This window comes from Puma concolor, chromosome F2, assembly GCF_028749965.1.
Source record: "Puma concolor isolate L17-30 chromosome F2, mPumCon1.1.hap2, whole genome shotgun sequence".
NCBI classification, from domain to species: Eukaryota; Metazoa; Chordata; class Mammalia; order Carnivora; family Felidae; genus Puma; species Puma concolor.
The window spans coordinates 5,860,737-5,932,825 of NC_141684.1; positions in this window are offsets into that span (position 1 = coordinate 5,860,737).

Below are 72,089 nucleotides of genomic sequence, written 5' to 3' on the forward strand. Positions count from 1 at the left end.
TTCATGTCAGTTCAATTCAATGTAAGTTTATTCATCAAACATTCCATTTGAGGGGTGAGTCATGAAGATGCACTAGTAACTCACATTGTGTCACTTCTTCCAGGACAGACGGAGGCAGCTGTCTGTCAATAAAACTGCAATGACAGATTGCCTTAATGATCAAAACAGTGGGGGTTTTCAGGGAGCTACGGAAACAAAGTTGACCTTCGTGGCAGGTGGGCGGTCTTCATCACAGGGATCTACAGAAGGGATGCCCACCTCTCAGATATCTCTTCACCCAAGCAGGAACTCTTCATAAGCCATTCACCAAACACATACTGAAAACGGGTTTATTCTCAGGTCCTTACAAACAGATTTGTGTTAAGAGACTGGCAGGGGCATCCGGTATTACAGCAATGACACAGGTGTCCCATTACACGTCCTGGAAACATGTGTACATGAGCTCTGGTGACCTACAGGAGATAAGAAGACTTCGCAGGGATAGAGAGATGGGCTCTTGTAATTGGTGGGCTCTCTCTACTTATTCTCGTCTGAGAAATGCCTTACTAAATTCTCTCATAACCTGTAATTGAGGTAATTAATCTTTTTCTCTGCCCAGCATATGATCCCATTTGCATGTTTTAACAGCATTTTAATAATTGAAGCTTTTTCATAATTATCAGGAGTTAATCACCACATTTTAGGAAAAACATCCCATACCAGACATCATTCGGAGTTGAGAAGAGGTTGACTATATGGGAAAATAATGGCAGGAAAGAGTCCTGCTCAGCAGATCAGTAGCTAAGGAATCGCCATGTTGATGAGCACCAGTCATACGCTAATTTCCCCCCAAGGCCTGCTCTAATAATTAACACATATTGAGGTCAAAGAAGCTTAGTGCTAAAATATTTTAGTATTTGCTCGGCATTAACCTTCTTCTCCCACTTATTGCCAACAAAGGATTTTGTGTTATCATAACGCAGAATAGCCTACAGGCCACGTATCAGCATAAACGCTCCCCAACAAATTCTTCAATTTCCTAGCCATCTGTTTTAGAATAAATTTACAGACCCTCTCTCTACATTTCTTTATGAATCTCCAGTAGAAACTTCTGTACTCCTGGTTTACACATATTGGTTATCTATGATTTTCTGCAATGAAATGCCTGTGTGAATTCTAGAAAGTCAAGGGGGTCATTGGACTATCTAAAATAAAGATGGCAGGTGCCAGAAGAGATGAGGTCCCAAAGAAGAGAAACATCAAAAGTCTCACCACCAGTCTGCATTTTGAAGAAGGGAATGTGCAATAAACCTTTGAAAAGGTCACAATGTGCTTCTTTGAGGTGAACCTTCTAGTCTGGTTTCTCCTGTGAAGTCTATTGGCTACTTGAGAGTTTTAGAATATTTTAATGCAATCTGTATTTGACTGTCTTTCCAATGTCACCTCAGGACCTGAGGATGAGCACAAATGTTTGAGAAAGTCCCTTGAATCCAGTAACAATGACTATCAATTGCATGACATGTGATTCTTTACATTATCTTACAAACTATCCATCACTGATCACTCTTGATACTCACAACACAACATGTCCCAAAGCACCTACTGTTTCCATATCTGACTGGATGCCTGTGGCTTTAAACAAGTTGGTTTCACACTGGTTGTGAGTGATTGATTAATGCAAAATCCTGGATCTTCTAAACTCAGATCCTGGGTGCCTCAAACTTGATTGTGCCTTTAGCATGAATAGATTATCACACCTAAAAGACAATGAAGAATGGTAAATACTCTAACACACTTCATTACCTCTCTAAACAAGTCTGAACTAGCAGCCCTTATTTTGGGTGCCCCCTAACACCACATACTTATTCTGTCATAGCAATTAGAACATTGTCATTATCAGCTTAATTGTATATCTTCCTTAAAAGAATGTAGCATCGCTGTGGGCAGGGACGATGCCTATCTTGTCACTTTGGAGCTTATATTCTATTCTGGGCAAACACTCAAGCAGAATAAAAAAGTATAAAAGGATAAATGCTAAAGAGAAAATAAAGTGGGTAATGGAAAGACGGAGGGTTGAGGGAGGTAGAAATTTTCAGTTGGATTGTCAAGGGCAGCCTCACTGAGAATGTGACACTTTGGTCAGAGCTTGAAGGTGAGGAAGCAACCCTGAGGTACCTGAAGGATTAAGAAATGCAGGTGGAAAGCCCTTGAAGTGGGGGATGGGACCGTGTGAGCCAAGTGAACTCAGGGCACATTGAGGTGAAAGGGAGGGGGCCTTGGGATGTCCAGAGGCACATCTGCTGGCCCCATGGCGTAGCCCTTGGTTGGGGACCAAGCTCCTATTCCTGGGGGAATGGAATCCACTACAGTGTTTTGAACAGAAGAAAAATATAACCTGATGTGATGTTTAAATTTATGGGTCAACTTGACTGGGCCACATGATGCCCAGATATTTGGGTTAAACATTATTCTGCAGGTATCTGTGAGGGTGTTTCTGGGTGAGACCGGCATTTGGTTTGGTAGACTGAGTAAAGTAGATTATCCTCCTCAATATAGGTGGGTACCTTACAACCTGTTTAGAAGGCACTGAGTAGAACAATAAGATGGAGGAAGGGAGAATTTGCTTTCTTCTTGACTTCTTGAGCTGAGACATTGGTCTTCTCTTGCCCCCAGACAGGGACTTATAGCATTGGGGCCCCTGGTTCTTAGGCCTTTGGACTCAGAGTGGAACTACACCCCTAAGGTGTTTCTTGGGCCTCCAGGTCACAAATGGCAGATCAAGGGACTTCTCAGTCTTCGTAATCCCATGGGTCAATTGCTTGTAATAAATCTTGAGAGAACCCTGACTACACACTTACTGACTTAAAAGGATCTTGTTGGCTATTTCATTGCGATCAGATGGGAGCTAATTCCTCTTAAAACATGATCCTCCAGAGGAATGCCTTGAATATGATTTGGAAGGTCAGTTGACATTTTTTGAATGAATGACTCTAATTAACTACTTTAAGCTTATAAAATATTTACTGTTCCTTCTTCTTCACAAGAAAACACCTTTATTTGGAAAAAGGTCGTAAGACGTCAGGAGTAAGTAGTAGGAATCTAATGGGAGGGTGGGCTTTCCAAGTAACTTTTAAATATTGCCACATAATAACCAAATCGTCATATATATTTAATTTTATAATGAAGATATTTTGAATAAAACTTTACATAGATTATTCTTAAGATTTTCTGTGTTTACTCTTACCTATATTTTTTTACCTATGTTATAAAGAAATCACTCTAAATATTTGGATCTGAAAATAGGAATAAAAAGGTCTACCTCCCAGAACTCTTGGGAGGATTAGTTAAGATGAAGTAAGGAAAAAAGCCAGCACAAATTTTAGCCTTAGAAAGTATTCAAGGGGTGCCTGGGTGTCTCAGTCGGTTAAGTGACTGACTTTACCACACGTCATGATCTCGTGGTTTGTGGGTTCAAGCCCCACGTCAGGATCTGTGCTGACAGTTCAGACCCTGGAGCCTGCTTTGGATTCTGTGTCCCGATCTCTCTCTGCCCTGCCCCCACTCACACTCTCTGTCTCTCTTTCCTTCAAAAATGAATAAACATTAAAAAAAAAGAAAGTATTCAATAACACTTTAGTGGGTTTGTTTGTTTGTTTGTCTTAAGCAGGATTGAAACTGTATACTGGTAAAGCTGATTCTAATTCTGTGCTCAAACTGGAAGCCCCAATTTCCTATGTGTTATTAAAATATTAGATTTAAAATATCTTCAATCTTCTGTCACCTCCATCATTGGAAATTGAATAAAAGAAACTCAAGGTAAATCCAGAGCTTTAAAAAGTCTCAAAATTTCCATAAAGTAGATGAATTATAAAATGTCATTTCTTTGGGACAAGGGGGAGGGAGCCAATATAAAAGGGAGAAATAACACATTATTGGTTTTCTTTTTCAAAAACACCATGGCGGCTTTCATCCTGAACAACATATTTTTTTATTTACATTTTTGAAGCAAGTTGGATTTTTCTCTTTCCCTGAGCTGAAGTATAAACAAAGACAGAAACAAATGAACAGTGTCAATATTTTATCTATGAAAATTTCAGGTATTATATCAGGTTTTCTTATTCCTCTTTTAATTATTTAGCTAGGTGGCATTTTATGACTTTTTTCCTACCTTTTACTGTACACAGTCAATAATATCTTTCCAGATGTAGCTGAAATGCCACCTATGTGATTCACAAGACCATAGAATTACAAAGTTAGAGAGTGTCTGCAAGGTTTAGTACCCATGCAATCATTGTTTCCCCAGGTTTTGTTGTTGTTTGGAGACAGATTTATAACTGCAATGATGATTGTGTTTGTTTTGTCAGCCTTTCCATTTCTTTCTGCTACTGCTGCCCTTCCACAGGTACCCCGGGGGCACCCTTCGAGCACCTTGGAGCAGAAACAAAGCTGCAGAGAAACAGAGAGATAGATACGGATTCTTGAGTGCCGATCAAATCATATTGATCCCAATGGTTACAGAAGGTTGGAGAGGAGGACTAGGAAGAGAGAGAGCAAGGACTGGAAGAAGAAAGGAAACCTCTCCCTTCAAGGGGGAAGAAGAGATGTTAGAAGGAGGACAAGAGCCGGGACTCAGCACCCAGCTTCTTTCAAGTGTGGACCGCGATGCCTCCCATCCAAACCTAGACAATAACAGAAGCCAGAGTCCTGGGCACTTGTCAGCCCCTGGAGAGAATCTGAGGATGTGGGCATCTTTCATGGCCATGGGGGCATTAAGGAATATCTCAGCGCCCTGATTAGGATTGAATCCACTGTAGGCATGTGATGTCCTTTTACAATGGTTCAGCCACCAGTATTTTTAGTCTGTTTGGTTTTAGGTTGTTGTAACTTACTTTTTACTACGAAATAAATATGCACACAATTTAGAAACGTTCACACATATATGTATATACTTATACACACACACACACACACACACACACACACACACACACAGCTCATAAACTTTGTCCATAGGTCTGAAAATCAAATAGTGTAAGTGATCCAACTTAGTTAACCTTATTCAAATTGCTTTGGCTACTCCAGATATTTGGAATCATCATATACATGTCCAATAACACGGTCTTTTCCACAAGAAAGACCGCTGGCATTTTGATTGTGATTGAATCGAATCTAAATCTTAAGGAGAGAAAATAGGCATTTTAAACTTTTGGTTCTTCCAATTCATAAGCATTGTATGCATCTTCATTTAATATTTCATTTTTTTTCTCTCAGTAGCATTTGATAGTTGTTCAGTATACAGGTCCTACACATACATTTTTTTTAATTTGTTCCTATTACTTTTTTTTTTTAGATGCAATTGGAACTGGCAATATTTTAAAATTTAACTTTATGCTTGCTATTTATGTATAGAAGTATAATTCCTTTCTGTACACTGAACTTACCTGCCACGACCTTGTGAAATTTACATTTTACTTCTATGAGCCTCTTTATAGTTTCCATATGATTTTCTACAAATGCCATAATGTGTTGTGACCATAAAATCTATTTTACCTCCTTCTTTTAAATATTCACCTTTTATTTACTTTGCTTGCCTACTGAAATACCTATAACTTCTAATTCAGTTTTAAATAGAAGTGGTCAAAGTAGAAATCTTTGTCTTTTTTCCAGTCCCAGAGGAAAACTATTTAATGTCACTATTTTAAGAGAGAGAGAGAGAGAGAGAGAGAGAGAGAGAGAGAGAGAGAGAATGAGATTGGAGAGATAAATACTAGAAATAAAAAAATTACTACAGATCAACTAGATATCAATAAAATATCTCAGAATATAATTAGCAACTTTATGTAAGTAAATGTGAGTAAATAGGGAAAACAGGCACATTTCTAGAAAAACATACTGACACTGAAAAAAAGAATGTTTCTAAATAGTCCTATACCTTTAAAGAAATGAATCTATAATGTAAAATCTTGACACAGAGAAAACTCCAGGTACAGATGGCTTTGCCCAAAATTTTAAAATACATGTGGAAATGCAAAGGCCAATAATAACCTATTTCTATAAGATTGAAGAATGACACAATATGATGTTTTATCCTTCCCAATATGAAGACTCTTGAGAAAGTTACGGTAATTAGAACAGTGTGGTATCAGCACAGATGCCTAGAAAAAAGTAACACATGAGAGAACTGAAAATTTTCCCTACTCACCGAGTACAGGTGGCATGTGACAAAGGTGGCATTATAGAGCAGTGGAAAGGGACGGGTTTTCAATACATATTGTGGAGACAACTAGGTGCAGACACTGAAAAATATTACAATGGACCCAATCTCATAACAAATTTTAACCTGATTCTAAATCTAAACATAAAATGTAAATCTAAACGTAAAAGACAAAGTAGCATGCAACTTAGACAATATTATCATGAAAGATTTCTTAAGTAGGGAACAAAATTCTTAAACATAAGGAAAAATATTAATAAAGTAGGCTCTACTAAAACGAAGAACTTTTATTCATCTGAGTATTTTATTAAGGGCGTGAAAAGTAAGCCCACACAGTGGGAGAAGATATTTACGAATACCTATAATAAAGAAGTCGCATAATTGGAATGCACATAAAGAACGCCAACAAATCCATAAGAAATAAGACCTATACCCCAATTAAAAATGGGAAGTGGGTAAAGACACAAACCTACATTGTCAAGAGAGGATTTACAGATGTCCAATAAATACCACATGTTCAAAGAAATGTAAAGTAAAACCATAAAGATTTCCACAAAACACTCACAAAATAACTAAAATAATAGTAATAAAAAAGAATAGGAATACTAAGTGATGTGTGATTCCATTTATGTAAAGGTGAAAAAAGATGGCAACAGTACGTTTGTGGTTAAAATTCAAGATAATGGCTATCCTGAGTAGGACAGAAAGGTTAGTGGTTGGGAGAAGCATGAGACAATTTCTTAGGTGTCGGTAATGATTTATTTCTCAGCTGCATTCTAATCACCAAGCATGTTCACTTTGTGATAATGCTTTGAGCTCTATATTTGAACTCTTTTTCCATATATATATATATATATATATATATATATATATATATATGTATATAAACATATACTTCAATAAAACCTGATAAAACAAAACAAAGTAGGAATAAACAAAATGAGACATTCATAGCGTTGAAATTTAAGTCAATAAAAGAATTCCGTGAAAACATCATGATAATGTATTTGATAATCTATATGAAGCAAACATTTTTTTAAATGTTAGAAATCTGAGGGGTGCCTGGGTGGCTCAGTTGGATAAGCGTCTGACTTTGGCTCAGGTCATGATCTCACAGTTCATGGGCTCGAGCCCCACATAGGGCTCTGTGCTGACAGCTCAGAGCCTGGAGCCTGCTTCAGGTTCTGTGTTCCCTCTCTCTCTGCCCCTCTCCCGCTCACACTCTGTCTCTCTTTCTCAAAAATAAATAAGCATTAAATTTTTTTTTTTTTAAAGTTAGAAATTTGACTCAAGGAAAAACTGAAACTCTGAATTGACAATGGACTTATTAAGGAAAGGGAATTTTTGGATATAACAAAATAACACAGTTAAGAGAATGTCTTCAATCCTGATTTACTTACTTACTTGATAGATATTTACTAAGCATGTTTTACAGTCACTAATTTAACATTAATTTTTAAACTGACATTCACTGTGACTGCATTTAGCAGACAGTCTAGCAAATGATAGGCTCTAATAAGAGGATCTTGGCTTCCCCAGTCCCCTCCGACTTTCTAATTTCTCAAATCTGGAACAGTATGGCTTATCTAAGCCACGCATCTGACTGCACATTTGGCCTGGGTGTGTTGCTAATTACCCTCCCTGTCAAACAACAAAACCCTGTTGAAGAAGTGCATATGTAATGTTGTCAAAAGAATATGAGCTCAGGAAGGAGATCAGTCTGGGCTCGAATTCCAGCTCCGTCACATTTGAACACTGAGGACTTTGGCAAGTTAAGTGATAACAGCAACTGACTCTAGACCACTTCCTAAGTGCCAATAAGTCCTCTAAGATATGGTGTAAATCTACTTGTTTTATGCTTGTAGCAATTCTAGGACTTGTGAGCCATTTTTAGTGAGATTTGGGGGGTTTGGTAACTAAAGAAGCACAGGAGAGTTAAGATCTTGCCTAAAATAATACAAAATTGTAATGTTTGCCTCCTATTTTCAGAGAATATAATTGTAATCACTAAATTATACTACTTGCTGTCTAGTTTAGACAATTTAAAGCTTAGTCTTCTAAGTTTGGAATGAGAGATAATTTTACTCATCTAATAATAATACAGTTCTGTGAACAACACTTAATTTTTTTTAATGTTTTTATTTATTTTGAGGGAGACAGAGACAGCATACAAGCAGGGGAGGGGCAGAGAGAGAGGGAGACACAGAATCTGAAGCAGGCTCCAGGCTCCGAGTTGTCAGCACAGAGCCTGATGCAGGACTTGAACTCAAGAACCACGAGATCATGACCTGAGCTGAAATCATGTGCTTAACCGACTGAGCCACGCAGGTGCCCCTGTGTGGACAACATTTAAAATAACAAATACAAACATGCTTCATCTGTGCCAGATACACAGATGGGTGCACCCAACAAATTTTTGTTGAACTGAAACAATGAAATGAATGAACTGAATTTATGAATGAAAAATAAACTGAAATTAATAAAAAATAAGTCACTTACTTTCCACTTAAAGGGGAAAATATTAGGGGAATTCAAAGTGACTGAATAGACTACTTCTAGTGTGGTTTTATACCCTTCAGGCAGAAGCACAATGTTTTGGTCATTGATAGCCAACATACATTGGCCAATTTCCCTGTGACTCCCATGGTTCCAAGCAACTGTACATGCATTAAATTACCTAATTATCCTACTAGCCTAAAACTGTAGTTGTTGTTATTATTAGTATCCTCATGTTACAGATTGGGAAACTGAGGCAGACAACATTTAAGTAACTTACTTAGGCCACGTGGCTGCTAAGTAGAGGATAGGTCTGTTCATTCATGTTCTTCTGTTTAATCATCTGCTATCTCCTCATCGAGCTGTGAATTTCTGCAGGGATGGAGCTTTATTTGCTTTTTAGCAAATAGTTTGTGGGTCATTGTAAGTAGACAAAATATTGAGATCTTGGGCCTCTGCTTTAAGAAATAATCTCTAGAACTGATGGAAGAATGAACTGCCTGATACAGAGAATGGACTGTCTATTAAAGTGATCTCTTTGGGGCACCTGGCTGGCTCAGTCAGAAGAGCATGCGACTTTTGATCTCGGGGTCATGAATTTGAGCCCTATGTTGGGTGTAGAGATTACTCAAATAAAATAAAAGAGATATTTTTTTTCTGTGCTCAATTATCTGATTTTTAATTAATAGCTGAATGAGTGGACAACTGAACAAGCTAGGTACAAGCTTGGGTATGTCATATGTAGAGACATGAGCAGCATTTCAAAGGCAGAGTCAGAAGGACTCTGACGTTACAACTGTAGGCAATGAACAGAATGCCAGAACACTCTGAGATATCACCTCTGGGTTCTCAATTTTTATGCCAGTTTGGACCCTTGACAAATCAGGTACCTGAAACATGCCCTCTTTCCCAGTGCCCACAGCCCATGGTGACTGGACTTCAGAACTAGGTACACTCACTGCAAAAGCTTCCTCTAGTCTTTGTGTCTTCTGCAAATGGGGATCTAAGAAGATGATATAAGCAAAGTGACCATATCGCCCCAGGTTTTCACTGAGTGAGCCTTGTTTAGAAGACCTAGTTTTCCATTTTCCTCCTTATGCTTTAATTTCTAGAATGCTAAATTAACATAAATACCTCTTTAAATCCAATAATGTCAATTGGGTTTTTTATATCTATTTCTCCACCTTGCCTAGTAGGCATAAATAGACTGTAACATCAAACTTTAAGTTTCCAACTACATACATGTGTGTTGTGATCTCTCGTCTGAGTAGCAAAGCCACTAACTGGAGAAAGGAAAGCCAAGAATATCTCTATCTGGAAACCCAAGGCTGGCTTTTCTACCCTAAAAGATCTTTCCACTGTGTAATGATATTGAGAGATACCAGAGAGCAAGCTCAGTGGATGTTGTCAATATTACATTATGTCTGGAGGTCAGCAGATAAGTCCCTTCTCTAGCAATTACTAGTTGTATAACTCTAGGTAAGTACATTGGATATGGTCAATTGACACTCAGCATCCACTCTAGTTTTTCTTGGCCATTCTCTGTATAACAGAAGCTGGAAAGCAGAAATCAACATACCTTGGCTCAATAGTAACAAGCCTTCTGCGTGCAAATTTGGTTCTGCCAATCGTATGCACTTAAGTGATTTAGAAGAGAAGACTGAAGAGGCGACCTTCCTACTGCTGGCCGCTGGCCAGCCACATTATGGCAATGTGGCTGCCCAGAGCAGTTGTATAATGGCCGTGGCAGCTGTATCAGCACTCTCTGATCCCCCAGTCCCTGTGCTGGAGTGTGTTCAACCTGTTGTTCCACGTCCCTGACTCTTGCTCCTCTAGTCCTTCCAGGATTCCATAAGCACTTAATTCCTTGCATTAATTCACGTTCAGCTTAAAATACATAGAGTGTTTTGTTTCCTGCAGTGAGCCCAAACTGCTAGAGCCAGTCTCTCCCTGAGACCTCCGTTAATTTATCTCTTTAGTGAGACTAATGAAATGATTAAATGCAGGGACCTGGAACAAATTATTCCTTCAGTTTCATATTATTTTTGTTTAAAAGCTAGGTCGGAAGAATCAAAACCTATAGACAAATTATCCCTCAGTATGCAATCCAAATACTGTCAAATTAGAAGTGAGATGTATCATAAAAAATATTCAATTAAATACTATCTATTTTTTAATGTCTATTAAATTCCAAGCAGCGTTCCAAGCAGTGATCATGTAATAATGAGCCAGACAATTTCATTGCCTTCCAGGAGTTCACCCTTTATCAGGAGATACAGACACACAATCAGGCAATTTCAGAACAATGTCATAAGGGGTGTGGTGATGGTAGGCACAGGGCATGACCAAAGCAAAGATGAGTGGCACAGGTCCCCTTTGGGAAATGTGGTTTCATGGTGAGCTCAGAAGTGGTAGTGTCTGAGAGAGCCTTGAGTGACCAGACAAACCCAGGAATATGGTGGATGGTCTTAGTGGCTGACTACCCTACAGTTTTCTCCTTTCTTCCACACTTGTAGTTCTCAGCTCTCACCATAAAAGGATTGAAAGGCGATATGCTTGCGTTCCTAGCCTCCCTTGCAGCTACCTCACGGGCATGTGGTGCAATCCTGGCAGAGACCTGAGGAGGGTTGTGGGAAGTGTTTACCTCCTAAAAAAGAATTTCATGGAAACTATCCAAGTTATCTCTTCCCATGCTCAGATGCTGCTGTCTGAGAACACGATGCTTGGATCTGTGGCAACCATCTTTTGACAATGAGGGGAAAGAAAAAGACAGCTCCAAGAAGTGACGACATTGTCCCTGAGCTGCTGAATTTACAGGGTCCTGAAATTTCAGAAATCCCTGATGTGTGAAATAAAAATGCACTATTCAATCCAGGTTAAGTCAACTGTTCTATTTCTTGAATTAACAAACAAAAATGCACTACATAATGCCCTATGAAGGGTATGTGGGAATACATATGTGTTTTAAGATGGGGACTGATATATGTGATAGGAGACAAAGGAGATTTTCACATGAGAAGGATTAGAAATTCTCTGGGAATTGACCACAAAGAGAAAGGAATGAATGAGAAAGCTGGAAATACAAAATTTTCTGGATCGCACCCATTTATGACAGCCCTTCTAGGAAGCATGAAAGGAGAGAGAACAGATGAGAAGCCACTCTTGGATGTGCATTTGCTTAGAAAGCGCATTGGTGTTTTATAACATCTACTTGGGATGGTTTTGGGCAGAGCTGATGGAAGCCCAGTTGGTAAAGTCTTTTCAATATTAGAGGCAGGGAGTGTAATTATTAAATTCTATCTTCTGACTATAATGTAAATAGTTATTCAGAAGGGAATACGACGGGAGACCTATACTATCCGCCAGGGCTATGGTGCCCGCTTGTATGGGTGTGGCCACTGAGTACTTGAACCGTGTGTAGTCTGAATTGATGTGCTCTATGTGTAAAACATACACCAGATTTCAAAGACTTAGTAAAAAACGTAAATTGTCTCGTTAATGTCTTTATATTGACTACAAAGTAAAATAATATTTTGAACATATTGGTTCAAATAAATATACTATTTAAATTAATGTTATGTGTTACTTTTTACTTCTTGAAAAAAAGGTAGTAGTAGAAAATGTAAAATCATGTATGTGGCTTGAGTCACACTCCTATTGGACAGTGCTGCTTTAGGCAATGATGTCAGTTAAGAGACTATTACAATAATCTAGAGGAGATATGGTAGTAAAATAAACAGATCACCGAAGTGGAAAAAGAAATCGAAGGGTTGTTACAGAGTTAAGTGAATTAATTAAATGTAGAGGGTTAATCAAAACAGAATCTGAGATTAACGTTCATTTTTTCAATTGAACACTCGGTTCCCATAGTATGCTGTGTATTAAGTTTGCTAATTGTTAGGACAATGAACTCCTAAATCTAGTGAATCAATAGAGTACACACAGCATCTTTTCTCCTTGCTACATGAAGGACTTGGGTCTGTTTTCCACGTGGTGATTCTGAGCGCAGGTTCTTTCATCCTGTGGCTCCATTATCCCCAAAGGCCTCTGGATCCTCTGTGAATGGTCTCCCTTTGACCAACAGTTGGTAGAAAAGAGAAGGTGTAGTTTTTGTTGTTTTTTAATGAGCCAGGTATGGAAGCAGAGTATATCAGTGCACATTACTAGCCAGAAACTTTCTCTGTCACCAAACTTCCAGGGAGGGTGGCAATGGGAGTGGAGCTGAGGGCTCAGGAAGAGAGAAAAGTGGACTTGGGGTACAATTTGCTATTTCTTCATGCACTGACATGGGATCGCATGTGTTGTCACTACTGCAGGAACACAGGTTGAGCTTGAGGGCTTGGTGGGTGTGTGTGATGTGTTTAGGGACACAGAATTAAGTTTCAGGAGAGAGTTCTGGTTGGGCACACAGATACAGACATTGTCAGCACATGCCCAGTCATGAAAACATGGCAGTGCATTGGCCGGCTGACTGCCTCAAAAGCCATCTGAGAAATGAATGCTGAGACTTTGGACAGTGGAAGGATTCTGTGCTCCATTGGCATTGCTTTGGAGAAGAGTGACTCTGCCACTCAGAAGAGGCCACATGTCTCAGTAAGGATACAAGCATCCTCGATTTGTGGGACCACTGCTATGACTTTTTTCTAGAGGCTGTTCTGTTCTCATACGAGAAAGACAGGTCCTTGGTTTAGCCCAATAGCAGGGGTAGACATGTGAGAAAAGCTTTACCACTTTCTTGTGGGGGGCCTCAGAAGATGCACTGTGTTGTGAAAGTGACTCCTCATTTGATTCTCTGTGAATCGCGCAGATCTTTCTAGCATCAGTTGCCCCACCTTTTCCTTTAAACCTTAAGACCTCTCAAAAACGTAAGCTATACTACATGATTTCATTTCCTCACTCCCTTTCGTTCACATCTAAGCTTCTGAAATACGGCATTTGTCCCTTCTCCCTTCTGAAAATGCTCTCACTAGAGTCACAGATGACCCAGAGCTTACTGGCATGGTTGGAAGGTCAGTGAGGTGAGGGAGGGCCTCGCCTCAGGGGCAAAGTTTAAGGGGGCACACCAAATGAGTCAGTAGTCAAGATAGATAGTAGTCAAGATAGATAGGTTTTAATGCAATATTTTTTAAAAAATCAAAATTAACGGAAAAATGCATGAGGAACAAAATATCAATATTTTAAATGAACACAGGATCGGTCCTGGATATTGATAATGCCTTTCACTGTAGATCTTTCCCAGTTCAATAGTGCTCTCTTCCTTCTCACAGCGTTGTATGCTTCTCTCACCTAATTTGCTTCCCCTGTTCCTCTCCTTTCACTGGCTGCTTCCTCCTACCTTTCCCAGAGATGCACACATGGACCATCATGTTCGTGGAAAAGCTTTAACCATTTGTTACCCTACTTTCAACTATTTAGTTATGTTCAGTTATGTTAATGCTAAAATCACTATTTCTAGTTCCTTCCCCATTCCTAAAATTCAGAAGCACATATTTAACGGCCTTCTGCACATCTCAGTCCAAACATTTTCTTCCCAAGAAGGACTTAGAATTCAAAATATCAGAGATGGACTTATGTTCTCCATATCCCCAAACATGTAGCTCTTCTCATACTCTAGTTGGTGGTAAAAACTTTCCCCTTTCATTTCCCACATTTCGTCAGTCAACAAATTTGAGTATGTTGTTTCTCCATATTTCTTAAATCCACCTCCTTCTATTTTCATAAATGTTGACTTTATAAGAATATCATTATCTGTTCTCCTTGTCCCCATGCATCACCTCTTTTCCTTTCTATGTATGTAGATCTATCTATCTATCCACCTATCTGCATGTAGACACAGATATATGCGTCAGCATGTGTTTACCGTCTCTGTCGATCCAATGTGAATGCACCCATATGTGCTATGTGCTTTGGACTGAATGTGTACCCCCAACATGCATGTGTTGAAACCTAATGCCTTGGAGGTAGGACCTTTGGGAGGAAATTAGGACACGAGGGTGGAGCTCTCCCTTAAAGAAGAGACCAGAGAGTTCCCTCATACATTCCACCATGTAAGGACACAGTGAGAAGGTGCTATCTATGAACCAGAAAGTGGGCTTTCACCTGATACTGAATCTGCTGGCACTGTGATCTTGGCTTTCTAGCTTCCAGAACTTGAGAAAAGCAATTCTGTTGTTTACCAGCTACTTGGTCTCAGGGGCACCTGGTTGGCTCAGTGGGCACAGCATGTGACTCTTGATCTTAGGGTTGGGCCCCACATTGGCCATCGGGCTTACTTAAAACAACAACAACAGCACATAAATAAAGTAGGCTATCAGCTACTTGGTCTCTGGGGTTTTGTGATAGCAGCCTGAACAGATTAAGACAATATGTGCACATTCACATAGGCGAATAACCTAATGTTAATGGAGAATTGCCAAAGGCCTTAAGTGTAATTTGGAGCTGTGACGATCCGTATAGAAAGTTATCAAGGGGCGCCTGGGTGGCGCAGTCGGTTAAGCGTCCGACTTCAGCCAGGTCACGATCTCGCGGTCCGTGAGTTCGAGCCCCGCATCAGGCTCTGGGCTGATGGCTCAGAGCCTGGAGCCTGTTTCCGATTCTGTGTCTCCCTCTCTCTCTGCTCCTCCCCCGTTCATGCTCTGTCTCTCTCTGTCCCAAAAATAAATAAAAACGTTGAAAAAAAAATTTAAAAAACAATAAAAAAAAAAAAAAAGAAAGTTATCAAGGATACAGATGGAGGATCACCTGTCAAGTCAGGGGCCCCAGGGTACTAAGAAAGTGGGGAGGGAAAACTCGGTGTCTTGGTCTGAGCCAAGAGTCCAACAGTTGGAAAGGGTGGTTCGGCTTCTAACAATTACATCCTAAGTCACAGCAATACCCTACTGAGCACATGAAAAACTCTCAGTTACCCCAAGATAAAATATCTTTCTAGAACTCTGGCTCTTTAGAAATCTCTGATGCCACCCTGACTACTTGCTCTACTTTTCCAAGAAACCGAGTGCTGCTCAGGCCTGCCCTGCATGCACCCCCATCTTGCCATAAAGCAAAGGGGTGCAAGACGCTGAAAGGAAGTGCTGTGCAGACTCCCTTCCCCCCTTCTCTCCAGTTTTTGTCTTCAGACCGAACAAAGTGACCAAGAGAAAGCATCTTACCTTCTAAAGGAAAGTATGCTTATGCCTCGATCTATCATAGGTCTCCCAATAACATTGGTGTAATGTGTCTTGCCCAGGAAATAAATCATTAGTTGTGGATTCAAACTCAGAGAATCCTAGCCATTCCAGGAGGAATAGCCATATCGAGACTCTGTTCCTTGGGATTTCCAAACAAGGGACTTGGGAAAGACAGGTTTAGAAATCAGGGGTGGGAGGTGGGGGGCAAAAGTAATCTTTGCTGCAGGGGTTATCAGCTTATACGAAGTCACCAGGAGTTCGGAGAATGGTATAGCAGAGTTTTGTTTTCTTCGCTGACCTTCAGTTCATTCTGGATGTTATAGGAAAACTGCTCTGTAGGGTTATGCCCTGAACTGAGGTGTAACTTGGGCCCAATGCATGCCACGAACACATGGAAAGAGTTCGTCTTACAGCAAAGAGGAAAGTTGGGCAAAATGAGGCAAGACGTTATGAGAATGAAGAGGCAGAAGGCTGATGGACCAGTCTGTCTTTCTTGCATGAAAATAGAAGCAGTTTCTCACCAAAATACCTGCCTTGTGTGTGCATTAATCATAAAAACCCAGAGGGGATCCAATGGCTCCATTTATAATACCTATGCCAAGCAGGTATTTTTTCTTTCTATTTTTTCCCCTCTTCTATTGACAAGAGAGTTTGGGGAGAAGGTGCTTTTTAGTCATTACTTTTCTTGAGCAGTCAGTATTGCCTTAAGAAAAAAAATGCCGTGAATGTAACAAATCAGGTTTCCTACTGGGTCTGTGACAGCACAGGCAGGAGGGACAGAAAGCAGAATTGCACAGAGCTTGAAATAGTTGCTGATAGATTTCCTGCCTCGCAGAATTAGAACGAAGCCAGAGAGGTTGAGCATGATGTGGGGGGTCCAACTGGACACACCTTTCAGGACAAATCTTTAGGCCTGATTCTTTTATTTTTGAGAGAGAGAGAGAGAGAGAGAGAGAGAGAGAGAGAGAGAGAGAGAGAATATGAGCCAGGGAGGGGCAGAGAGAGGAGACATGAAATCTGAAGCAGACTCCAGGCTCCGAGCCATCCGCACAGAGCCTGACACGGGGCTCGAACTCATGAACCTTGAGATCACGACGTGAGCCGCAGTCAGACGTTCAACTGACTGAGTCACCCAGGCACCCCAGGCCTAGTTCTGTATAAAGCCTCCTATGGCCTGGTCTGTGCCTGCTTCCCCACTCATGTTGCTGCTGCTGTTTGGGGACTTCTGCACTGAGCACCTCCTCCTGGCTCCTTGAAGCTACCATATGATTTTCTGACTTGCCTTGGTGTGTTCCCAGAAGTGAACCCCTACATTTCTTTGCCTAAATGAGTCCTGTCCAGGTTTTCAAATTCTGCTTTCATCACCACATCTGGAAACCCAACTTGACTCCTCAGATGGGTTTGGGTGGTCCTCCTCCATATTCGTGGTGCCTCCCTATCCTAGGCATTAGTTTGCTGGTGCAATTGCTGAAGACCTTCTCTGAGGATCAACCTGGTCAGGTTGTAGGGGTGCAACTAAGGATCCCACCCAGGAATTGTTCCACTATTCCCTCTAGTCTATCATACCAATGTTCGGTCTAATATGCTACTACCTCACTTAACAACCCCAGTGGCTCCTTGCTGCTCCGGGCTCCTTAAGTGCTGAGTGTAAATGACGGCATAAGTCCAATCCCCATCCCCTGTGAAAGACACCAATGAACTGTGCTTCCTCACCGGCTGTCCTACTTCTCATCCTACTTCCTCATCACTTTTCCTTTTTACAAGGGACCAGGGTGATTGTTTTTAAGACTGCAGATATTATTAGGGGTGACAAGAAATATCTAGTAAATGTTAGGCAATATCTTTACTATTAGGAGGGCTTTCCATATATAATGCATTAGGTGTGTGTGAATTGCCTCCAGTATCTACTTAGACATTTGCGAACTTCACAGATTCGGTTGCATAATTTTCTAATAATAAATTTTGCAACAGCGGAAAATAGATGGTATGGGGAACATATCCATGGTGTACAAACCAAGAGGTGAAGGTCCAGAAGTCAGTGCCCTGGCAGGGTCGGGATGGAGTTCATCTAAGCCACATGTGCTTTCCCAAAAGCCACTGTGGCCTCCCCAGGTGAGGCATTTCCAACGTAACTTTCTAATTGATTCAGCACTTGCCATCGGGGTGCTTGTGCAGTTGAAATATCATTAATAAATGCCCTTGACTTGCTTTCCAGGATAAGCCCACAATTAGGAACTTGAACACGGAGAAGTTGTTCACTGGGAATAATTTTCAGAAGTGCACTTGGTAGGCTCAGGGAAGTTGATGGCAGTCTTGGATGGAAATTGCCAGCCTCCTTAAGCCCCTAATTTCTATGCCAGAACAGGTACTTATAAAAAAGGCAGTGTTCGTTTTGTAAATGTTACAAAAGGAGGCAAGTGAATAGCTGTTATTAGGGGCTACTCACAGTCATCCCTTTATCCACCCCTATACAGTGCTTTTCGTGCATTATTAGGAAAAGAAAAAGGAGAGAATACATTCTCTGGGCCAGGACCTATGCTAAGTACTTGCAATTCTACAACCATCCTAAGGGATAGGTATTACTGCAAAGTTAGAATGGAGCTCAGAGAGGTTAGGAACTTGCTCAAAGTCACTCAGCTTTGAGGGGTCAGGGTCTGGTTATATGTGGATCCATCCAATACCCCACTTCACTATATCCCTTCCTTGGAATATAATAAATATATCACACTCAATGCAGCCTTCCCTCTGATTTCAGTTCTTTTTCTCTTGTAGCTGCCCCAACAATAAGCTCTCCTCTGGGGCTATTCAAAACCTTTGAACCACCACCAATTCAAGTCCTAAGCTTTTTCATCAAAGTAACAAGCCTTGACTCCACCAAAATACTATCCCCAATAATTCTGTGCTATTGATTTTTTTCAAGATTTCATTTATCCCTAAGATAGTATAATGATATTTTTTTTCAAATTGGGCCTAATTATATTTTTCAACTTTTATGAGAAGTCTTCTTTAGAAAGGAAAAGAAGATAGAAGGCAAAAAAAAAAAAAAAAAAAAAAAAGACATTTCCTGACTCCGAGTGACGGAGTCATTGAGAAATGAGACAGGGAAGAACAAGGCCAGTGGCTGGGATCTTCACCCTTTCCCTTCACCCCACCTGCTCACTTTGATGTCATCTAGGAGAGCCTTTCTCTTCGTCCGGCCATCATGCCCAGTGTGGTGTCACAGCAATGGCACGCATGGAGAGGATACCTGCAGGAATCTGGCCAGAGCACTTTGCTGGATGCCTGGCCTGACTCCAATGTGTGCATGTGAATCAGGCTCCTGCAGGCTCCTGGGAGGCGTTGGGAGGTCCCAGAAGGCTGATGACTGCAGAGCCCAAGGTCAAAGTGAAGAGGCTCTGGTGTTAAAGGGCTTTAGGACCAGCAAACAACTGGTGTCATGGATTCTCATCCCGGGTGTTACAACGTCGCCGCATAAGGCTCAGGAACACCCCATGAGCCACCAGTCTGGACAGGAGAACAGGCCAGCTACTGCACATCAAAGCACAGTGGATCCGGAGAAGGCATCACAGAGGAGAAGCCTTCTTCCTCCCGGACCCACAAGAACATACTACCACCAGGGGAAGGAGAGGCAGGTGGGGGCTGAATTCCCCAAGACCATTACTAAGATAATGCTTTAATAATTAACTCTGAGAGATTTTATAAAAATGGACAAAATCAGAGTTCTTCTATACTACTCAGAAGGCTGAGGCTTTTGAAAAACATCAGATCAAAGGGAAAAAAACCCTTTTATTTGCATATTTGAGTTAATTGTGAGTAAATGTGTGCCCTTGGTAAATAAATCTGAAACTATTCAGCTTCAAAATGTTCTTAAATTATTTATATGATAACTGCTGCCCTCGGCTTCTCCCCCAGCCCTGATCTACCCTGACAGATTATAAAAGATTTGAGAACAGGAGACTTTCTCCAAGGGGAAATATAGGCCAGTTTGCATTAAACATGTTTTAGGGACAACACGGACCTAGGGCTGTACGCACCTCTCTATGAAGGCTCGGTAATTAGAGGCTGATTAGTCTGATTATTACGCACTCCCTTCTGTGGGTGAGGATCCTCTCCCAGTTAAAGAGAGGTTTCCAGGGCTGTTCCAGTTAAAGAGAAGGCTCCCCTCCTCTGCCAGGAGCAGGCTCTGCTGGGGGTAAAGATGGCAATCAGTGCTGATGACCACTTACCTAATTACCAGTGGGGCTGATCTCATCCCTGGTTCCCAAAGCACTTTTACCATAATTAACATCCTCCTCTTTCTTGCATCCCACAGAAGCCACTGATAATCCACACCCAGACTCATAAGCTGCAGACTCATAAGCTGCATGACAGTCACCACCACCACCGCCCCCCCCAGCAGCAACAGCAGTAACTGGGAAACATATACTACACTATATAAACTGTTCTCACATCTGCATGATTTTATCCTTTATCATCTCCCTGCAAGATCTGTTAACCTTAAAAAATACAACTGTCAGTTATTTTACCAGTGCAAATGGGCTTCCTTGGGACGAACAGAAAATTGCAAACTGTGGACACTTTAGTTATGGCAAACCACGGCCAGTCGGCAGAAGAAAGGAGAATGCTCTTTTATAGAGGAAAGGAGGAGTTGGGAGGGCTGTTGTAAACTCAAAGTCCATTGCAGTAAACGGAGAATGAAGTGTCGTGGCTTCTCATTGGCTGAGTTTGTCAGTCTCTCATTGGCTGGGCTGTTGCTGGGGCAGGAGAGAATCTGTCCTCTTCTGGCTGGGGTAATAGATAGAGCTGCAAGGGGAAAGCAAGCATCATCTGTCTTCCAGTTGGGGTCTGCCCTGACCAGTGGTAGAGCACCCCCGCCCTGCCACGCTGGCCTCCCGACTCCGTGTGCAATGAGGTTTCCTTGTTTCCATTTCACAGATGTCTGGGGCTGCTGATTTCATCCCTTCTTATCCCATTTCACTGACAAGGAATCTGTTGTCCAGAGAGGACTTGTGTTTATGTGACTAATGAAATTTGGACTCTGGTGTGAAATCCTACACACCTGGCTTGATCCCCTGCACCTTTTTAAATGCATTGTTGATGACTTCTCTTCTAGCAATAGAACTGGGGGCTCCAAGAGAGCAGACATGTAATTTTGTTCACCTCTGTAGGCCAAGTACCTGTAAGGCACATACCAGGGACTCACGTTACTCTTGTATGATGAACACACTGCATGAAGGCAATGAACTCTAAAGACAATTCTTGCTTTTTTTCATAGTAACTTGGGAGCTGGAGTTGGTGAAAACACGAAAACAGCTCACTGGTAAACTCCAACCATGATTTCCTACAAGAAATCTCGTTACACTTGAAATTTAAGGATATTTACTGCTTCCTGAAAGCTTGGGGATGTCTAGGGGAGAAGTGCTCTGTTCTCATGGTTCTCCTCCGTAACTCTGCTCTAACATGTGTCCACTGGGAAGTGCCATCCTACATCCTCTCCTCGCCGTACTGTTTCTTGGGAGGCAACCCTGGACCAGTCCGTCTTGCCATCCTCCAGGATTGAATGATTATGTGGTTTCCCCACCATGCTACCAAAACAAAGGCAGGCTAGATCACAGGAAACCGTAGCCGAGTAAGAAAGAGCTGGAGTCAGGGTCAGGCAGTCACATCTGTCCACATATGTGAGGCATGTGCACAGCCTCCGGGGGTTTTATGGGCAGGGGTCCAAGCAGGTCATTAGTCTCATTTCCAGACTCAGACTGCACTTGAAGCCCCGTCTCTCGACGCTTTGTTCATCCCAAGGGCCCCACTGACTCCTAATAATAACCCTAACTTGAAGTGACGCTGTTAGTAACGACCACAACATTTTTCAAAGGAGGATACTCTCTCAACGCTGCCACTGCCAACTGATACGGGGCATCCTCAGACAGAGCGGGGAAAGGCCTCCCTCCTCTGGGAAGGTGAAGAGAGCAGGAGCACTCAGATGCCGAAGGGAAGAAGGCAGCATCATGGCTTTGTGAGAGTGAGAAGTGCCTTTTAAGCTCAGAACCTTATCTCACGGGATCAGAATGAGCTCACAAGAAAAATGAGAGGGTCTTTTGTCCTCTTTCGTTTAATCTGTCTGTGTTGTTCTCATTCTGAGACAAAAAGTATTGATGAAGGGGCTTTAGAGCTGACTTTTCTGCTTTACTTTAGCATGACAGACTGGTGCGTTATGCATACAAAATAACGTGTTGATAGAAATTGGAACAGACGGGAATTTTCCATCCTGAAGTTGGACTTTCAATGTTCATTTATCAGATATAATGTGACATAGGACACGGAGGCAGTCTTCTATGTGGGATTGTCATATTGTAAATGAACGGGTTAGGTTAGTGATGTATCCATGCACTGGGCATCTGTCTTGCGTATTGAATCCCTACTATGTGCCAGGTACTTTGGACACTAGCACATGAGAAGCCCAGAAAACGATTTATGGAGTGAACAAATAAGGATTTCCATAGTGCATGGCACTTCTGTGTTACACTAATCACTAAATAACTTATAGTTTCCTCCACAAGGAATATATCATATTGCCATATGTTCCTCAAGGGGAGGGACATTTCTTATACATACATACATATATGTGTATAATATGTATCATGTGTATGTGTGTATATATATGTGTATATATATGTACTGTGTGTGTATATATATACATATATACACACACATGTATATGCATATATATATGTACCTAAATATATATGTGTATATATGCATATATATGTACCTATTATATATATAGGTACATATATATGGTACATATAAATATGCATATACCTATATATATATACTTATATATATGCATACCTATATATAGGTACATATATATATGCATGTATACATATATATATTTTTTTCTATTGCTACCTCAAGGCTATGTTGCAGAAAACACATTTAATTATGAACTTCCTGGTAGTCAAGGCAAAAAAGAGACAATACAAATAATGGTAGTGTTATAACAATGTAGACATCTTGAATCCTAACCATGTACCAGGAATTCTTGAAACCCCTATAAATGAGGTTATTTCCATTGTTACCACTCTTTTTCCACATTAGAGACTAAGCCTTTGGACGTCTGGGTAATGTGTCCCAGATAACAGAACCAGTAAGTGACAGAGCTGGGATTAATTCACGAGGATTCATCCTTAAACAGCATTACCTTCATAATGAGCCAACTTTTATCACTGCCATTTTAAGCAAAATTTACCTTCTGGAGGAAGCTATGACACAAATATAAGAAAAAAGATACAAACACAGCAAAAAATCCATGCAGCACAATAGGTAAACAGAAGGGTCAAAGAATCACCCATGTCCGAAATGAAACTTTTTTTTTTCATGGCACATCCCACTACAGGCATTCAGAGTGAGATCTTTTTCTTGAGTTATTTCAATCATCAATCTGGAGAATTCTTTTGTGTCTGCCTGCTCGATCAGTGGCAGCTCTTTGCAAGAAATTTACAGTGATGTCAGTTTGTTGAAATTGATGATAGGAAAAAGTAGATGGATCTCAAGTTCCCAGACAATATCTGATGACCTAAATTAACTGTCACCTGATTCTGCATTATGGATGAGAAGCCAGTGTGACCGGAGATGTGGCCAACGGGACATGGGGCAAGGTCTGTCTGGGGAGCTAGCAGCTCATGACCTACACGTGTCTAGCAGCTGATTGATCTGGATAGATCTTTCTTGTGATTTCCCAAGCCTGTGGTAAGGTTCACAGAGTTTATCCCAGTGGAAGTATCATTTCCTCTTTTCCCCCAACTCCCAGTCAGTTCCGTTTCTGTATTTCCCAATTTATTGTTCAAATTCTCATTTACATCATTGTTATCCCCTATCGTCCCAGCTGCAATGTATGTCTGCTTCCCACGGCTCATCCCTCACTTTAGCTGTATTTCTCTCTCTGTGTGAATTCTCATGTTGGAGTCGAGCCTCTGGACTCTGTTCTGAGCCTTCTTTTCTTTTAACATGTCACTGTCTTTTTAAGCCAATGGCCTTCAATTTTGACTGTGCATTCAAATCATTTTGTAAACTTTAAAAAGACTCTTGCCCAGGCCCAATTAAATACAAATCTCTAGAGGTGGAGCCTGACATTTGCTATTTTGTGTAAGTCCCCTCAGGGTACTCACATGTGCGCCCTAGGTGATTTCCTTTATTTCCATGTCTCCAAATTCCTATTCTGAGCGGATAAGTCTTATATCTATGTTTCTGTTCTTCTTTCCTGAGATGTAGGTACATATATGCAATTGCTTACTTGAAGCTTTCAACTGTATGTCCAATAAGCATCTAAAACTCAATATGTCAAAAGCTGAGCACTTAGCGTATTCTCCAACCCTTCAAAGCCTCAAAGCAAGTAAGTTCTAAGTCCCTTTTGGCCACCTGCTGTGTCTTTGAGCAAGTGCCTCATATCCTAGTTTCCGCAACAACAAGATGAAGATAGCAATACTCACTGACAATGAGACAAATATGATAATACGTGTAGTCCTCTTAGCATAAAGCACAGTCTGCCTTGACACCAAGAAATGGTTGTTCCTGTTAACACGTTGTAAGTTCCACGAGGGAACACAAATACCTATCATCTTTAGTCCTGTATCCGCAGTGACTAGCACCTGGTCTGGCACATTATAAGCACTCAATAAATATTTTGTTTAATGACTATACTTCTATTTTTAAAGGTGTTAAGAGTTTGTCTGAGGAAGAAATCAGTGGTTACAAGAGCCAGGAAAGAAAGTCCAGGGGAGAGGCGGGGAGGAGCTGGGGCTGCTGCTATACCTGGGTGTTTCTAGCCTCCAGCACCATGACCTGTAAATAGGTTGCTCCTGTCAGTTACAATTATCAACATTCTTATCAGGTCCAGCTTTTGCTGGATGTATGTACAAGCTCCTGTATGTACATGGGTGGGTTTAGCGATGAATCTTTTCCATGCACATTTGTTTTAGTTCTCTCACTGAATTATGAAGTAAATTATACTATCATTTCCATTTTTGGATGTGAAATTAAAGCACAGAAAGATTAAATAATTTGCCCAGAGTCATAATCTGGACTGGAGTCAAGAAATACGATCATATGATCTTAACTACCATAACATAGTAAATAGAGAAGGAGAACTAGTTGTGTAAGACCTTGGGAGGACTGAAGTCCAATCTCATTTAAATCTAAATATGTGGTCACAAATGGACTCAAGATACAGTCATTGGCCCATTATCCCTGCTTATGGGGCCATGATGATAAAGCTAGCAAAGGTGTATTATCTCATTGTATTTTGAAGCAAAAAGCACTGAAATGGCTCTTTCCTTCTAATGAATGCCTAATCGGCAGCCAGACTATCCGGTCAAAATAGGTAAGAAGGATGGGTACCCCCTGTTGTTTAAAATACAGGCCCTCTGGGGGCGCCTGGGTGGCGCAGTCGGTTAAGCGTCCGACTTCAGCCAGGTCACGATCTCGCGGTCCGTGAGTTCGAGCCCCGCGTCGGGCTCTGGGCTGATGGCTCAGAGCCTGGAGCCTGTTTCCGATTCTGTGTCTCCCTCTCTCTCTGCTCCTCCCCCGTTCATGCTCTGTCTCTCTCTGTCCCAAAAATAAATAAACGTTGAAAAAAAAATTAAAAAAAATAAAATAAAATAAAATACAGACCCTCTTTGTACTGTTAGCAGTCTCTGGAACACTCTTAATCTTCTGATCAAGTCTTTGTTTGCACAGATGAGATTAGAAATTGGACTTTTTTTTAAAGGAGCTTGGCATGAAATACTAAGCAATCATTTGGATACTATTAATGTCCTGAATTCGCCTTTCTTTGTTTAGGGGACTATATTATGCATGTGGAATCCCAGTTCAAGGATTTATCTAAATTGGCTGTGTAATACTAGATGACAGCAAAGGGATTTGTTCGAAATTAGCTTATGTCTTCCGAGGTAATGGAAATTATGCACAACCCCAGGAATTATCCACCACAGTCTCCACTAGCAAGTGAACTGTAGCCGTCCATCGCCACCATCCATCTGTGTAGCAAGGGAGCTGACCAAAGAGACCGTGATTTCAACCAATGGCCCCATCCCAACCTCCACTCTCCTGAACATCTGAGGGAGGAGGCAGCTATGGCCTTAGGTAATTGCACCTCTTCTTAAGTGATAGTCATAAAGCTCTTAACACCTTTCTGCTTGGGGGCAGACTCTAGCCACCACCCCACAGCCCCTGCTGGCCCCACCTTACAGCGCTGTACCACTTGTCTGGGTATGCCTATTCCTTCCTCTAGGACTCTTCTCCTCAGCAAGGTTTGCCTGGCTTTTCTCATTACAGTTGCCTGGGTCATGTCCGACGCCAGATACAAAACCTCTTAGCCTTTGCAAACCACGTTCCGTTGGAAAAATCTCTACTGCTCTCCATTGATCTAGGTTTTTCTGAATAAGTTTTCATCATCTGAACCAAATGGGCAGCAAGTGCATTTATAAGGATGAAAATTTGTGACACTTTAGGATTAAGATCTTAAAAGGAATCATCAGACCAATTCGTCATCTTGTCAATGTAACTGTTATATCTAAAATGACTTGTGCTCTGATTTTTGAAGCACCCAGTTCAGAAAAAGGGATTATAAAAAATGTATGAATTCTTCCTCCTTTGACTCTTTCTGTTAATGGCAATACCATTTTCCCATTTTCCCCCAGTTTTTCAGACTCAAAGCCTTGGAGTCTTTTTTCCTTCTTTTTTTTTTTTTTTAAGCATTTTTTTTAGAACAGTTTTTGATTTACAAAAACCCTGAGCAGATTGTAGAGTTGTCATATACAACTCACCACAAGCAATTCCCCCTATTATTACATCTTTTATTGGTGTGCTACATTCGTTTTAATTAGTGGACCTGATGTTGATACATTATTATTAACTAAATTATATAGTTTACATTAAGATTCACTCTGTGTTGTAAAGTTCAGTGGGTTTTGAGAACTGTTATAATGGCATGTGTTCTCCATTACAGTATCATAGGGTAGTTTCCCTGTCCAAAAAATCCTGTTTGCTCTATCTGTTGATCCTTTGCTCCTTCTCCAGAGCCACTGATCTTTTTCCTCTCTCTGTAGAATGTCATATAGTTGAAATCATACAGTATGCATCCTTTCCAGACTGGCTTCTTTTACTTAGAGATACGCATTTTAGATTTCTCCACATCTTTTTGTGTCTTATACCTCAATTCTTTTTATCATTGTATGGACCACTGTATGGACATGCCATGGTTTGCATATTCATTCACCTATAGAAGGACAGTGTGGGTGTTTCCAGTTTTCTGTGATTAAGAATAAAGCTGCTCTAACATTGGTTTGCATCTATTTGTGTGGGCATATGTTTTCAACACAATTGGGTATCTAGAACAACTGGGTCATATGATAAGATTACATTTAGCTCTGTAAGAATCTGCTGGACAGTTTTCCAAAGTGGCTGTACCATTTGCAATCTGTTAGTTATTAACCAGGGGTTCTGTTGTTCTACCTCCTCACCAGCATATAGTATTGTCATTTTTGTTCGTTTGTTTTTGGATTTTTGCCATGTTAGTAGGTATGTAATGGTAGCTCATTGTTGTTTTAATTTGTAACTTCCTAATGTCAGAAAACGTTGAATGCCTTTTCATATGCTTATTTACCATCTTTTATCTCTGAGATTTCTCTTCAAATCTTTGGACCATTTTTTATTAGGTTGTTTTCTTATTGTTGAGTTTTCAGTGGGTTTTTTTAAAATATATTTTGAATACAAGTCCTCTATCAAATATGTGTTTTGTAAATATTTTCTTTAGTCTGTGACTTGTCATTTCACTCTACAACAGTGTTTTTTGTTTTGTTATTTTTTTTATTTTTAAATTTTAATTCCAATATTGCTAACATACACTGTTATATTAGTCTCAGGTGTACAATATAGGGATTCATCAACTCTATACATTACTCAGTGCTCATCATGGTAAGTGTGCTCTTAAATCTCCTTCCCCTGTTTCACCAATCACCCACTCACCTGTCCTCTGGTAGTCATCAGTTTGTTCTCTGTATTTAAGAGTGTGTTTCTTGCTTTGTCTCTTTTTTTAATTTGTTCATTTGTATTAACAGTGTCTTTTTCAGATCAGTTTTTAATTTCACTAGTGCCTAACTGATCTTTTTAATTTTCCTTTTGATGTAGTATGCTTTGGTGTTGTATCTAAAAATTCATCTCCAACTTCCAGGTCATCTAGATTTTCATCTACGTTATCTTCTAGGAGTTGTGTATTTGTGCCCTTGAGTGCACAAGACTTGGATCTATGTTCCATTTTAAGTTAATTTTTGTAAAAGATTTAGTCTGCATTTATGTTTTCTTACATATTGATATTCAATTATTCCAACACCATTTATTAAAATAGTGATTTTTTTTTCTCCACCTTTCCATCTCCACTCTTTCTACCCATCTGATCCTGCGTGCTGTCTGCTTTCTCCTTTAGAGCTTTTAGCACATTAGTCACAGATATTTTGCATTCCCTATCTTATAATTCCAAAAATACATATCACATCTGAGTTTGGTTATGTTGCTTGTGTTGTCTCTTCAGACTGTGTTTTTTGTCTATTGGCACTGCTTGGAATATTTTATTGAAAGCTGGGCATGATGTATTGGGTATTAGAAGTTTAGACAATTTGTTTTCTAGTGTTAAGGTGTTTTTTAATAGGTTTATTTATTTATTTTGAGAGATAGAGAGAGAGAGCAGGGGAGGGGCAGAGACAGAGAGGGATACAGAGAATCGCAGGATGACAGCATGGAGCCTGATGTGCGACTCAAACCCACGAACTGTGAGATCATGACCGGAGTCCAAATCAAGAGTCGAATACTCAACTGACTGAGCTACCCAGGTGCCCCTCCAGTGTAAGTTTTATGTTAGGCTGGCTAGCATTTGGTCTGTGTTTCCAGTTTGTTGTAGCTACAGATGCCAGAGGCTCATTTCCTCCAGCTTCCTTGGGGTTTTTGTTTCTTTCTTTTTTTGTCCCCTGAGTTCTCTCTGATCTTTGCCATTGGCCCTGGTCAGGCTTCTGGAGGTAAAATCTTTGATGATTTGTAGACCTTCCTAAGACTGGGGCCCCTAGAGTTTTTAACTCTGGAACTAGTCCACACTCAAGCTCCAGAAATGTATCAATATTCTCATTTACATCTTCCTACCAGTTAGTGGCTCCAGGGGCTTCCACTTCAGGTAAGTTTATCTTGGCTGTTATTTATTCCCTGTAGCCATCTGTCTGTCCAGATTTCAGGTGGTGATTTATCCTGGAACCTCTGTTATTTGGTGGATATAAAAAGTCATTGAATTTCATTCTGTTCAGCCCTTTTTTTTCCTTCTCATTATAAGAACAGGTGTAATGGTTCCAAGCTCCGTAGAAGTTGAATCTAGAAAGATCCCATGGAGTCTTCTCACTTTCTCCCTTGACCTCATCCTTGACTCCTCACCCTAACTCATTCAGTCATTCGGTATTTATGTGCTTCTATGACATGTGTGGCATCTACTGTCCAGTGACTCAGCAATGAAGAAGTCAGTCAATGGTGAATAAAGGAATAAGGAAGTAAACACGTTTTTCATACAGCATTACCACTTACAAAAGAAGAGAATAACATGAGAACAGTGATTAGAGGAAATCAGAAACACTTTAGGTAATTATCTGAGAAGAAATACTTTAGGTCATGTAGTCAGCCGAGAACTTCAAAGTTATGAGCTGGGAGATAATCTATAGGAAGAGGCTTTCAGAAACAATGGATCCTAAATGCAAGGGACCTAAGGTTGGAACATGTTTAACGATTTTTTAAAAAAAAAAACAACACAGAAAATAGTACATAACTGCAACATATTGAATATAGTGGGATCTGCCATGACACGTATCTAGAAAGGAGACAGGTGAAATGGAGATTAGGTCAAGCCTTGCACATCACGGCTGTACTTTAAATTTTATTCTAAATCCTTTGGAATGTCACTGGAGTAGATTGACATTTTGTAATATGTGTTTCTCTTCATGTCTACAGAGAATGGACATTTTAAAGTATGGATGTGTGGAGACTAACACAGGGGCTGTGACAGTAGTTCAGGGGAGAGGTCATGGTCAGAGCTGTACCTGTGGAAAAGTGGAGAAGTGGATGGAGATGGTTTGTCATGTCTTTGAAAAGAAGGTTAAGACCAGCTTTTGATCAGGTGGAGGTGAGGGAAGGAATCTAGGATCAAGGCACATTTGCAGGTGGTTGTTCAAATTGTGGAATATTGGTCAGATTCTGCATTCATTCTGAAGGTAGAAACAAAAGAATTTGGTGAAGAACTGAACAGGGGCCGTCTGACAAAGAGAGGAGCAAAATGCCTGGAACAAGGATGCTATCAACTCTTGTGTGGCAAGGCATGTGGCTTCTCCCACTTTTAAGATGCAGAATGCTATTAATAATTTGCTGATTCCTTTAAATTCCATTTGCATTCAGAAACCGGGAATGCATGGAATAGAGTCAGAATAGAGATGGGTCTGATTTGGCATGGCGACTCCTCCCTGTCTAAAGGCCAAAACATCTTGTGCTGAAACTTGGAAATATTTTATGGATGTTTCAAGCAATAAGAGTTGACTGCTTATAGAGCAGAGCTTCTCCTGTAGGAATGTTGGCATGTCAGTGGATAAGAAGTCTATCCATTTAGTGGGCATCCTAAATAAATTCAAAATGATCTGTATGCAAATCTGAGTCTTGTTTGTTTTCTGCCAAGGTGTCAAATAATAAAATGAATTATTAGTCACTTTTTTTCACATCAATACATTTAAAGATATAATCGTATATGAAAACAGGCTCTGGAAAGGTCTGTGATTACACAGAAATCAAGATCTCAATCAATCTTCTACAAAGCCACAAAAACTTCTCTATGTTTATTGTTTTTCTTCCTACATTATACTGAAAATAACAGTTTATATGTGTGCTTCTGACTACCAAAGTGGTTTTTAAGCATTTGGAGAACTAGACCGTGGCCTAGAGTACCTACAGGAAGTTTTGAATCTAATTCCCAAATAGATATGCTTACATGCATAAACATCCAATTGAGGAAATTACTGCATGGCTGGCCTTTGTGGGCCTCTTAAAGACCATCCATGAAACTCTGATAAGATTGTCTAAAACATTGCAAATCCAGGCTGCTTCTGTGTTTCAATTCAATCCACATTAAGCTAAAATACTACCTGTGGAGCAAACAGTTTGCATCCTTTCTCAAGAAACCTTGTGTTGGCTGAGGTATCAGTTTCTTCAAGGGTAAGGCTATTGTGTCTTTAGTTCATTTGTATCTTCGGGACCTAAAAAGGGCTTAGTGCAGAGTCTCTGAGGCTTGCTAAAAGGACAAATACAACACAATGGAGAATACCTGGCCTAAGAAACTGATTTTTCCTCTGTTCCATCTTCCTCTTTTGCAGTCCTGAAAGGGTTCTAGTTGTGTTCTACATTTAGGTATTCTTGGTGAAAAGTTATTCCGACATTAGTGTGTTTTTTATATAGGGAATTTTTACTGCATCATATATGACTCGAACCATGTTCTTGTAGAATATAATGGGGAAAACAGGCAGGCAAAGAATGAACTAGGACCTTCAGAATGAAGTTAAGGGCTGAATAGGAAGCCAGTTAGATTCTTGGGGAGAAGTCTGATTCTCATTAGGGAATCAAAGAGCTCATTTGAGTGCTACATGATATGCCATTTGCCATATTGTACTGTCTGGGTCCAACTCTCACCATGGTCTCCAGTATTGGTAGAGAGAGGATAATAAGCTTGTGCTGTCATAACAAACAATCCCTCAATCTCAATGGCTTAGTACAAAGCTCTACTCAATACCCTTCATATGAACTCTGATGTAGGGTAGATGATTCTCTGTGCAGCTGTCCTTCGTGTGGTGGTTCAGTAAATCAACTTGCTTTGACCCTTTGACACCTTCATGTCAAAGGCTCCCAGGTTAATTGTTTCGGGGAAGAATTACACAGGAGAATCATGTATGAAAAGGGCTTTTAATCCCTGGTTCAGATATAATAAACATTATTCCTGCTCACATTTTACTAGCTAGAATCAGTCATGCAGCCCTATTCAACTGACAGGGGTCTGGGAAGTGGTTGTCCTTGTGCTCAAGGATGTAGAAGTGGCACAGGTGGGATGAACCCACAGCACTGTCCCTGCCACACTACACTGCCTTTGCCATTTTTCTAGACTTATCAAACCCCTTTCCATTCCTTGAACACACCCCAGGTTTATGGTGCTTTGTTACCCACTCAGCACATTCCCCAAGAATTCTCAGAAAATACTTTTTGGGGGATACTCTGTCCCCTCAAATGTTTGATCACTCTTTAAGACACCTGCTCCAAAGCTACCCTCCCTGAATCCTTCCTTGACTCCCTTGGGAAAGCTGGCCGATCCCTCATTTGTGACCTTCCAGCACATTTTACACAAATGACTAGACCATGTAACATATGGTATTTGTGTTATTTCTTCCTTGTCTCGTGTGTCTTTCTCACTAGTTTGTGTGTTTTGGGGTGGGTTGGTAAAGACAATGTTTTTGTTTTTTTTTTTCTTACTTGTTTTTGTCTGCTTTTTTCCTCTCATATTATTAGACTAGCTAACACAGAACAATGCTTAATGAAGGATTGCTCAATAAGCTGAGTTTGTACCTGAACCGTAAAGAGTGAGAACATATTTTCTTTTTTAAAAAATGTCATTCACCTTCCCCTTTAGGACTAGGTCAACAAGGGTCATAATTACCATCATTCCATACATATTGGAAGTGCCTAATCCCTCTATAGAACAAGAAAATATCTATGGTCATTCTCTCATTTGACCAATATCTCACTCGAATAGTTATTAATGGAAGTGAGATAGGAAAACTCAATTAGGGTAAGAGGGAGATGATATCTTTAGCTAGAGAGAAGCATCGAGAATAACAAAATTGAGTTAAACTTTTATTCTTATGTCTCTAAGCTATAAAGAGCTCCACTTAATATATATTTTTTCCTATTCTTTATTTGAGAAATTACACTTAATTTCAATACCTAATTTAGTTTCATTTCAAATTTTCATTAAAATGCTGTAGATTCTCTTCCTCTGTTAATGCAAATAGTAAGTCTGGACCCAAAATTATCCCCACCAGCACCTACTTGCTGCCAGACATTCTTTTCAACTATTTAAATAGGCATTTTATAACAAACCATTTAATAGAAATATATGATTTATGTAGGCAGAACACAGTGTTTCATTAAAATAGATTAGAAAAGTTTAGACCTTGAGTTCAAACCAGGGTAATTACTTTGTCATTACCTTGCCTATAGTTCTTTCATTTCCAATTGTATATTGATTGGTTAATTCTCTGTTTCGTTTTCTTTAAAGAAATTTATAATGGTTCATAAAATAGCCTTTGTCTCTCTTTTACACGTATGTTCTATTTCCTCCACTTGCATACCATACCAGAACCAGTTTGAAAGTGATAGGGGGACACTTTCAAGAATTACGCTGGAATAAGAAGCATAAACAGAACCGCTCCAAGTATGTTGAGACATCTGAGATGCTATAAATAGATTGCCATTCAGCACTTGGTATTTTTGTTTTTCTTTCTTTCTTTCTTTTTTTTTTCCTTGTTCCTCTGAATCAGGCATCTGTTATCAACCATCACCCTGATGACCCCTATAAGGTGTAGTGTGCAATCAAAGACATGTTGTTGCTTCTTTATTTCCTATTTTCCTTGTGAGGGGAGTTTTCTACTGGGTTAGGTCCAGCCAAACAACTCTGTAGAAAAGGTATTCTTAAAAAGGCATCAACCAGAGGGCAATTGCAGAGTTAATGTAAGAAGGTGCTGTGGATTCAGATGATTGGCTTGTGAAGTCAGGTTATCCCCTAAAGGACTGTGTGGTGGATGGTAGAGACCCCTGAGAAATGGACAGATTTACCAAACGTTAAGGGCCGACACCTTTTGCCTCTGTGTCACCCAACACTTGAACACTCAAGATAATCTGAATTGCTCTTCATCGGGGGGCGCCTGGGTGGCGCAGTCGGTTAAGCATCCGACTTCAGCCAGGTCACGATCTCGCGGTCCGGGAGTTCGAGCCCCGCGTCAGGCTCTGGGCTGATGGCTCAGAGCCTGGAGCCTGTTTCCGATTCTGTGTCTCCCTCTCTCTCTGCCCCTCCCCCGTTCATGCTCTGTCTCTCTCTGTCCCAAAAATAAATAAACGTTGAAAAAAAAAAAATGAATTGCTCTTCATCGGTATCATTTACATCCCACGTCTCTAATAGGACTGGGCCTAGTACAATTAGCAGACATGCAGATAAATAGAATGCATGACTCAAAAGGCAGCACCACTGCTTTCTCTCTCATTATATGATGTGTTGACTTCCATTTCTTGTCCTTTTCCATGAATGGAAGTAACAATCTCACCCTATCTCATAGGTGTAATGTAAGTTTTTATAGTAACAGCAACAACTAGTAAAATAAAACTAGAAATTGTTCTCATTCTTTGCGGGCTTCCTATAAGTGTGCTCTGTGCTAAGTACTTTTCTCCTTCAGTCCTTACAATAGCCTTGTGAAACAGGTACTATTTATTTACAGACTTATAGGTAAGGAAAACCAGCCTCAAAAAGTTAAGCTAGTTTTCCAAATACACCTAGAAATTAAGTCACAGAAGCAGGAATCAAATAAAAAGTGTCCAGAATCCAAAGCCTATGTTCTAGCTGTTGATAAGAAAGAACTTTAAAAAAAAATTACCCGGATTATTAATGTGAATGTGTTGTTACATTCATCATTTTCCCCAGGGATCTGGTGATTCATGCTGCTTTCATGGCTAACAAATGTCTGTGACATTGATAGTCCTTAAGTGTCCCCTTACTACTTAGAGAGGTACCCAGTTTGCTGTCATATACAAATAAGCGTAAACCTCTCCATTACTGTGAAGGAGACATTCTCTATATTAAATTATAGTCCAATAAAAAGAACTCAGAGAGTTTGTGATGCACCTGGGGTCTCAAGCTCTATAAATGGTGGGGACACATGAGAACCCCATTTGAGTTTCTTCATTTCGATATAGTGTTGGTACATACTGAATACTCATTAAATCCTAAATTTTATTATTAGCCTCTTACCAAAGCAAGAAGGTGAAATCAGACGAGGGGAAGGGTTAAGGGTGACACCCGTATTTCCAATGTCCATAACTAAAGGCCTCTGGGGACACAGAAGTGCAAGTGTCCTTTAGAGAGTTGAGAAAGTAAGACAGAAACAAATTTGTGATGCAGAGAAGTGTTACAGATGTAGATTTAGGTGGTATCTCTCACCGAGTGGGTTCCTTGGAGGATAAAGACAGGTTTGCATGAGTGAGATATTTATTATGGAAATCTCAGGATTATGGAAACAATGACCATGAAAAGAAAGTACGTTTGCACAGAAGAAGAAGGTGAGCCATAATATAGTCTCAGTGAGGTTCTCAGCTGACCATATGGGTATTTTAAACCAAGGACACCTGTAAAGAGTTTCCTAAGGTGGGGTGTGTGAGTCACTGCCAGCCAAAAGGCAGGTGCTCCTGCTTCCAATCTCATCCCAGCATCAGCTTCCTCAGCTCATTTGCAGCACCTGGAGTTTCCCAGGAAGATGACAGTTAGAGAGTAGCCTGTAGGAGGGTTAATACGAAGTGTTCTTGGGGTCCACACCTGTGGAAGCTAAGTGAGGAAGCACTTATACTTTGAACAAAAGTATATGGGCAGCTGTGATGTGAACTCATTGGGGATCTCAAGCAAAGGGGAATTCTGATGCTTGGATGACCCTTCAGAGTTGCAACATCTCAGCTGACGTTAAACTGTGGCTCAGTGCTAAGCCCTTTCTAGAGTTGTTCCATGACTTATTGAAAATGATTCTCCTCCTCATAAAATGGTGCCAAAGATACTGGGGTTTTTTTTTTTTTTGTTGTTGTTGTTGTTAATTTTTTTACTTTATTTTTTATTTTTAAAAATTACATCCTCGGGGCGCCTGGGTGGCTCAGTCGGTTAAGCATCCGACTTCAGCTCAGGTCATGATCTCGCGGTCCGTGAGTTCGAGCCCCGCGTCGGGCTCTGGGCTGATGACCCAGAGCCTGGAGCCTGCTTCCTATTCTGTGTCTCCCTCTCTCTCTGCTCCTCCCCCGTTCATGCTCTGTCTCTCTCTGTCTCAAAAATAAATAAACTTAAAAAAAAAATTACATCCAAATTAGTATATAGTGAAGCAATGATTTCAGTAGATTCCTTAATGCCCCTTCCCCATTTAGCCCATCCCCCGCTCCCACAACCCCTCCAGCAACCCTCAGTTTGTTCTCCATACTTATGAGTCTCTTTTGTCCCCCTCCCTGTTTTTATATTATTTTTGTTTGCCTTCCCTTATGTTCATCTGTTTTCTCTCTTAAAGTCCTCATATGAGTGAAGTCATATGATTTTTGTCTTTCTCTGACTAATTTCACTTAGCATAATACCCTCCAGTTCCATCCACGTAGTTGCAAATGGCAAGATTTCATTCTTTTTGATGGCCGAGTAATACTCCATTGTATATATATACCACATCTTCTTTATCCATTCATCCATCGATGGACATTTGGGCTCTTTCCATACTTTGGCTATTGTTGATAATGCTGCTATAAACATGGGGGTGCATGTGTCCCTTTGAAACAGCACACCTGTATCCTGTGAATAAAAGCCTAGTAGTGCAATTGCTGTGTCGTAGGGTAGTTCTATTTTTAGTTTTTTGAGGAACCTCCATACTGTTTTCCAGAGTGGCTGCACCGGATTTCATTCCCACCAACAATGCGAAAGAGATCCTCTTTCTCCACATCCTCGCCAACATCTGTTGTTGCCTGAGTTGTTAATGTTAGCCATTCTGACAGGTGTGAGGTGGTATCTCATTGTGGTTTTGATTTGTATTTCCTGATGATGAGTGATGTTGAGCATTTTTTCATGTGTTGGTTGGCCATCTGGATGTCTTCTTTAGAGAATTTTCTATTCATGTCTTTTGCCCATTTCTGCTCTGGATTATTTGTTTTTTGGGTGTTGAGTTTGATAAGTTCTTTGTAGATTTTGGATACTAACCCTTTATCTGATATGTTATTTGCAAATATCTTCTTCCATTCTGTCAGTTGCCTTTTAGTTTTGCTGATTGTTTGCTTTGCTGTGCAGAAGCTTTTTATTTTAATGAGGTCCCAGTAGTTCATTTTTGCTTTCGTCTCCCTTGCCTTCAGAGATGTGTTGAGTAAGAAGTTGCTGTGGGCAAGATCAAAGAGGTTTTTGCCTGCTTTCTCCTCGAGGATTTTGATGGCTTCCTGTCTTACATTAAGTCTTTCATCCACTTTGAGTTTATTTTTGTGTATGGTGTAAGAAAGTAGTCCAGGTTCATTCTTCTGCATGTCGCTGTCCAGTTTTCCCAGCACCACTTGCTGAAGAGACTGTCTTTATTCCATTGGATATTCTTTCCTGCTTTGTCAAAGATTAGCTGGCCATACGTTTGTGGGTCCATTTCTGGGTTCTCTATTCTGTTCCATTGATCTGAGTGTCTGTTCTTGTGCCAGTACCATACTGTCTTGATGATTATAGCTTTGTAGTATAGCTTGAAGTCTGGGATTGTGATGCCTCCTGCTTTGGTTTTCTTTTTCAAGATTGCTTTGGCTATTAGGGGTCTTTTCTGGTTCCATAAAAATTTTAGAACTATTTATTCTAGCTCTGTGAAGAATGCTGGTGTTACTTTGATAGGGATCGCATTGAATATGTAGATTGCTTTGGGTAGTATCGACATTTTAACAATATTTGTTCTTCCTATCCAGGAGCATGGAATCTTTTTCCATTTCTGATTTTTTTTATATATAAATAAATTCTGTTAAGTTTTTGAGGTTTAGCAGGATGTCTGCTAAATCTCCAATTACATGGAATTTTCAACAATGAGCTTACTAGCTTACTAGCTCTACTGAATCCTTCATCACAATGTGACGATATTTATTGAAAGATTTGCCTCATATCACTGCCTCTTCCCCCAACCTTCTTTTTGCAGTAGGAGAAGTCATTTGGTCATTATTGGAGGGACTAATGTGCTTACAGATTGAATATTCTCATCTGTTCAGATAACAAAACTTCCTTTCTTCCTAAAGGATAAAATGATTTTTTAAATTACTGACACCGATTGATATAATTAAATACTTCTGGATCACTTATATTTAAATATATATCCAATTTTCCTTGAAACTTCTCAATGTAAGCATTTTATAGATGAGCATTTGTTTCCAAGAGAGATAACTTTTTCAAAGGTCACACGGCAAGAAAATGGAGGATTTGAAGGGGATGGAGAGTAAAAGAAAACAAATGCATTTACTCAGCATGAGGCACTGTAATGATATGTCTTCCTCTACCCCCCATATGGAGGAGAGAGATGATGGCTGAGTCATGTAGAGCCTTGACATGAGCCATATTCCCTCAGATTTCAAACCCATGTCATCTCACTGTATCAAGTCTCTTCATTCTGATAATATTTGAGAAGATTGCTAACTTTCAGTTCCTCAAATGCAGTTTTACTCGTAATCATGACCAAAATCACAGCTAAAACATGTTGTGAATTTACCACATGCCATGAGATATGTGGTCATGAGACTTTAGGAGATGAATCAGAAGAACATTTTACTTTCTGTTTTTTGAATCTGGATGAATTAAAAATGTCTTTTCTCTCAGATATTGATGCTTATACATGGGAAAGTTTACATAATCATCATGCCTCCATAAGTCTGGTTCCTAAGCCATTGAGTTTGGGCATATAAAGTTGGTCCCGTAACTAAAAGCCAAGAGGCAACGTGACAAAATATGCCAGTTGTCCATGACCCTCTACCCACACTTCCAGACTCATACCTATCAGATGCTTTTCCCAAAAACACAGCTATTCTGAATGTCCTTTAATGACCCAAGACTCTCACCCATGAAGGCAGGGTTAGGGCTGTAGGTGGCTGGAAAGGACAAAAGGTTTGGTTTTCATGGCTCAGTGTCTTCTATTAGCTAGGGATGTTCATTTCCTATACCCACAGGTTTCACCTTATTTACTATGAGAAAAAGAAAGGTCTATGTAATTTTCTATAACTTATCATCATCTTTCAGTTTTTGCTTTTATGGCCCTGTTTATGGGCATTTTCACCTCATATTTGTTCTTTTGGTAACTACCTGGAATGTCCTATGACCACTTGGTCCCCCCTCCCCTTCCTATTCCTCACATACCAGGACAGAACTATGTTGTATTCACTGCTTTATCTCCAGGGCCAAACACAATGCCCAGTGAGCTGAAGTGAACCGATTCATTTTTCTGTTCAAAATTCTTAAGTGGCTCCTGATAACTCACCTTCTAGAATTATCTTCTCTCCCACATATGCTTGACATTGCTGCAGATTCATTTTCTTGACACTCAAACTAATCATCCCTATCAGGCAGGGATCACCCAGAGGAGCAGAACCACCGCCACCACACACACACACACACACACACACACACACACACACACGCATCTGTTAACAGGGAATTGAGCTTATGCAATTATGGAGCTGGATAACAATTCCTGTAGGTGTTTTTCCTACAGACTGATGCCCATAGGCCAGCAGGCAAGGAGGGAATATGAGGAGCAAACTGAAACCCCTTAAGCGGGTAGACTGAAACCTGTGTCTATTTTTGTTGCCTGTGAAGGGAGGTCTAATGGAGACAAAGCTGGAAGCGAATCTCAGCCTGCTCAGTGAGCTTGGTAACACTGAGTTGGCTTCATCTTCGAAAGTGTTCAACTTCATTCTGCTGCAAGAAGGCTGAAACCAGATTCAAACTTACGTCTTCTTAGTTGATTACAAAGGTTGCATTTCCAGAGCCCATAACCCACTACAAATCTTCCTTGACTTAACAAGGGGTATGTTCTGATACATCCTAACTTGAAAATATCCTACGATCAAACTGCATTCAGTACACTCAACCTACCAAACCTCATGCCTTACTTAGCCTAGCCTACCTTAAAATGTGCTTGTAACACTTACAGAAAAGCCTACAGTTGGGCAAAATCCCCCAAATAAAGCATATTTTATACTAAGTGTTGACTCTCTCAGGTAATTTTTTGAGCACTGTATTGAAAGTGCAAATGTCTGTGTGGGGGCAGAATGGTTGTCAGTGCGTTGGTTGTTGGCCCTTGTGACGATTGCTGGCTGGCAGGGAGCTACAGCCACAGCCACCACCCGGCCGCAGGGGAGAGGGGTATCCTGCATATCGCTAACCCAGGAAAAGATCCACATTCCAAATATGATCTCTGCTGAGCGATTTCGGTTGCAGGGTTGAACAGGTGGAAGATGGGGACTGCCTGTACTCTAGAAGTTACTGTATGACATTACTATTCACGGCCATTCTCGTTTTCTGTAACTGTTCCTCCATCCAGCTCCTCTCAACATGTTACTGATCTGATTTGATCTGAGCTTCCTTCAGTGCACAATTTATCCCATTGGTCCCAAGTCTTCAGCTCTGGTGCTTTTATCAAAAATGAAATATCCTCGTACTTGGATCTTGGCTCAGTGCACAACTGTCTTCTGTCCTTGAGTTGACGCATTTAGGAGAAATTGTTTCCCCAATCCTAACCATGGCTATTGTTGAAGCCTAAACTGTGGAGTACCTTAAATGTAATAATTTTATCCTGGTATCATGTTCTCCTGGAATAGGATCCTTTCAGCATCCGTGTCCCTAACATAATTTGTTTTCCAAGTACCTCAGGATTTTATTAGTCCAAACTAAAGACTGCTGATACTGAATATTACATTCTTGGTTAACAGACAAAATAAAAGTTCTATGTAAGAATTTCTTCAGTTTGGTGGACCCCTTATACCTTACTCTACCCTATTGGTTTCCCACTCCAAACGCTAGAGCCCATGATATCCAAAATGCCAGCAGGTATGTGCTTTTCTGAGAACTCACAGGTGAGATTGTAGTGCAAGAGGAAGACATTTCTGTCAAGCACAGGGACTTTAAAGGAAAGCTCTGAGTGTTGTGTCACTGCTGATGGCTTCAACCCTCAGGCAAGAGACTGGGGACTTTAACGGGGGCAAGAGAAGTCTTCCTTAATCTTATTAACCTTATGCTTCTGTGCCCCCAGAAGCTGCCTCCAGGCCTGGCTCCCACTGGGTGCCTTGGCAGCTTTAGCAGGCATGGGACAACACTTCTTTAATATGAGACGAATTACAGAACTGCCTTCCCAGATCTGAGGAGGCTAGATGTCCAGACTGGGTTAGGCCTGTCCTGGTTTCTGAGTAGCTGTTCTAAGTGGATAGGATTCTAGAAAATATTTCAGGCAGACTATGTTGCAAAGTCAGTCCAATGGAAGAGGCTAGCATGGTATGAATGAGGGCTTCCAAAACTTGAGTAATTCCTGCACAGTCTTTATGATATCATCTTAATTACATTGTTCCTTATTTAACTCAAATCTTAGTTAAATGTTTTTATTAAAAGAATGAACTTTACTACTATAAAGGGAAGACCAGCATGACATGGCACAAAATACTTCACTGTAATATAATAAATAAATACACACACACGGGGCGCCTGGGTGGCGCAGTCGGTTGAGCGTCCGACTTCAGCCAGGTCACGATCTCGCGGTCCGTGAGTTCGAGCCCCGCGTCAGGCTCTGGGCTGATGGCTGATGGCTCAGAGCCTGGAGCCTGTTTCCGATTCTGTGTCTCCCTCTCTCTCTGCCCCTCCCCCATTCATGCTCTGTCTCTCTCTGTCCCAAAATGAATAAACGTTGAAAAAAAAAATTAAAAAAAAAAAAAAATAAATAAATACACATAATGAAAACAATTACCATTCTCATTTAAAGAGCATTTTTTTTCACAGAGCTGGAATAAAACCAACTGTATTTGGAACTATATTCTATTCATGACTTAAATGAGATATAAGTCTCATACCACACACTCCCAACATGTAAAGAACTTGAAACTTGTTATTCTTGTCCTTCTAAAAAAAAATCCCCTGAAAACCTGATATTAAACAACTTTTTTTTTTTTTTTTATCAGAGAACCTGGATCGCATGATAAATTGCTACTCTGAAATGTTAGAGACAGGTGAATCTAGAGTCATAGCCGAGGTTTACTGGACTGGAACAGAAACTACGGGAGCCATAAGCTGTTAGAGGGGAATGTTGAAGAATGGCTGGAGGCTACATTTGGACCAGTGTGAGAATGAGAAACTCCTGGGGGGGGGGGTCTGTTTTTTTTGTTTTTTTTTTTTTTTTTTTTTGGCGGGGGGAGAAGGGTACCACATGTTCATGACTCAGCAACAAGAACCCTGCCAGGTTCTTATAGTGAAAATACCAAAGATTCCCTGTGACGCCAGGGGGAGGAGGGGAAGGCAAATCTTTGTGGAATGCACCTTACCGTGCTCTCCATCGCAGATGCTTACTCTCCAGAGCAAAAGAACTTCTCAGAACCTTGTCCCACATGCACAAAGAGCATTTCTCCTACTCCATCCCCTTTTAGAATTTGTGTCTCCTGTTAGGATGGGGAAAAATGTAAAAAATATGTGTGAAGATTGCAGCTCAAAAAAACACAGGGCCACTGAAACAATGACCTACTCAAAAGACTACAGAGCGGTTGCCTCCCCAGCCCGCAGACCTTGCCATCACGTCAACAGAACTTCAGCACATTCACAGGGGGTGACAGCTGAAAGGGCCAGAAGACACAGGCTCTCTCTGAGGAGGAGTAATTAGGGAAACCTAACATCAACAGGGAAGACAGAGACAGGAACACTAGAATAATTCAGTGCCTCTGACACCTCAACTACAATAAAAATTTAATACAGTCCGGGGCACCTGGGTGATTCAGCAGGTTAAGCGTCTGACTCTCAATCTCAGCCCATGGCGTTGATCTCACAGGTGCATGAGTTCGAGCTCCACATCTGGCTCTGCACTGACAGTGTGGAGCCTGCTTGGGATTCTCTTTATCCATTTCTCTCTGTCCCTCCTCTGCTCATTCTCTCTCTCTCTCTCTCTCTCTCTCTCTCTCTCAGAATAAATAAACTTAAAAAAAAATTAAAAAAAAAGAAAACAGCCCAACCCGTAGACAGAGTAACATAAAACCTCACACCAAAAGGGCTCTGACTTCAGTTCCTAATATCCAATATGTCATGTTTGGCTTTCAACGAAAAATGCAAATCAGGCCAAAAGGCAGGAACAAAACACATCTAAAGTGACAAAGCAATTATCAGAACGAGACTCAGATATGATACAGATGCTAGAATTATCAGATGGGGATTTAAATAGGTATGATTCATGTGCTGAGTGCTTTAATGAAAAAGATAGACAACATGCAGGAACAGGTGGGCGACATAAACAGAGTGGAGACTCTAAAAAAAATTAAAAGAAACATCAGAGGTAAAAAAATATTGTAACATAAATGAAGAAAGACGTTGATGGATTCATCGTAGACTGAACAACAGGGAGGGAATCAGTGAGCTTTTCATGAAAATAGGTTGATAGAAACTTCCCAAACTGACAACTGAAGAATGGAAAGAAAACCAAATAGAAAAACACACAGAACACTCAAGATTGGTGGGTAAATTTCAAAATACGTAACATCTGTCTAATTAGAATACTAGAAGGAGAAGAAAGATAATAGAACAGAAGAAATACTTTAAGTGATAATGCCCAAAATGTTTCTAAAGTTAATGACAGAAACCAAAGCACAGATCCAGGAAGCTCAGAGAATACCACAAGCATGATAAATAACAAAATTAAAAATAAAAATCTACACTCCTCTCTCCCTGCCCCTCCCCTGCTCATGCTCTGTCTCTCTCTGTCTCAAAAATAAATTAAAAAAAATCTACACCTAGACATACCATCTTCAAACTGTGGATAAGCGAAGATAAAAAGAAAATCTTGAAAAAAGCCAGAGGTTGGGGAGGAATACCTTACCTCTTGAGGAGCACAAAAGAATTACAGAAAGATTCTGGTCACGAACCATGCAAAGAGGAAAAGAATGGAGTGAAATATTTAAACTGTTGACAGACAAAAAACAAAAGAAAACAAAAAAACAACAACAAACTGTAATTATATGCCCAGTGAAATTATCCCTGCAAAGTAAACGGGAAATAAGACTATCTCGGATAAAGAGCAAAAAAGAGAATTAATTGCCAGCCGATCTTCCCTGCAAGAAAGGGAAGTTCTTCAGAAGCAAGGAAGATGATACAGGTTGGAAACTCAGATCCATGGATTAAAAGAAAGAACGTTAGAGAAAGGGAAGGAAGTGTAGATAAATCGTTCTATTTTTCTTATACTTAGCTGATCTAAAAAGCACCTGCTTGCCTGTTTGCTGAAAGTAATAATAATAATGTAATTGGTAATTACAGCATACAGGTAAGGGAAAGAAATGGAGCATTATCATTAGGGATAAGAGGGAGAAAACAGGAATATTCTGTTATATGGCACCTACACTAACATGAAGTGGTATGGTGTAATTTGACAGTAGACTTAAATTAGTTTAAAATGTTTTTTATTATTTTAAGTGGAGGGAGGGGCAGAGGAAGAGAGAGAGAGAGAGAGAGACAGGGAGAGAGAATCCTCAGCAGACTCCACGCTCAGCACAGAGACAGACATGGGGCTCGATCCCACAATCCTGGGACCATGACCTGAGCTGAAATCAAGAGGTGGATGTTTGGGGCACCCGCGTGGCTCAGTCGGTTGAGCTTCCGACCCCAGCTCAGGTCATGATCTACAGGCTTGTGAGTTCGAGCCCCGCATCGGGCTCTGTGCTAACAGCTCAGAGCCTGGAGCCTGCTTCGGATTCTGTGTCTCCCTCTCTCTCTCTCTCTCTGCCCCTCCCCTGCTCATGCTCTATCTCTCTCTGTATCAAAAATAAATAAACATTTAAAAACATTAAGAAAAAAAAGAGTAGGATGCTCAACCAACTGAGCCACCTAGGCACCCTTAAATTAGTTTAAAATGTATACTGAAAACTTGAAAACTCCAGGACAACACCTAAAATTAAAGTTTATGTATAAACATATATGTATGTATAATTACATGTATAATTAATATGTTAAGAGAGATCAAATGAAATACAAAATGCTCAATTAAAACCAGAGAAATCAGAAAGAAGGGAGGAATAAAGAATAGAAAACAGTTACAAACATGATAGATTTATCCAACTACACCAACTACTGTAAAATTGAAAGGTATACCAATTAAAAACAGGGACTGTCAAAAAGACAAACACCAAAAACAAACACACAAACACAGGGATTGTCAGAGTAGATAAAACAAAGAAGCAAGACTTGGCTATATGTTTCTTTAAATATAAAGATGCAGACCCATTAAAAGCAAAGAGATAAAGATATATCAGGCTAAAACTAATTAAAAGAAATCTATATAACTATATTAATCTTAAAACAGGTTTCAGAACAAAGAAATGATCAAAACTAAAGAGGGGTGTTAATTACTTACTGATAATGGAGTCAGTTCTCCACGAAGAACTCACAATCTCATTAAACACGGGTACTGGGGAAATCATTCCCACCCACCAGCACATTAGTATCACCAACTTCTTTAGGTACCAAAGCATTCTGACATATATAAACTTGTTTAGTTATCTATCATAATGACCTGCTACACAGATTACTTAATATAGGCTTAGTGAATTAAGACAGAGCCAGGTTCTTCAAGCCAGGGTGTGAATGCACAAGTCTTCCACTCTGCTTACTATCTTCAATTAGTTCCTTACTGGACTCCTCGCAAGGAATACAAGAATATAACATATTGAAATATTTTTTAGGTTATTTACTCTTAGGAAAAAAATGTAATATGCCTCGATGAATAAACAGAATCAGACATAAAATCCTAGCTGTCAATCAGAAAAAAAAAAAAATGGAACTTGGACTTATTCATATGTTCAGAAGTTTTCATTTCCTTCCATGAAATGGTGTTAATGGCTCATAATGGGACAGATGAATATGATGAATATTACAACTGTCAGTGCTAACATGAAACCTTTCAAGCTCCTTAAAACAATAAATTGTACGTTATCTTCAGGGTATCACTGGGGGGATTAAAGCAATTTATTTAAACTATGCATTTGCAAGGTTAAGAAGAAATTCTAACATATTTATTCATAATTATTTATTCAGCGCCTGCAGTGTGACAGGAACAGTGCTAAGTGTGGTGGACGAGAGAACAGCGTCTTGAAACCAACTACGTTTTACGACCTCGTACGACATACCATCTGCTATCAGATTATGGGATGAAAATACAGGTCTGCCCTTGAGTCTACAATGGTATTAACTGGTGTTGACTTGGTACCAATTGCAGTCAAAGCTCATTTGCAATGTTACTTTTTTTTTTTTTTTAGGGCTTTATACCAACCCATCACATGAATTTAAGGAACTTAAGTAACTTCATTCAAACAGCAGAGCACAGAAAGGATATTTTTTGGTCTGCTTTTGATTTGTTTTGTTTTTGTCTAATGCTAGAGCAAGCAATCTTAAACATCAAGTTGCTTTAGAATAGACTGAAATGGGGGGTACCTGGGTGGCTCAGTCGATTAAGTCTCCGACCTTTGATTTCGGCTCAGGTCATGATCTTGAGTTTTGTGAGTTTGAGCCCCACATGGGGCTCCCTGCTGACAGTGCAGAGTCTGCTTGGGATTCTGTCTCTGTCTCCCTCTGTCTCTTCCCCTCTCCCACTCCCTCTTCTCTCTCTTTCTCTCGGAAAATAAATAAATAAAACTTAAAAAAAAAGAATAGACTGAAATGATGCCACTGACCTCGCCACACACAAACCACCAAGGTCAAAGCCGAACCACAGCTGTGTCTATTTTTGTCCAACTCTGCATCTCCCCATCCACCAGCCTGGCTTATGGACCACCCTCCTCAACAGCAGTGATGGGCTGTCCGCCCACCTGGCCAGCTGGCCAGTACCTTGAGCCTTCAAGTGCTCTGTTGTGTAGCCACAAATTGGGAAACGGTGGTGAAAACTTTGAGTAACCCAGTGTGATAGATTCAAACCAAACTGACCAAAATGACATAACCGTAACCAAAAATGACATTTATTAGGCATTGATGATCCTCGAAGCACTGTCTATGCTGCTTTGGTGACCTTACTTGGAACCCTCACCTACAACCTACAACCCAGCAAGCAGTTCCCATTGTATCAGGCTGCCAGGTGGAAAGCCTGAGACTCGGGGAGCAGAAGGCTTTTAAGTCCACGTGGCTAAGGAGCATAAATAAGTTTTAGACAGTCCAGGCCATGATGTGTTTCCACTTATCTTGACACGAGCTGGTGTAGTACAATTCCATTCTGACACTGCCCAGAGGTAGTGTCGGGTTCTACAAGTTTAAGGGTACCTTTCCCAAAAAGACTGTCACCACTTGAGAAGTGAGCCCCAGTGGGGTCCCAGGCCCCCCCAAATTCTGACCAATTGGATAGAAGTCTGGGCATGGGGGTGGGGGGCTCCTATAATGGCCCACATGTTCAATAATTCCCTGGGAGAGAAAAAGTAAGGTAAGAAAGATACATTGCTGATGCTATGTTGAAAGAAAAAAAGACACAATCATGAGCAAATGGTTAAAAAATAAAACAAAAAACGATGCATGTGTGCCCACTGCCTTATACTTAATAGTCACACTGGGCTGAGTAGTAGGAATGACCGTTGGAGACTAAGGTGATGTCAGTGTGCCACAGGAGGCTTGACTTAGGAGGGAGCTGACTTTGTCTGGAGGGCAAAGGAATTATTGACTAAAATCATTGAAACTGAGGCAGAGACTGTCTCCTAGAGGCCTGGGAGCAACACTACTGAACATACAGGTAGAATGCCCAAAGTGGGGTGAGCAGGGTATAGTAAGAATTACAAATTTTTAGGGGCTGAGATTTTTTTTATTTTTATTTTTTTGAGAGGGGGAGGGACATAGGGAGAGAGAGAGAGAGACAGAGAGAGAATCTCAAGCAGGCTCCGTGCTTAGAGCAGATCCTGCCGTAGGGCTCGATCTCACGACTGGGATCACGGCCTGAGCCGAAATCAAGATATAAGCTGAGCCAAAATTGACAGTTGGATGCTCAGCTGACTGAGCTTCCCAGGAGTCCCAGGGGCTGAGATTTTGGAACTGATCTCAGCAGAGTGAAAAAAACATGTACGAAAACACTTTGCTGTAATAGTAACAGTGGCCTTTCTTATTGAACAAGAGTATTTATGCCAGAAACGACCTGGCTTCATTAGCTAGAAATTCTCTAGAGCACCCTCAAGGTAGGTTTTGTGCTTCTTATGTTACAACAGGTAACCTGAGGCTCAGAGAGTTTAAGTTAATTTGCCAAGGTCACAGAACCCGACCCGTGGAAGGCAGGGTTCTGACCCAGGCCCGTCCTGCAACCACTTCTTCACACCAGCTCACTTATGATGGGATTTTTTCATTGTGCTCCCACCTCCCCCGTCTGCCCTACCTTATCATCGCTGTCCGAATCATCCCTCCGGAAACCAAGCTGCTCAGCCTAATGAAACGGAGGCCACGGTGACACGAGCCAAACCCAGAGGGGCCCTCAGGATGGGACGAGGCCCAATCTCTCCAACAGAGGATGTGAAAACCCTGCCCTCCTCATTAATCATGTGCTGCCAGAGATTCCACAGCCACACATCCTTCTCAGCCAAATGAATTTCAAACACAGGCATCTCCACCGAGAGCAATTAGCAAGTCGCACATTTAATATTGGGGAAACCAGTCAAGGGCAGGGGTGAGCGGTCAGAGTGGGTTTATTCCTCCCCTGCCCTTGGACATGTGGAGGGGAGGCCTGTCCTCCCACAGAGCACTTGGAAAGATAGATTCCATTTCTCCTGAGATTCTGTGCTCTTCCTTGGCAATTGGCCCGCGGCCAGGAACACTAATCTGATTTCTCCTGCAGACTAATCCTATTTCTCCCTCAGGTGCAAATTTCCCCTCTTTGCACCTTTAATTAACAAGCTACTGTGATCAAGCAATCAAACCTTTTAAGCCCACATTATTATTACATTTTAAATATCTGCTGAAAGACCTTATACGGTAAGGTGTTAGCGTGGGTTTCCGTCTGCACGTAGGTTTGTCAACGTGGTGGGTGGACAGGCGCCTTTGATGTGGGGGAGACACACATGGTTTTCCTGAATGTTCATGCTTCTGATTTCTGGCCAGTTGCAGCCTTTCCTTGTGATTCCAACCACCCACTTTCTAAATGGCAGAGAGTGAAAAAAAAAATCCAGGTAGTTTTTTGTTTTTTTTTTGTTTTTGTTTTTTGCTTGTTTGTTTTAATATCAGGAACAATAATCATACATACTTTTTATGGGCACTTCGTGGTTTATAAAGCTCTCTCACCTTTATCAACTCAAGGTTCTGGCTGCTGCCTCTCTCTCTCTCTCTAGTCTCATCTCTGTCTCCCAACCCAGCCCCATTGTCCCTCTTTCAGGTCTTTGAATGAGCCTTGCTCCCTCCCCCACTGGGCTACTTCTCCCCCATATTTCTCCTATCCCACCTCCAACTCCTGTTCACCTCCCCCAGGACGTGTGCCCTGACTGCACTCCAAGTCAGGATCCTTTGCTCTATATGATTTCGTGAGCCTGGGCTTTTCTGCCAAAGCAATGAACTCAACTGAAATCATATCTCCTATTTACTCTATATACTTTGTATGGCTGTTTCCTTGATTCTGTTGACCCCACTAGATTCTAACCTCTGGAGAGGGCGACCTTGGTTGTCCTTTTTGTCATTTTGTCCCCATGGCACTGCATTCTGCATATCGTGAATATGCAGTATTTATTCACTGAATGACTTAATCTTTTTTGTATTGAAAGCCCAGTATGTGCATTTGCAGGTGCAGAAATTGAGGCTCAGAAAGATAATGTGAGTATCTTTAGTGAGCACTCGATACTGTCAACAAACACAAACACTAGTCTTTTAATTTCCATATCATTACTGTACCTAGTGCCCAACACGCGCGCGCGTGTGTGTGTGCGCGCACACACACACACACACACACACACATACACACACACACACTTTTCCCTGATGTGAAAGATGAGGAATGCTTTAATAATCTGGCACTGCATCTGGAGAAGACAGACAGAAATCCAAGTCCATCTTGTACCTGTTACTAATTGGATTGTCTATGGGAATATTCTTGATGAGCCTCTATCTTCGATGCTCTGGAACACAGAATGAGCATGCCAGTTGCTATGCTGTTGTCTCTAGGCAGTGCACCCACCCTTTTATACTGTTTCCTTGGTGTTGAGCTACTGCTTGGCCCGTGACACCCGTCTTGGAAGCTGGCTTCATTTCACCATCTGCCACAAGGGGGTGCTTGATACAGGCTGGAAGACTGGGGGAGCCCCCTGACCGCATTCTTCCAGGTCTGTTGTTTCTGGTTTTGCTTCCTGTGTTTGTGTGTATCCCTAAGGCAATGGCTCTTCACCCAGAAGTCAGCAGTCTCTTCCAGTTGTCAGGGTTTCCAAAACTCACAGTACCACCCTCATTACCTGTCTGCCCCTTGAGACGCCCACACTAACTGACCAGTTCTCTCTGCTCAGACATCTGAGTCCTGCTCGGCAGCCTTCCTCCTCTGAACTTCTTTTTTTAAATGTTTATTTATTTTGAGAGAGAGAGCAGGGAAGGGACAGAGAGAGAGAGGGAGAGAGAGACAGAATTCCAAGTAGGCTCTCAGCAGAGAGTCTGATGGGAGGCTCCACCCCACCAACCCTGAGATCATGACCTGAGCCAATACCAAGAATGGGAGGCTTAACGGACTGAGCCACCCAGGTGCCCCCTCCTCCGAACTCTGAGTGTTAATAATTCCAACTTCTTCATTTGTTCCTGTTTTGTCTTTCCAGGTCCTCAAAACATGGTTAACAATTAGTATATTCATTTTCCTCTCTTAAAATAACCAACGTGGCTTCTATCTCCTAATCAGACCCTAGCTGATGATGTGGACATCAATGAAATCTATCACATAAAAGTTTTAACAATTTAATGATACTATGTAAAAAAAAAAGACGGTTCCTAAATTATAACGTATAGCATAGCTGTTAATTTTAATCTTGTAGAATAAGATCTAGTCATCGCATACGAACCCAGAAAACAGCACTCCGATCTCTTGTGAATGCTACTGGAAGGAATATTTTGTCTCAGTGCATAAAGAAAACTTGTCATAACTACGGCCATTCACAAATGAGGATGACCCTCTATGAGGTCTTGCTTTTTCCATCAGTGAAGAAATCCAAACCAAGGATAGTTATAACTTTTATAGCTTCCATTTGTATCGTGTAAGAACTGACACATGTGTATATGTGCATGTTTCTGTGTGTGTTCACTAATTCCATCAACAACTCATCTTTAATGCCTACTATGTGTATTCCTTTGTAAGGCAATTGAAATAGTGAAAAGAACACACATTATGCCCAGAAGCAGCATGTGGTGGTGGAGATAGAACAAAACATGGAAATACAATGCAGTGGGTTAAGGGTATGGGAGCTGAACACACATTGTTAGGAGACCACACAGAAGAGGCATCTACCCCTAGGGATGTGCAGAAGGCAGCCTGGCAAGTAGCTTTGCAGTCAGCAGACTAAGAATAAAGGATAAAGTATGGGTGTGGAGAAAGAAGTGTGGTCTGTATTCCTGTGTTTATTTCCTTCTTCCTGGTGAGCATGAATGGATTCCACTGTGCCTCATGGAAAAGCTCGCCCAGGTTGTGGCAATGAGAATAATAGGCACACCAGAGTCTGATTTGAACTTGGGCAGGAAAGAAGCATTCTAATGTTCCTACTTCTGCCTTTTCCTCTTATTAGAGGAAGTCGGGAGGAATTGCATAATTAGAGATGCAAAAGCATAAGAAATTGTCTGCTTTGAAAAAAAAGGTACCTGTGATGATCCCAAATTTATAACTGAGGCCACTGGAGCTTGAAGAGGCTTTGGACTCCCTGGGGTTAGACACCTTGTCCCCACGTAAGGAGAGAAGCCCCTCCAATCGCTGTGTGGCTGGAATTGTGTGCATGTTTCTGAAAACATTTTTGATTGTTTTGTAAGGCCTTCAAATTTTCGTTCTTAGTGTTTCTTGTTTCTGTTATTATGGGTTCATTTTTTTTTCTTATTTTGCAAAAAAGCCTGGGGAAATTTCATATTCCAGAGAAGTGCCTTGGATATCGCTACCACCAACACATCCAGATTGTCGAAAGTAATAGGCAACAGTCACATTTCAGGATCCAGACAGATTTTCAGAAGCAGGGCAACCCCTTCTTGTGTAGCAGGTAAGGCTCAGAAGAAACCTTTTAAGCGGTAGAATAAAGACCCTGGAGGAATATTCGAGATGTAGCACAGTCATTTCTGCAACAGTAGAATGCCAAATCACTGTATTTCCAGCATTATTTAAACGTCCAAGTAAATATGTACTCAACACCTTCAACTCATCTGTTGGGCAGTCTTCATCTCCGAATTCTATCTAGTTTTTCATCATTTCCCCATTGGATTCACCCAATGATGATAATGATCTCACTAGGATTTGGTTGTGGGTCAGAGGAAACCAGGCCAAACAACGATCTCACCCTTCCTAGTATTAGTTGCCTTTTTCAAAAAAATCTTAAAATGTATCTGCTGGAAGCAAAGAGATCCTGATGTTCTTGACCACTGCTGTCTCAAGGGTTAAGTAACAGATTACTGTCAGTGTCAAGAACATTCAATGTCAGACAGGCAGCGACGTTAGAAAACCCCGAGCTGGCGATGTGTGGTCATAAAGGCAAGTAGCAGGAGTGTGGTTCTCATGGAAGGGCTGGTTCCAGCCACAGGCCAGGGATGGGCTGGCCGGAGGGAAAATTCTGATGTTAGCGAAAACTGAGGTAAAGGTTTGGAAATACGTGGTGACAGGGCAAGAAGCCAGGTACTCCAAATGGGATGTGGAATTGCTCAAATATTGTCAGGAACATCAAACGCTCTGTCTGAGAGAAGTAAATGTTAAAAACCCTCACCCCCCCACGGGACCTCTCTTGGAGAATGGGCAGGATTGTCTCCGTGTGGGAATTATGTAGTCCCATCTCTGGAGAGAACAGATATGCAGAGACAGGAGACCAAGAAATGAACAGACGTACTCTTAATGTGGGTCAAGGTTGAGGTTAAATGGGCAAGTAATAGTTGCTCAGCAAGGAAAGGTCCGGTACACTCAGTAAATTTGTGACATGCACACATACAAAAACACAAATATAAACACATGCACATATACATACAGAACATATGCATACAAATGTGCACGTAATTATTTGCGTGTGCATGTATAATAAAGCATACGCATAAACCTAGCCATGCACACACATGTGTACATGAATATGCACACACACACAGAAATACGCATGTCCATATACACGTGCATATATGCGCACATATATACTCATACATACATCTATGTATTTAGTAAAGTCAAAGATGGTTTTACAAATCAAATAATTGACTAATTCCCTGTCGTTTACAAGTGTTCTCAGATACATTATCTCATTGACACAGACAACAGGATTAAAGTGCTATGGTCACCAAATCCTCTTTCCGTGGGTTACAGAATACACGGCACAAAGCTCGCCAAGCTGACCGGTACCAGGGGCGATTTCTATTGCGAGGTTCAACAGCCAGAGTAATGTCCTCAGATGATTAGGAAAACAAAACTGGGCACAGGACAGAGAACATATGATCACACCAGAAAAGCCAAACATGCTGTCAGGTCCAAGGAAAGAATGTATTATCTGGAAACAGAAGTTATAAGAGAGACAAACAAAGAACAGGGAGAAAGGAACAGGTCAAAAAGGCAGGCCGAGAAAAGATGATTCATTCCATGTTCTGTCCGGAACTGGGACCTGTTGGCCACCTACCACCCTATTTTATCAATTGCCAGCTACATAATTTGCGTGTGCATTGATCTGAGCTAAAGATCCGGGGTTTGGGACACGCAGTGTTTCTCTTCATTTATCCTACGTCGGAACAAGGTTTGCTAATATCGGTTTCATATTGCGATGAGTTTTATGAGTCAAAAGTGACATACGTAATTACAAATAACTCCAACCGCCAGCCAATTTCTATTAGAATTTGAGGCTTCAGAAATTTTGCTTTGAACGAAAAGGGGGCCACCTTAGTTTTAAGTATGGCTGAATTACAGCAAGGTGCTCTTACTGAAGCTGCGGAAAGACAGAGATCTATCACTCTTAGAAATAGCCATAGCTCATTAACTATTGAAACTTATATTACTGGTAAAATGCATGCTGTACATCATCAGCCTGAAATAAAAACTCTTCTTGGGAACTAGGTTGGATAAATCATTTATCAGGAAAAATGAGTCATTTTGAAAAGAAAAAGTCACCTCTTATCTAACACCTATACTTTACTAGCTGAATGTCAAATGGAACCACGCAAGGTAAGAGTGGAGTGGGTTATAGGAGCCAGCTCCCCAACATCTCCATTTGGGAAAAAAAAAAAAACAAGGAAAATTCTAAAAAGTTCAGATGAGTGCCTAAGGTAACCTATAAGGTTAATGGAGTATCACAGACTATAGTGAAATGATTCTAAGTTTAAGCTAACTGCTTCTCACAATTAATGTGAGGAAAGAATTGTTCTTAGAATTTAGGATCATTGACTTATTTGAGTCTTATGCAAATCCATAGTAGAAAACATCCTCACCAGCCATTTAAACATCTGTCAGGTTGTAGGCCACACCCAAATTTAACATTGTCGGATACACCTCCCGAGGTTGCATAATTTTTATTGATAATGAATCTCCTGCTTTCTTCCAGTACCCCCCCTTCAGAAACTCCACACCTAAGCCAACCACATTTTTGATGTGTTATATCATCAAGGTGTTGTTTGCACACCTGTGCTCACCTTTAACAAGCCATATGTCTGTCAGCCAGCTCATCTCTCAGAGACTGGGGTGTTTTTTCTCTATAAAACACAGTTTCTTTCCTACCTTCTTCAAAGGACTATTACAAAGAGCCAACACAATGATGAGAAAATGCATTGCGGCTTTCAGCTGCAAATAACTTTAGCTTTTAAAGAATTGCTCTAAAGCATATATACTAAAAATTTGCAAATACGTCAAAGCAAAGAGATTGGAGGAAGGGAGAATGCATTTTACTACTGAATTTAAGTTAGAAATTATGGTGGCCTAATGCTGGGAACTCAAATAAACAAATGGACATTATATACACTCTATACATCATATGTATACATTAAGAAACTTGTAATCAAGTGGATAGATTTAAAAATGAGAAAGAATTTAATCTCCTGATTTCTTGGTTAGATCAGAGCAAGAGAACAAGTTAGAGAATAGAAATTGAGGTGCACTTTAGATACTGAGGTTTATGTGAACATAGGATACCTCAGTTAAAATACCCGGGAGATTGACATGATGAGTTGATGAGTTTGTGCTAACAACCAGTGATGAGTGATCCCAGCCCAAGAATGAGAACAGAAACTACTGGAGTCACAGCAATTTTGGACTGTCTACCTAGCTAAGCAGAATTCCTGAAGTATTTCAAGTCCACAGGAGTGGGTTTCCAGCACCCTTGCATGTAGGATGAGCCTGTGAGCCTGGCCAGGATTGATTGGACAAGTGGGCAGCCATTCCAGGCTATGCCAGAGTCTTTTCCCTTAAGAATGAGGAGCAGATCTTGGGGCACCCGGGTGGCTCAGACGGTTGAGCGTCCGACTTTGGCTCGGGTCATGGTCTTGCGGTTCATGGGTTCGGACCCCGTGTCCAGCTCTGTGCTAACAAACAGCTCAGAGCCTGGAGCCTCCTTCGGATTCTGTGTGTCTCTCTCTCCCCCTCCCTTGCTCATGCCCTGCCTCTCTCTGTCTCTAAAAATAAATAAATGTTAAAAAAATTAAAGAATGAGGAGCAGATCCAAAGAGAAAGTCAGATGTTCAGTGTGGCTGGATGTGTAAAAAGGATAAGCTCAGGAGCTGTGAATGCCAATTTCTTCTGTACGAACTGCAATCAGTGAAAGAGAAGAAATCATATATAAAAAGAGAAATGGGTGGGGCGCCTGGGTGGCGCAGTTGGTTAAGCGTCTGACTTCAGCTCAGGTCACGATCTCGCGGTCCGTGAGTTTGAGCCCCGCGTCAGGCTCTGGGCTGACAGCTCAGAGCCTGGAGCCTGTTTCCGATTCTGTGTCTCCCTCTCTCTCTGCCCCTCCCCCGTTCATGCTCTGTCTCTCTCTGTCCCAAAAATAAATGAACGTTGAAAAAAAAAATAAAAAAAAAAAAAAGAGAAATGGGAAAGAAATGGAGGGAGAATGATACACAATTAGGCTTCCAACATGAATTCATTTTCTGGTTCCAGGTCTGCCTGCGTATTGACTGACATTCTGTCTTGAAAGATGAATTCTCTTAAGACCACATCCCTGCCTTGTCTTGGTACTATTCCCTTCCCTTCCCTTCTCTATTTATTTATTTGCTTTTTGTTTCTTTTAATTTCTTTTGTTTTCACCCAGGAAACCAAAGTAGTATTTCATATTAATTTGCAGCCAGAAAAGGGAGTAATAATAGAAGAAAGAAAGAGATCATCCAGAAAGTGTATATCAAGTGAGGAACAAATATGAGAGCCACAAAATAAACCAATATCAAGGGCCCAGCAGAGGAAAAGGTGCTTCCAAGAAGACTGAATGGAGAGCACAACTGGGGCACCCAGCTGGCTCAGTTGGCTGAGCATCCGACTCCTGATTTTGGCTCAGGTCATGATCTCACGGTTCATGAGTCTGAAACCAGAATTGAGCTCCCCACTAAGAATACAGAGCCTGCTTGGGATTCTCTCTCTCTCTCTCTCTCTCTCTCTCTCTCTCCCTCCCCCCCCCCTCTCTCTCTGCCCCTCCCCTGCTTGCACTGTCTCTCAAAAAATAAATAAATAAACTTAAAAAAGAAAGAAAGTGAGCAGAATTCTAGAGATCTACTGTACAGATGGTGCCTAAATATTATTAACTCGTATATTTTAAAATTTGCTAACAGGATATATCTTATACTAAATTTTCTTATCACCTACACAAAAAATTTCTTATCACAAATAAGCTGCTGCTGCTGCTGCTAATGATGATAAAGAGGGCAGGAGGAAATTTCTAGAGATGATGGATAATTTTTTGGTATAAGTTGCAGTGACAGTTTCATGGGTGTTTACTTATGGACAACCTCATCAAGTGGTATACACTGAATACATACAGCTTTTATATATGTAAACCAAAAAAAGTGACCAGGACTTGGAGGAAAAACCAAGAGGAGACAAGCATCCTCGACCACAGCCACGGCTAATGAAGAAGATAATAATCCAGCCTCTGGTGCCCGGTCGCACACCAGCTCCCCCAGCGAAATCGTTTTAGTCAGACTGTCCCACTTAAAACAATAAGTGTGCGTAATAGAAATGAAATAATTATGCAGAAAAAAACCCAAGTACCACAACTATGGTCTGAAATCCATTAATTCAGTAAATATTTATAGAGTTTTTTTTTTTTTTTTTTTTTTTTTTTTCTGTGTGCAAATCTCTAAGGCTGAAGCTACTGAGCTGTGAGAGGAAGCCTGGAGATTTTTTCTTTTAACACTTAGTTTTTGTCTTTAAGATTTTTCAATCTAGTAGAACAAAATCTGATTAGGCACATCCAAAGAAGAATGTAACCGTAAGTATATGCAAAATGTCTGTAGGAGCCCAGAGGGAGTTAATTCTAACAGAAGATCAAGGAAGTCTTCACAGAGAGGGTGCCATGTTAAATGTCCTGAAGATACCGGACAATAAAAAAACAGGAAGATTCTTCAAGGCTGTGTGAACAGATGGTATAAAAAGCAGAGAAGAATACAAATTTCTTGGCATTGAGTCTGCTCCATCCAGAGTCTTAGGTGTTGAAGTAGGAGCAATGTGAAAAGAGACAAAACAGAGATTTCAGAGTTTTATTCAGGGATTTGAATATCAGGCTAAGAAGGCTGAAGTTTACTCTTTAGGTAGGATAAAGGACAGCAATTTCCTCTCAGCTTGGGTCCTGCTGCTTATTAGTCCCTAAGTTTGCATTTATCCTTTGGCAGCCGATTCGTGACTCATTCCCGAGTATATTATCCATTAAATAAGACTACGTCCCATCTATGGGGTCCTGTGTCATTCCAGGCAGTTAACAAGACTAGATCCCTCAACAGCATATTCACTACCTTTCCTGAGCACCTGCTCTGTGACAAGCAATGTACTGGGTTTGGGGGACATAGCGCTGAATATGAAAATGTCAGAGTTGCCAAGGAGACAGCTACACAAATAAACTCAGCACATATTTGCAATCTGTGTCCTCAGTAGAAGGAAGTCAGATGCCTGAGTCAGGAGACAGAGAAATTCTGGGAGAATCTGGACAGGATCGCAGAGGTGGTGGAAGTTGAACCCCTTAGAAAATCTAAGTGGATTAAGTACGAGGAGTAATGCATGTGAGGAAGATGTGGGGGTGGCAAATGTTTCATAAGTCAAGGCGAAGGCTAATTTGGGGGCTATAAGGGGATGCACTTGGTATCAAAGGATTCCCACAGATGTGCTGGGATGAGATCTCTGAAGCCCACGGGCTGACTGTGCCTCAGAGCCTCTAATTTTCTAAAGATATGTTCCTCTGAATTTGGCATCTGACAGGCCCCCTTTGTGACATGTCTTTATAATTAGGTGCCAGGAAAAATTTTAGGTAGGTGTCTTCCTTCCTGATAATCAGAATTATTTAGCCAACTTTACTTTTTGCCATGGTAACCAAGAAATTTCAAGACTAATTTGGTGCCTGGCTCGTCCTCTTGGGCAGTGCATTTTATTATTCCTGTTTTCCAAAGACCTGATTTCTGTTTGAATTGGCATTAATCTGTTTTATATATCATATTAGAACATGCTAGGTATTTTTCAGTCCCCTCTCTGACTCTGAACTTTGTTTTGTGTTGACCCAAACCCCTAACAACACATGTCTTCAATACCCCCTCACAATTCCCTCATGCCCATGAGTTAATGTTCATGGTTTCGTTGTCTCTTTGTGCACATCCATCATGCTTGTTAGACTTCTGATCTTAATAAAAACGGAGCAAGGACCCTTACTCGGGGCTCTTGTCTCCTCCTTGACATTAGCCTCTCTCGCATTTTAATCCTGCGTCCACTCTCTTGCTGGACAAGAGAGAACTCCAGACCCAGAGTCTACGACACTGTTGGCACCATTTTATATATAAGAACACTAAAAGCATACGTAAATTGTCTCATAAAGACATACAGCCTCTGTGTGTATGTGTGTCTGTGTGCGTGTGTGTGTGCGCATGTGAGAGAGATCAAGAGAGTATTACATGTTGAAAATTTTTTGACTTAAAATATGATTTCCTTTGTCTGTTTTAGTTGGGTCTGGCTCTGAGGAGGAAGAAATCATGGATCTTTCTTCTGGAAAGAACATGGTCTTTGGACTTCACTCACTTGTAAAGAGTTTGGGACCTTGGTCAAGTTACGTAAGCTTTTGTGTCTTCTCTGTTTCCTTCTCTCTAACTGGTAAGCAATGCCCAAAATTTATTGTGAGGATTAATGTGGTAATATATGCAAAATGTTGAACATTGTTTTTAATCCATAGGAAGTGCTCAGTAATACTTTAAGCAATAATTTATGGGGAAAAAGTGAACTCGATGGACAGCAGATATTATCAGAAAAAATAACTGGAAGAACTACAAGAAAGACATGGTAACTCTCCTAGAATAATCTTAAAAGGATATACCGAATTTTTTGAGGAAGTGTCATGCATTATGCAGTCAATAGTAACGTTTTGTCATATGTCTTAAGTTAAATCACAAATCAAAATTATGTCCAGGAGAAGGGATTTTGTGGCCAATATTAGAAGAGAGATATGATTCCAGGAAGAGGTTTAATTTTAATTTCATCTTTTTAAACTATGTTCATCAAGGGCTTCCTGACTCTAATCTTTCTAACCCCTAATGTATGGCCCCCACACTGAAACAAGAATCATCTTTCGGTATAAGTTATTTCACTACCTGCACAAGTAACATCATTGGTTCTCTATTATTTACTACATAAAATCCAAAACTTGTATCATTCATCCGAGGCCTTTCAAAATGTGGGATCAAGGTACTTTTCCAATTTTGTTTTATCACACTACTTACCATGACCCATGGCCACTAGATGTCCAGAGTTTAATTGGCATTTTCTGAACTTAAGGCGCATAGCTCAGGGCTTACCCAAATGTGTGTGTGTGTGTGTGTGTGTGTGTGTGTGTGTGTGTGTGTGTGGTGTAGTAGGTACATAACATAACCCTTTTTTAAAAAAATTTTTTCATGTTTATTTATTTTTGAGAGAGAGAGAGAGCATGCTAACAGGGGAGGGGCAGAGAGAGAGGGAGACACAGAATCTGAGGCAGGCTCCAGGCTCTGAGCTGTCAGTACAGAGCCCAACGTGGGGCTCAAACCCATGAACCATGAGATCATTGACCTGAGCTGAAGTCAGATGCTCAACTGACTGAGCCAACCCAGGCACCCCAACATATAACCCGTTATTGAGGGGAAAAAGCTTATATTTTGAACCACTGTACATTTGCCCATGATGTCCCCAAGGTCAGCAATCAGCCTCAATATCTGACATCACCGTCTCTGGGCAGCCTTGCCAGGGCACCTTGTACAAGGAGCAACTTGGCTATAATGAAGAGCTGCAGGTTCTGTGTCTATGGCTTTTGCAGGTCCTTATACTGCATGATACTAATTAAGTACGTGTCCTGTGTCTCCAGCTGACTACCATATCTTTCTAATGCACTTCAAGGCACATTTTCTATTGTAACCTGAGGTAGATTAAAAAGAATCATACCAAGAACTGCTGAATTCAATTAAAACAAAGTGAATTGGAGATTTAAACTAGAAAAAGATTTTGAAAAAACAACTGACCTTCAACAACACAGGTTTGAACTGCATCACTCCACTTATACATGGATGTTTTTCCCAATAAGTACAGTTCAGTCTTGCAAAAGTATTTCCTTGTCCTTATAATTTTCTTATAACACATACAATATACAGAATGTGTGTTAATTGACTGTTTACGGTCTTGATAAGGCTTCTGGTCAACAGGAGGCTATTAGAAGTTAAGTTTTCAGAGAGTCAAAAGTTATATGTGGATTTTCAACGGTGTGGGGCACTGATGCCCCAAACCCTCATGTTCAAGGGTAGATTTTAACCCAATCCTTTCTTCTTTCAACATACGAAAACAATAAAAACCAAAAACTTAAACCAAACTAAACCCAAAACTGAATCCTAGAGAGATTCAGTGCCAAGATTACTGAATGCATTTTAGAATCAAAGATTCTTGACTCAGAGCAGGGTTTGCAACAATTTTCTGAGGCACAGTTGAGACCCACCTCCAGATGCGCTCAGCAAAGGTGCCTGTAGTACGCGCTTCTCTCCCTCCTTCCCATTTGTTGAGTCTGTTCTCCCCTGTTATCCTCGACACTCAGAGCCCACACTGGCTCCTGTTGGCCTTTGAAAAATAATAAGAGAACTTTGCGTGCCTTCTATACTTCAGGTACCGATTCAAGACTTTTCTTTATGGTGGGTTGTGTTTGTCTTGTAACTAAACAAGTGCTTGAGATAGGGACTCTTACATTAGTATTTCCATCCAATGACGGGAATGGAATAGATACTTAAAACAGTCTTAGTCTTACAAGGACTTTTACTCCACTCATTCATAACTCACTCACTCAACGAACGTCCTCCAACTGCCTAAAGTACACAGGTAGCATTCACCTGTTCAGAGGATCTCCAAGAAGAGTGAGGAGGAAAGAGATACTTAATCATAAGGTTTCCTGGGAAGGCATGGTGGTGGTATTCACAGGGCGTGCTTGTCACCAAGAGGAAGAAAGACTGATGCCAAGGCATTGGTCTTCCCAGTTCCCATACAGCAGACCTTACAAGGTCCCAACTCTGAAATCGCTCAGCCCATCCCCTCAGCCACAGGATGGGCAAGAAGTAAGAAGCAGCATCTTCTAAGGGTGGGTTTGAAAGCCTATCTGCTTTCACAGCTCCCATGATTCAGCGGAAGCCTTATCCTATGCTATTTCTCTATGTCTTCCCAGACAACAGGAATGCATTTGTAAATTACTATTCTTTTAATAACAAATCATAACTGGGTATTCTTCTTCCTCAGAAATATCAGCCACTTTCCTAATGTTTAATGCCAGACATCAGGGATTTAATCTATGCCCTTCTCAGAGCATGTCAAATGCAACTAAATTATAATGTCCTTAGAACACAGTGTATTGGATTTCAAGATAAAGCAGATCCTAGTAAATATTAATCTTTTCAAATTGATAGAATGAAATATTAAACTATTTAAAAAAGAATTTTAATGTGGAAATTAAATCTTTGTTAATATTTCTAGCATTCGAGCATTGAGGACCCAGGTGACAGGATGATTATTCAAAGGTTACAGCTTATCTCATGGAGCTGCTGATACGTTAAATTGTTAGTCTTTTCTGCAGAATTATGTAGAAAGCATTTCTTCAAGTGAAACAAGAAAAATCAATTGATCAACTGAGATCAACGACACTCGTTTATAAGTCCCCCGACTTTGCTTTTTTTTAAAAAATGAAGTTGGATCTGATTATTCTGTGATGCTTATAACATTGTAGTTTCTCAATCCATGATTTTAGGGGGGGGATGTTATCTAATTAAATGAATGCTATTTCTCAGTAATATATTATGGTCACCATAGTTTCCCATGCGAAAACATACTTCAAGTATGTATGTGCCAAGAAAATTCTAGTGGGAACAGTGACACAGATTATCTAAATGTCTTGAAAAAGCTGGGGTACCTGCTATGGCGTCACATAAAATGTAAAAGAATTAAGGGGAGGAAACTCCCCCAGGATTATAAGATTAATGTTCTGGATCTGCCCCTTCCATTCCATGTTAACCTTGGATAAGTCAGTTTCATATAAAATGAGGACAAAGATACTTTCTGATTTACCTAACACGGTTGTTATAAAAATCAGATAATGTAACACACAAAGAAAGATGGCAAGACATCAAGTAAAGAAAAACATACAAAATCTAGAAGAATATCAGATACCAGATATTCCTTGCAGTAAGACTGCTTACAAATCAAAATATCCATGGAGATAAAAAAAAATAGGGTAATTTTAAAAACTTATTTCCTGACTACAAGTGTATGTATTTTATCACCAGAAGAGTAATAACACATTTCATTTAGTTTTTCTATTTAAAATTCAAAGTCATCTTTCCAAAGCCAGTCCACTTTTACACACATGCACTTCCACTGGTTTTAATTAAAATTAGATTTTGTATTCGTCTGTCTCTGCACTGAGTGAATAATTATTTTTAATTAGAGAATCAGGAAATGCAATGTATTTTAGATGTGCTCTCTTCCAAATTTGGCTAGTATGTTGATATTTAATTAATGCAGATAATAATTTTAGCAGACCCTAACAACTTATTAAAGCAAATAATTATTTACTGTGTGTTTTCTTTATGCCAGGTTAGCCTTTATTTTAGGTGCTTCATGGGGTTCAGAGTTGCATGACACGAAGAAACTGCCCCCAGAAATCTCAGTGAAGACTTTGATTCAGGATTTCTTATCTTCTCAATAAAATATATGCACGGTATGTTAAAATGAAATCATATAGCATTAAAAGGAGATGTACAGATTAGAGACTAGCAGAACCAAGAATAGTAAACACATGCATCGTAGTGTGTGTATTTATTTGATATCTGCATAGAGATAACCTGTAACATTGAAGGAAGATAGAAAGATGTGGACTTTCCTCAGTGCCCCTGACCTAAAATCACAGGGTGTACATCCCAATAAACAGAAGTATTTCCTGCATACTGCTCAGGCTTTGCTACACGAGATATCCCATCTTCTGGACTAGTCCATGGCATTCACCTCTCATTAAATCAGAGTGTCTTCCACTGGAAAGGACCATGTAGGTTAGTGATGCCGCACTGATTTTTTGAAGAGTGGTTATGTGGAATCCCCAGAGGAAAAGTACAGCAGGGGAGGACCAGACAAGAAAAACACCATGGCAAATGACCCTGGATGAATGCTTCATGGGTGTTCGGGGAAGAGCCAAGGCTCAGGTTGCCCTTCTCCTTCAGAACCAAGTGGACACTTCCATCAAGATCCATGAAAACCATGGCTGGAAATAAGGACAGTAAATGGACTGGAAATCATCTGTGATTCTCCTCTTTGTTATGACTGACACATCACATCAATAAACTAGTCCTGTAAACTGTGGCTTCAGAATATGTCCTGAATCCTGTCACCATTATCTACCCGGCTACCATGCCAAGAGGTAGCTCCTATCATTTCTATTGTTTATCTCCTAAAGCTTCTGTTAAAGTTGCTCCTACAATCCATGATCTTCCTTAACCACTATGAACTTTCTAAATTCCAAGCTAATCATGGCATACCCCTACTAAATTTTTCTCCCAAATTCCCATGACAAATACAGTGACATTGAAACATCTTACAGTGGTTGTTTCTAATGCCCCTTATGACCTTCTCTTGGCTCTGAGCAAATGTCTCATCAATCTCCCTCTTACATAGTCTCCTCCAGCCACACAGATGTTAACTTTGCTCCTTTAAAAGAACAACCTCTTCTGCCTCACCACACTTGTGCCCAATGGTCATGGGCCAGATTTCCCCACGTCATCTCCCAACACCTCTCAGTTTGCATTTACTCCGTCAGAGAGGCTTCCTCCTCACATGCTATGTGAAGTCCCCGGTGCTCACGAACCCTATTATTTCCTATTGAAATGTTTTTGGGTTAATTATTTTATGATGATGATGATTTCAGTATCTGAAATCATTTCTATTTATTTAATTACTTATTTTGTCTTCTTCAAGATAAAGGAAGGTGCATAGAGACGACTTATGTTCTCAGTTTTCGCTTCCATTCAATTACTCACTGACAAAAAGAGCTAAAATAAATGTATCACCTCTAATAACAGCGGTTGTAAGAAATACTGACTGCTTCTGCATATTTGGTTGGACCATTCGTTGGCAGGACAGTTACTATCCCTCGGAGGAATACCCACAGCCTTGCAGATGAAGGGAGTGACAGGCCTGACATCCTGAAGAAGGCTAGCTCTAGAATGAGACTCAAAACCAGACCCCCAAGCCCTAGGTTTCTTGCCTGGACAGAGGAAAAGTGGAAACAGGTTTCTTGCCTGGACAGAGGAAACAGCGTTGTTTCCTGAAAGTGCATTAAAAGTGCAGAAGTTAAAAAGAAAGTAGGAAATGTGAGTAGTGCAAAGATCTTGAATTGAATTCTCTTTGGAAGTCTCCAGCTAATTTTGTGGGATTTCTTTTCTTCCCTAGTATATCTTCGGTTATCTTTTTTTTTTTTTTAATGTTTTTACTTATTTTTGAGAGAGAGACAGAACACAAGTGGGGGAAGGGTAGAGAGAGAGGGAGACACAGAATCCAAAGCAGGCTCCAGGCTAAGAGCTGTCAGCACAGACCCCGACGTGGGGCTCGAACCCAGGAGCTGTGAGATCATTTCCTGAGCTGAAGTTGGACACTATAACCCCCTGAGCCACCTAGGGGCCCCTCCCCAGCTTTTTTTCTTATGTAAATACAATCTTTTTCCATCTCCATCTGGAGCCTCCACATTTCCTATAGATGGGTGTCCTAACACTGCTTTGGCAGAGGTGGCTTCAGTGATGCTGCAAATTGACTTGATTCAGAATTGCAAGAATGCTTCTCCTGAGAATACGTGAGTAGAAGATAAGAATGATGAGGTCATTAGTAACAACAGCTTTCCTTTATTGAAATATTGCTGTGCCCAAACTATACTAATAAGAATTTATGTTTCTACTTATTCTTCAAAACAGCCCTTTGAAATATGCATCATTCCTGTTTGGCAGATCAAAACATCTCGGTTGAGGTAAATCACTTGTTTATATAACCAAACAGTGACAGAGTAAGATTTGAACCATGGACAGTCCGAGAGTGAGGCTTATAGCTGCTGCTGTTGCTGCTGTCAACCATCAGCACAGCACATCAAAGAAAGTGGAAAGGAGGAGGAAAAGGTAGAGAAAAAAGGAGGAGCTGAAAGTGAAGGAAAGAGAGAGTAAGAGAGAGAGAGAGAGAGAGAGAGAGAGAGAGAGAGAGAGAAAGAATCCCCACTCAAAAGGCTTTTCTACTCATTTTCTTATTGAATCTTTTGTCTCTGTGAATCAGGCGGGACTTGATGGGTGCTGGGCCTGACTGGTTAGTAGCCTTCCTGGGTAGACAGGGTGTGCACAGAAAAGACAGTACTCTAAGGGACGTGCCAGGCCAGTCTGGGCTACAGAGGGTCACTGAATGCCAAGCACACAGTGAGGGGAGGAGCAGAGAAATGCTGAGTGTGGGTGGGGTTAAAAACATCCTTCTCAGGAAACTCTAACGCTGACATCCATACCTGTTATTAATCATACAAGAGGATGTCAAGTGGTTGAACCAGCACCAAATGCAGGTGTCAGTGTGGATTACATTAACCCAGACAGCTCTTTAGTATATACTCATTAGATGATCATGTTTGTTTGAAGAAACAGCAGGATAGCAGACCGCATCCCCGTATATGGATATATGGATATATGGATACGTTTGTTTGAAGAAACAGCAGGATAGCAGTGCTGTATATGGAATACAACACTTTTATGTTAGAACTTTGCACAATGTCTTCATGCTGAGCCAGTACCTAGCAAACAATAAAGTCTGGAAAAGATTTAACCTCTTTCTCTCTCCTGCAAGTACTGTACATATAGAAGGGAGAAATTAATGGATATGGGCAAATGGGGAAACGTAGCTATCACATTTCCACGTTTCTAAGAGATAGCCATGTCATTCAGCACAGAAGGGTTTGAAGTCCTCAAGAAAAGGCTTATAAGAAAAATTGTCACTGCCTTGGCAATCTTAGAATCGGGTTGCCCAGACTGTCAGTTGAAAAAGAAATAGGAAGAGATATAAAGGACCGTGAGTCAAGCACTGTCACCATCCATCATTTAATCACCTCTGGACCATCGGCTTTTCCATAAGGATTGAAGCAAACTGGGGAAAGATACAGGCACACTTCAGAATGGATGGATTCCTCTGCTGGGCCTTGGTCAAAGCACAGGGGCCCATAGGCTGCTGGGATCCCAGTTAAGGGGCCTGGTTTCAGCTCCCACACTCGCCAGCTCTCTGACCTTGAGCTTCTCAAGGGACACACATTCCTATTCTTTCCTGTGGAAATGACACAGAACAAAAGCAGTATCATAGAACTTAGAAACAAGGAGACCGCTGAGAGTTCACTGCCTCAATTTCAAAGGAAGGATACGAAGGAAAATAAAGGAAGCAAATTTCTTAGAGTTCCCTCCATCAGCTCAGGAGGTACACTGAAGTGTTTACATACTTTGGCGTTCAATCCTCAGAATACAATGAGATATATATTATTTTTTCTCTTCAATTCGTATTGAACCTTATTATTTCTTATGTAATCTCTATGCTTAGCGTGGGGCTTGAACTCATGACTCTGAGATCAAAAGCCACATGCTCTACTGACTGAACCAGCCAAGTGCCCCTGAACTTTATTTTTTATTTATCTTTTTGTCATTTCATTTTTTCCATAATAACTGTAGAGATATATATTCTTTTTTTACTATGAAATTTATTGTCAAATTGGTTTCCATACAACACCCAATGCTCATCCCAACAGGTGCCCTCCTTGATACCCATCACCCACTTTCCCCTTCCTCCTACCCCCTATCAACCTTCAGTTTATTCTGTTTTTTTTAATGTTTATTTATTTGTTTGAGACAGAGACAGAGCATGAACGGGGGAGGGTCAGAGAGAGAGGGAGACACAGAATCCGAAGCAGGCTCCAGGCTCTGAGCCGTCAGCACAGAGCCCGACGCGGGGCTCAAACTCACGGACCATGAGATCACAACCTGAGCTGAAGTCGGACGCTCAACTGAGTGAGCCACCCAGGCACCCCAGTTTATTCTCAGTTTTTAAGAGTCTCTTATGGCTTGCCTCCTTCCTCTCTATAACTTTTTTTCCCTCTTCCCCTCCCCCACAGTCTTCTGTTAAGTTCCTCAGGATCCGCATAAGAGTGAAAACATATGTAAATGTCCATCAACTGATGAATGGATAAAGAAGTTGTGGTTTATATATACAATGGAATACTACTTGGCAATGAGAAAGAATGAAATATGGCCTTTTGTAGCAACGTGGATGAAACTGGAGAGTGTTATGTTAAGTGAAGTAAGTCATGCAGAGAAAGACAGATATATATTCTTATCTGCATCTTGCAGACAAGGGGCAAGAGACTCAAATCACCTATAGACAAGTCTGTCCACTTGTTAAGTTAGACCCACCAGGATTCAAAATCAGGCCTAATCTTATAGTTCACAGCATTGGTCCACATATTACATACCCGAACATCACAGTGCCAGGTTCTAGGGGGTCCACAAAATGGTGCACATCCTGTGCAAATAAGGATATAAGGAGAGAGCACTGCACTTGGTGTTGGAAGACTGGGTTTTGAACCCATTTGTCATTCACTCATTGCCTTTCTGGGTAATTCACAGAATGTCTCTGAGACTACATTCTCATGCGAACAAATATGGAGATAATAGTAGTCCTTTTACATTGTGACAATCCCACATGCAAAATTAATTGAGATGTTTTCTAAAAATGAATATGTATTATGCAAATAAGTTATTTTTAGTATAAGAAATAAACATTGGCATAACAGTAACTCAGTTTGTGATGCTTCTCTTGTATTAATGAATGTGCTGTATTTGCGCTGTTTTTAAGTCTTGTTTTCATTCTATCCAAGAGGACAATTGTCCAATTGGAGAATCAAATTTTTCATTTTTTTTTTTTTATAAAAATTTTTTTTTTTAACATTTATTTATTTTTGAGACAGAGAGAGACACAGCATGAACGGGGGAGGGGCAGAGAGAGAGACACACACAGAATCGGAAGCAGGCTCCAGGCTCTGAGCCATCAGCCCAGAGCCCGACGCGGGGCTCGAACTTGCGGACTGCGAGATCGTGACCTGAGCTGAAGTCGGACGCTTAACCGACTGAGCCACCCAGGCGCCCCGACAAATTTTTCATTTTTTAAACTAAGGTATTAACACGAGGCCCAACAAACTACGTATGCTAGTAAGTATTTGTTGACTGCATGACAACTGTCAGGAAAACCCTTACAGAGAGCATAGAGAGGCCAATAAATTGTTTGGGAGGGATCCTCAAAAGCTTCATAGGAGCAAGTCAACATTCAATTACAAGTGGTAGACCAGCAAGCAGAGAAGGTCTGATAACAGCCCGGTCGTATTGGCTTCCAAGGAAATCGTGTTTCCTACCTGCACAGGGGTTATTATGGCATTCTTGGCTTGGCTTTGAGATCACTGGAACTACTCCATGTGTCTGAGTACGTTGATCTGGATCACACTAGATTTGTAAGCTTCAGCAAGAGATTTTTAATAGCCAGGAAATCATGAGAGAGCAGTTTCCAGCTGGGTACAGAATGGGGACAGGTGTAACCTGGCCTCGGCCCAAGTGAGTACAAGACCTGCATAATGAGGCCAGAGAGAAGACCACATGCTCATTCTTAGAGATTTTGCAAAGTCAAGAGGTCCACTGAATCCTGTCCTGAATAATCCTTTTCTCCCTGCTATGACATGAAAGCAAATAATAGTCTTAGAATAGCAGGCAGTTTTCCCTTCACCAATTCATCCATCCAACCGTCTATCCATTCATTTTTGCACTGATTCATTCATTTACCGAATGCATATTTTGAGCTTGTTGGGTTACGCTCTGGAAATAAAGAGATGGGAAACAAGTACAAAAACACATATAAAAGAAGCACGTAGTCCCCAGTAGTTTAAAAAATGAAAAATTTCGGGGCGCCTGGGTGGCTCAGGTGCTTTCTCTGTGTTCAACTAAGTGCTTTACATACATTATCAAATTTAATTCTCACCACAAAGCTAAGTGGATCGAGCTTCTGAATTCAGACGGGCATTTCCCAAACCAGACCAATTTGAAATGTAATGATGCTCTTAAAGTACAAACTAGTTTTAATCTGATGTTGAACATGATGGAATGTCTCTGCTTCCATTGCAGTCTTAGGGTCTCATATTGGTCCCCTTGTGCCTGTGGCTCATAGGTGTCCGTCTTAATCTTGCTGTTTTAGGGAACAGAACAAGTGCAAGGACCATGAAAATGCCAGTTCATTTGGAGAAACCTTAGATACCCATGCTATTTCTCCTAAATTACAAAGAACTCACCGTGCTTCATCTATTAAATCAATCCACATGGCACAAATGACGAGTGCTGGACCCTGAACACACAGATGGAGATGAACAGAAAAGTTGCAGTTTGTGTCCTTACCTGGCTTAACATGTGCTGCAAAAGACATGTGTATGATACATCACTCTAAATAATTATCTTTTTAGTCACAAGTGTGCAAAGATGGGGGTAAAGAAACAACATTTGCTTACGCTCTGGTTTCTTCAAGTCTAAATCTTTACTCTATCACCTGTTTATTGAACACAGCCCTTCCACTTTGGGCTTTGACTCTCAATTGTTATTCTAGGAGGGGGAACTCGATTACCACTTGGATATTCTTATCTGGGAAAACTTCTAGTAAAATACCTGAGTCTAAAATAACATCAGCTCCCCACAAAGCCATGGCCCCACCCACTGGTCAGATGTTCTGCACTCAGTCACAGAATCTAAGAGAGCTACTAGAAATTTCACAGTCAAATTGGTCTAAGGGTACATAGTCTGGGTCTTCAGATTTCCAGAGATCATAAAAATGGAAAAATGTAAATTGTATTACATTAAAAAAAATGGCTATAAAATCATAATGACAATAATGATTTATTTGGCCTGGCACTGTTATAAGCTCTTTATCTGTTTTTCTCATTTGGTCTCCATACCAAATTTATGAAGTAGGCAATTAGAATATGGCTCATAAGGCTGAGTAAACCGAGGCACAGAAATGGCAAAGACAAGCCAAAGGTCACATAGTCACGGAGTAAGAATTAAAAACAAAACATCTGGCTCCAGATTTTATGCCATATCACTTACCAAATTTATTGTCAACAGGTGACTTAAACATGCAATATTTTCTTTCTTTCTTTTTTTTTTTTTTTGGAATGGAGTTAAGTCAACATGACATAGTAGCCTATGGATTCAGGCAGGGCAGAAGTTCTCACTGGTAGGGATATACATTTTTAGTTACAATCAGAATACTATTCTTTTGCTCACTAAATGATAGGGCCCTTTGGACTATGGTGGTAGAAATTTGAAAAGAGATAATTATCTCCATTTTTTTGGAGGTAGAAACTATGGCTTAAAAGAATTTACATAAACTATACAGATGCTCATAGAAATCCAGAACATGGTCTCTGTTTTTCAGACTCCCATTTCATAGACTAAGTCAATACTTACACCTTAAAACAAAATTCAGATGCTTACTTGAAGGAGACTTAATTCAATAAACACTGGATTATTTGAAAGAAGCCTCATATTTTCAATTGTGAGAAGTTTCATGAAAGAAGTAGCAGTTGAAATGAGTGAAACATTTCATAGCCACTTAACCATGTGATACAAGGGAAGAGGGCATTCTCAGCCCAGGAAGAATGGAACAAAAGGTTGTGGGCTTATTTGTATCACATGTTGTCTCTCCTCCTGGGCAACGAGGTCCTCAAACTGAGTTGGTCATGGCGAATGCTTGTGTATCATCCAGCTCCTCTGGATTTGTAATAAGTTGCTCAAAACAGTTTTGTTTTTTTTTTTTTAAGCATCCAAAACTTCTCAATGAGTTTCTGATATATTCTCAAGAAACAAACAATTCTTCCTTCTGTGTCAACTGGAAATCGGGCATTTCCTTCCTTCAGAGCAGAGAGAACCATTCGATCTTCTGATGTCAATTTATCACCATAGAATTTCTTTAAGAAAGACATGCTGGCTTGGACAGAGAAATAGTTTTTCAAAGGTGAATCTTACACAGGAGTAGACTAATGGTACTAATTATGCGGAGTCTACCATATGCTTAGGGACACTCACTCTATTACATATATAATTTTATTTAATGCTCAAAAGTAAACAGATAAAACGAAGTAAATCCAGAAGCACATCAAAAACAGCATCAACAATAAAATATTTCCTGTAAGATTATCATCCCCCCAAACTGACATAA